The 72,089-nt window shown below is 42.9% G+C and overlaps 4 protein-coding genes and 2 long non-coding RNA genes across 7 annotated transcripts in view; 3 read left to right on the plus strand and 3 right to left on the minus strand.

The window, feature by feature from the left end:
• The window catches only part of LOC143276012 (A disintegrin and metalloproteinase with thrombospondin motifs 15-like), a 75,105-nt gene extending 63,542 nt beyond the window's left edge, over positions 1–11,563 (minus strand). For both annotated transcript variants that reach the window (XM_076580390.1, XM_076580389.1), the window contains exons 1-4: positions 11,199–11,563; positions 4,414–4,477; positions 3,627–3,782; positions 626–786 (exon numbers count right to left, since the gene is read on the minus strand). In XM_076580390.1, coding sequence (XP_076436505.1) covers positions 626–786; positions 3,627–3,782; positions 4,414–4,477; positions 11,199–11,261 — 444 coding nt within the window. In that variant the 5' untranslated portion in view covers positions 11,262–11,563. The remainder of the gene's footprint in view (positions 1–625; positions 787–3,626; positions 3,783–4,413; positions 4,478–11,198) is intronic.
• Positions 11,564–22,230: 10,667 nt separating this feature from the next.
• LOC143275938 (uncharacterized) lies at positions 22,231–25,045 on the minus strand. The gene is made up of 2 exons (XR_013053484.1): positions 24,918–25,045; positions 22,231–24,821 (listed from the first exon to the last, which is right to left on the minus strand). It is a non-coding gene; the product is annotated as an uncharacterized LOC143275938 (long non-coding RNA).
• A 376-nt stretch (positions 25,046–25,421) lies between these two features.
• LOC143275939 (uncharacterized) lies at positions 25,422–26,961 on the plus strand. The gene is made up of 2 exons (XR_013053485.1): positions 25,422–25,553; positions 25,743–26,961. It is a non-coding gene; the product is annotated as an uncharacterized LOC143275939 (long non-coding RNA).
• A 2,646-nt stretch (positions 26,962–29,607) lies between these two features.
• Positions 29,608–42,057, minus strand: LOC143275787 (uncharacterized). Its single transcript, XM_076580066.1, has 4 exons — positions 41,619–42,057; positions 40,074–40,313; positions 38,112–39,039; positions 29,608–36,757 (listed from the first exon to the last, which is right to left on the minus strand). Exons 1-4 carry the CDS (start codon positions 41,892–41,894, stop codon positions 35,508–35,510), a joined length of 2,694 nt encoding a protein of 897 aa, XP_076436181.1. The 5' UTR covers positions 41,895–42,057; the 3' UTR covers positions 29,608–35,507.
• Positions 42,058–45,980: 3,923 nt separating this feature from the next.
• Positions 45,981–53,230, plus strand: LOC143275788 (protein Dr1-like). Its single transcript, XM_076580067.1, has 4 exons — positions 45,981–46,062; positions 48,898–49,164; positions 49,724–49,887; positions 52,773–53,230. The coding sequence occupies exons 2-4, from the start codon at positions 48,933–48,935 to the stop codon at positions 53,151–53,153; spliced, it is 777 nt and encodes a 258-aa protein (XP_076436182.1). The 5' UTR covers positions 45,981–46,062; positions 48,898–48,932; the 3' UTR covers positions 53,154–53,230.
• A 17,365-nt stretch (positions 53,231–70,595) lies between these two features.
• LOC143275809 (uncharacterized) lies at positions 70,596–71,786 on the plus strand. Its single transcript, XM_076580087.1, has one exon. It carries the CDS (start codon positions 70,596–70,598, stop codon positions 71,784–71,786), a length of 1,191 nt encoding a protein of 396 aa, XP_076436202.1.
• The last annotated feature ends 303 nt before the right edge of the window (positions 71,787–72,089 follow it).

A 72,089-nucleotide genomic window follows, 5' to 3' on the forward strand; every position in this document is an offset into this window, starting at 1 on the left:
TTGTGTTTTTTTTCTTTTCTTTTTGGCCTCAGTTGCATGCAGGTCATGGAGCACCCGCTTTGTTTTGTTGTTTTGTGGGGGGGGGTTGTTTTTTTTAAAGTGCCTCACATGCCTTCACTGGCCAAAAAAAAAAAAACCACAAAAAATCTTTCAATACAACATGTTACCAGCATATCTGGACTGACTGACTGACGGGCGCAATAGCCGAATGGTTAAAGCGTTGGACTTTCAATCTGAGGGTCCCGGGTTCGAATCTCGGTGACGGCGCCTGGTGGATAAAGGGTGGAGATTTTTACGATCTCCCAGGTCAACATATGTGCAGACCTGCTAGTGCCTGAACCCCCTTCGTGTGTATACGCAAGCAAAAGATCAAATACGTACGTTAAAGATCCTGTAATCCATGTCAGCGTTCGGTGGGTTATGGAAACAAGTACATACCCAGCATGCACACACCCCGAAAGCGGAGTATGGCTGCCTACATGGCGGGGTAAAAACGGTCATACACGTAAAAGCCCACTCGTGTATATACGAGTGAACGTGGGAGTTGCAGCCCACGAACAAAGAAGACTGACTGACAACGCTAACGCCAAGCGGCAGAAGACCAGTCAGCTATGTAACGGCTCACCAGTGACCCCCCGCATGTGCTGACCGCCACCAGGGAGTGGGGGTGGGTGAGGGAGGAGCCGTGGTAGTAGCAGTCCTCGTCATGGGTGGGGCAGGGCTGGACCTTGCTGCTGCTGCTGCTGCTGTTGCTGCCGTCAGACTGAAGGTGGTGAACCAGGCAGCCTGTGAAACAGGACGATGTCATGATCAAACTTGTACTTCTACGACTACTACTACTACTACTGCTACTACTACTACTGCTGCTGCTGCTGCTAATCTTACTCTACTCCTACTGTTAACACTATTACTACTACTACCACTACCATTGTTACGGTTAACATTACCACTACTGCTGCTACTATTAACACTGCTGCTGCTGTTAACACTGATAACACTGCTGCTGCTGCTACTACTACTGTTAACACTGCTGCTGCTGCTACTGTTATCACTACTACTACTACTACTACTACTACTACTACTGTTAACACCAACACAACACTGCTGCTGTTAACACTGCTTCTGCTACTGCTACTACTACTACTACTACTACTACTACTACTACTACTACTACTGCAACACCACTACTACTGTTAACACTAACACCACCACTACTTTTACCACCACCACCATCACCACTACTATTAACACCACCACCGCCAACACCACCACTACTACTACTACTGTTAACACTACTGCTACTACTAGTTACTAACACTACTACTGTTACCAACAGTACTAACAAATCCAGTTTGATAAATAGAATTGTGCAATCAACAACTACCTACCTGAAGATCTAGTCATCAGCCCCATCCACATGTAATATGCGGCTTCTGTTCAAACGTGTGTGTGTGTGTGTGTGCGTGTGCGTGTGTGTGTGTGTGTGTGAGGAGAGAGAGACAAGACAAGACAAGACAAGGGTTTATTTGTTAGGCCTCCGGCCCATAACAAAGGAGTGGGCCACTAACAAAAATATTACATAATGAATCAAATAGTGTGAATAATATATCAATGCGCATATGACTTGCAAGCTCTCCCTCTCTCTCATTATCTCTCTCCTCTCCCTTCCCTCAAACACACGCACGCATATACACAAACACATGCACGCACGCATATACACACCCACATGCACGCTCGCGCGCTAAACACACAGATCCAGCAATCTGGGTTAAGTGAAATGCTGACAAGCTAACAAAACTTACAAAAAATTAATTACAAATTTCAGAGGAGAGAGAGAGAGAGAGAGAGAGAGAGAGAGAGAGAGAAGAGAGAGAGAGAGAGAGAGACTGTGCGTGCGTGCATTGTGCGTGCGTGTGTGCGTGTGCGTGTGCGTGTGCGTGTGGTGCGTGCATGTGTGAGTATGCACAAGTTTTTATATTGATATGCACTTGTATGTATCCTAATTTCTACTGTATCTGTGAGTGTGATTTTCGATTTATGTTCGTACCTTGTTATGTACTATCTCCCCCACCTCCCACCCCAATATTCCTTGTGACCCCGGTACACTTGGTAATAAAGACATTCTATTTATTCTACTACTACGACTACTACTACTACTACTAACACCAACACTACCACCACTACTGTTACTAATACCAACACTACCACCACTACTACTACTGTTACAACACCAACTACTAATACTACTACTACTACTGTTACAACACCAACACTTACTATTACCAACACCACCAACACTACTACTACTGTTACTAACACCACCAACACTACTACTACTGTTACTAACACCACCAACACTACTATTATTACTGGCACCAACACAACTGCTACTACTACTACTGTTACTAACATCAACACTACTACTAGAGAGAGGGCTAGGGGGGAGAGGGAGGGGTGAGGAGAGATGGGTGAGAGGGAGGGGGGAGGGGGAGAGAGGGGAGAGGGAGGGGAGAGGGAGGGGTGAGGAGAGGGAGGGGGAGGGGGGAGAGGTAGGGGGACAGCGAGAGGGAGGGGGTAGGGGGGAGAGAGAGGGAAGGGAGAGGGGGGGAGAGATGGGTGAGAGGGAGGGGGAGAGGGAGGGGGAGAGGGAGGGGTGAGGAGAGGGAGGGAGGGGGGAGAGGTAGGGGGACAGCGAGAGGGAGGGGGTAGGGGGGAGAGAGGAAGGGAGAGGGGGAGAGAGGGGGAGAGAGGGGGAGGGGGGAGAGGTAGGGGGACAGCGAGAGGGAGGGGGTAGGGGGGAGAGGGAGGGGAGAGGGGGAGAGGTGAGGAGAGGGAGGGGTGAGGAGAGGGAGGGGTGAGGAGAGGGAGGGAAAGGGGGGAGAGGGAGGGGGGAGAGGAGAGGGGGAGGGGGGAGAGGTAGGGGGACAGCGAGAGGGAGGGGGTAGGGGGGGAGAGAGGGAGGGGAGAGGGTGGAGAGCGAGAGGTATGGGGGAGGGGGGAGGGGGAGGGGGGGGAGGGAGAGACGGAGGGGTGAGGAGAGGGAGGGGGAGAGGGAGGGGGACAGCGAGAGGGAGGGGGTAGGAGGGAGAGAGGGAGGGAGGAGGGGGGAGAGGTTAGGGGGAGGGAGGGGGAGGGGGGAGAGGTTGGGGGGAGGGAGAGAGGGAGAGGTTGGGGGAGGGGGGAGGGTTGAAAAGGACAAAGAACTGAAGACTATGTAGGATGATAGTCGTGTCCATGTGACCATCAGTACAGTAGATGAGGCAACTGCTGACCCGACCATCTGGGCTACTTTTTTTCTTTTCTTTTTTTAATCAATGTCGGGTGTCTTGCCCACGTTACATTCCCACTCCATTGGTAAAGAGCGCTTTAGGACAGGCGACGTTCGGATGGTAAAGAAAAACAAAAAAAACAAAATCATCGCACACAATACTCGCATCCATCACAATACCTACCTAATGCATAGCATACTTCACACCACATTTGTAACCATGGAACTGAAATGGGAACTATGTTATGATTGAGGTGTTAACTTCTCTGGGGTGGGGGGGGGGGGGGGGGGTTAAGGGTGAAGGGTTGTGGTTAAACTTTTAAAAACTACAGACAAGACAGACAATCCCCGCACTGACCTGGGGCTATCAAGTGGTCGTTGTGGTTGAGGTGTAACGTGAAGTTTTCCCCGAAGGCCGTCAGGTTGTACTTGAGAGGGCCTTTGCCGGACAGGACGGAGGGGCGGTGATGGCTTCCTTCATAGTGAACCGGGCTCACCACTACGTAGCTGGGCACTGAAAATCACACAGGCACGCACACACACAGGCACGCACGCACACAGACACGCACAACGCAAGTGCGCGCACACACACAGGCAGGCAGGCAAACACACAGACAAGCACACGAACGTGCATCAGTATATATGCACGCACACACATGCATGTACACACAAGCACGATGCGCGCATACACATACACATAGTAGACAGCCATAACAGAACGCAACAGAAAGAGGGAGGAGAGATGGGAAAGATAATGCAAAAAGAATCTGTTTCATGAACAAGTGGAATAAGCATCCCAATGCTTTAAAGAAAAATTAGATTAAGATTTCTAAAATGGACTTTTTTTTTTGACAATTATAAACGTTTGCGCAAAACTATTTAGCCACAAATTCTAATCGGCTTACATAAGCATAGAATCAGCGTGCGTCCGTGTGCGAGTGTTTGAGTGCGTGTGTGTGAGTTTGCGCGCGTGTGTGCCCGAAACCTTTTTAATTGTCATACGTCCGTGTGCGAGTGTCGAGTGCGTGTGTGTGAGTTTGCGCGCGTGTGTGCCCGAAACCTTTTTAATTGTCTGAATTATGATTGCTGTTATTGATGTTACTGATCACCGCTGTTGCTGGATGAACAGACATAAACGTCCTTACCATCCTCGCTGGCTTGTACACCGAAATAGGCCTGCAGCTCCTCTGCTGTCAGATGATCATGAAACTGAAAACAGAATGAAGTCAATGTAGGCGCGAAAGGAAGCATATCTTTCCCTCTGTCTCTATGTTAGGTATGGGGGCCCGAAACAGCTCAGTTGGTAGAACGCCGGACTCGTGATCCTGGAGTTCATTTGGTCAGAGGTTCGAATCTTCGTCGACCCGTTCGGCTCATGAGTAACTCGATGTGGTTGTAATATTACAAGTTACACACACAAAAACAGTCTTTTTTTTGTCTTTCTTTTAAAAAAATTTTTATTTACTTTATTTTGTCCTGAAAAACTGATGATTATGAAACTGAAAACAGAATGAAGTCAATGTAGGCGCGAAAGGAAGCATATCTTTCCCTCTGTCTATATGTTAGGTATGGGGGCCCGAAACAGCTGTTGGTAGAACGCCGGACTCGTGATCCTGGAGTTCATTTGGTCACAGGTTCGAATCTTCGTCGACCCGTTCGGCTCATGAGTAACTCGTGGTTTAATATTACAAGTTACACACAAAAACCCTTTTTTTTCTTTCTTTTTTTTGTCCCGATTTTAATGATACAAAATAAACATGCAGACACCCCCGAAAACGGAGTGTGGCTGCCGACATGGCGGGGTAAAAACGGTCATACACGTAAAAGTCCACCCCTGTACGTACTCGAATGAACGTGGGAGTTGCAGCCCACGAACGAAGGAGAAACATGCAGACAACCTACATCTGGGTGTTTATCATGTGCCCACAAGCGTAAGACTTTTCGGTCACCCAAACGCTGTATATTGTTAACATAGTCCTTAACGCTACAACAGACACAGATACCGTACATGTGTGAGTTAATTATGTAGTGCCCATCGTTACAAGTTTCAAGTTTCAAGTTTTCATTATCCTTTCATTCCTATTGGAGTATGGAGGATTACTGCAAAATAATGTTTTCATGCCCAGAACAAACATTTCCAAATACATAATGTCACATATAAGTTGAGAAAACACAAATGTCTAACTCCAAAAGTGTAGCTAGGCAACATTTGCAAACCTAATCATCTTACAGCTAAAATGACTTTTTGCCTCCTTTGAGCATATTAAAAATTTAAAAAGTTGATGTTGGATATTTCTATGGTATACATCCCATCCCCCTCAGCACAAATGAGGCTGTTTGCTTCATGTGTGCTCAGCAAGGTTTGTATTTGTATTTATTTTTTATCACAACATATTTCTCTGTGTGAAATTCAGGCTGCTCTCCCCAGGGAGAGCGCGTCGCTATACTACAGCGCCACCCTTTTACTTTTTTTGTTGTTTTTGTATTTTTTCCTGCGTGCAGTTATATTTTATTTTTCCTATCGAAGTGAATTTTTCTACAGAATTTTGCCAGAAACAACCCCTTTGTTGCCGTGGGTTCTTTTACGTGCGCTAAGTGCATGCTGCACACGGGACCTCAGTTTATCATCTCATCCGAATGACTAGCGTCCAGACCACCACTCAAGGTCTAGTGGAGGGGGAGAAAATATCGGCGGCTGAGCCGTGATTCGAACCAGCACGCTCAGATTCTCTCGCTTCGTAGGCGGATGCGTTACCTCTAGGCCATCACTCCTGTGGTGGGCGTACAGATGGTGTGAAACCAACGAAATATCCAAGTTCCAACTTCTGATTCTGAGCTGAATTCTTTTTTTTCCTATCATATATCCAGAATCAGAGAACATACACAAACGAAGACCAACGGAAGACTTAACAGCCGAGTGGTTTCAAGAGCGCTGGACTTGCAATATCTGAGGGTCCCGAGTTCAAATCCCGGTCACAACACCTGTTTGGTAAAGGTGGAGACTTTCGATCTTCCAGGTCAACAGGTGGGCAGACCTGGTGCCTGAACCCCCTTCGTGTGCATACGCACGCAGAAGATAATATAGGTAAGTTAAATATTTCGTAATCCATGTCAGCGTTCAGTGGGTTGTGGAAAAAAGACATAACCCGACATGTATCTCCTCCCCCCACGCCCCCCACCCACCCCTCCGATAACGAAGTACTACTGCCTGCATAGCGGGGTAAAAACACAGTAAAAGCCCACTTGTGTGTACGAGTGGACGTGGGAGTCGCAACCCACGAACTAAGAAAAGCAATGACCGAACCCGGGTGTGGCCGTGTATAGGGGAATCTAAATGAGCGGCGTGGGAGTAATGCCACTGAAACGGTGCAGATGATGGGGCAGAAAAAAAAAAAAAAAAAAACAACGAGGCAAGGCCTTCAAGACACTTGTGATAAATTAAGTCCCCTAGCATTAATTATAGAGTAATTTCCCTTTTTTACTATCTGCACCAAAACGTTTGCAAAATAAATAAAACTTCCATGCTGAGCAAAAGAAGTTCCTGTTTGAACAAAAAAATGATAATGACTGCTCTTGTTGGGTCAGAATATCAGATCAAAGTGCCAAGTTTAGAGAATACAAAAATTATAAATATAACAGTAAATGCAGTTTGCATATAATTAGGCTTATTTTTTTTATTTTTTTGTGCCCATCCCAGAGGTGCAATATTGTTTTAAACAGATGACTGGAAAGAACTGAATTTTTCCTATTTTTATGCCTAATTTGGTGTCAACTAACAAAGTATTTGCAGAGAAAATGTCAATGTTTAAGTTTACCACGGACACAGACACACAGACACACGGACACACACACACACACACACACACACACACACACACACACACACACACACACACACACACACCCGAACACCGGGTCAAAACAGACTCACTTTGTTTACACAAGTGAGTCAAAAAAAAAAAAGCAATGACTTCATAAGCCAGTCATGTGCATCAGAAATACCTCCACACCTCACTGGACACCCCCTCCCCCGCCCCCAGCATGGCACCAGCGCTTTCATTTCATCCCTCACTGCTGGGACTATTGACCCAGGTAGGTCCCGTTCCGTGGCTTATCAATGACACTGACCACTTCAACCGGGCAGGTTCATGTACTGATCTACATGCCGGTTACACCTGTACAGGTGGATGTATATTGATCTAAAGGAACACTTGGAGAGAAAGGTTTGTGTGTGTTGCTCCACTTACTACAAGAGCTTATGAATGACAATGAAGCGGTATCGTGTTGAACAGTCTGCGGTCATCAAGTTCAAGCAGACAGCCTGTGACACCGGGGTAGACTAGGGGTGGGGGGAGCGGGGATTGAGGGGGGAGAGAACCGGTAAACGAATTGAGAACATGGACTTTGTTGAGTTTTGATTTGTTTATATGGAGGGATGACAAAGACAGTCTTTGTCTGCCCCAACTGTCAGCGAACATTTCGTGCGCAGATTGGACTATTTAGCCATCTGCGCATTCAGATAGATTCATGAGCATCCCCCCCTACCACCACCACCCTCCTCCGACCCCCCAGCTGGATGACAACGATGGTCATCGATCTCGATGGACACACTATGGAGTGATGGCCTGGAGGTAACGCGTCCGCCTAGGAAGCGAGAGAATCTGAGCGCGCTGGCTCGAATCACGGCTCAGCCGCCGATATTTTCTCCCCCTCCACTAGACCTTGAGTGGTGGTCTGATCGCTAGTCATTCGGATGAGACGATAAACCGAGGTCCCGTGTGCAGCATGCACTTAGCGCACGCTGGAGGGGGGGGGGGTCTATGGGGGGGAGGGGCTGGAGGGGGGCTATGGGGGGAGGGGCTGGAGGGGGGGCTATGGGGGGAGGGGCTGGAGGGGGGTTATGGGGGGAGGGGCTATGGAGTGGGGGCTATGGGGGGAGGGGCTACGGAGTGGGGGCTATGGGGGGAGGGGCTATGGAGGGGGGAGGGGGAGGGGGAGGGGCTGGAGAGGGGCTATGGGGGGGGAGGGGCTGGAGGGGGGCTATGGGGGGGAGGGGGCGGGCTGCTGCTGCTTCTGCCACATCTTGATCGTTTCAGTGACAGTACTCCCACGACGTGCATTCCGAGTATGCCCCCCATCATACACAGCCACACCCCCGGGTTCGTCTTTCTCAGTCCCTGTGTGGCAGTCCTCAGGGAACCTCTCCATTTTCCGTCTTCATCGATTGAGATGTCATCACCCGTTCCTCACATAGGCTTTCCTTTTCACACTGTCCTCTCATCACTTGACAACGGGCCTATGGTCCGAAACGTCGTGTCAAAACTAAGAGGATTCAACTACCACCCAAAAGGTTTTTTATAAACTTTAGTTTTTTGTTCATCGATGTCGTTTTGTTGTTGCTGCTGTTCTCCCCTCTTCCAATCTTCCTCTCCTGTCTACAGTCACTAATGTCAGTGGCGGGACGTTTTCCTTTTTCCTCCCCAGCCGAGAGTCCTCCCCTCCCTCTACAATAACCAATGTGTGTGACATTGAAAATTCATCTTACAAGGTCTACATCACCAGTATGTATGACGGGACATTAAAAATGTATCTTCCCTTCTACAATTACTATGTTTAATGCCACAATTTCTTTTTTGTCTACAATTACCAGTAAGTGACAGGACATTAAAATTCCCCCTTCCTGTAAGTGTGAAGGGACATTCAGAAATCCTTGCTTGTGCGACGGGACATTAAAATTCTGTGTTCCTCTGACCATATCAGTGTGTGTGACGCTGGGAAAGTAAAACATCCTCAGCCCCTTCCCCTTTCTCCATTTGCCTTCCGTCTTTTTGTTTCGTTAGCTGAAGAGTTAATGTCAATGGATTCCATTTTTTCCCTACCCAGAAACACTGATAAAATTAAAAGACAGTTTTCACAGAAGCTGCCTGCATCTGACCGAGAATTATACGCACGCCATTTTGCGCCTCCCCGACATGTATGCCAACGGTAAGTGAACACTGGCCACCAGCCATCTCTAGCCATCACCAGCCAGCATTTTGATGTGCACAAAAAAGACGGATGGCTGCTCCAAGAGACGAACTCTTCACCGATACCAGGAGCATGAATCCAACTATTCGTTTCTACCGTCTGGAGAGCGCCGTAGCTGACAGCGAATTGACTGAAGTGTGTTGCTGTGTCAGGCTGATGGCAACTGAACGGCAGCAACTCGCTGGTTTAATGTGCGTGGGCAAAAAATACATAGTGACGCGCGCACGCACAGATAGAGAGGCGACAAAGACAAGACAAAAAGACAGGAGAGAAAAAGAGAGCGAAGATATAAAAAGAATAAGATGGCATGACAGGGAACAAAAGTTATTTTTCAACTTGAAATGACATGGCGAATTTGGCAATATCCGCCATCTTTCCCTGTGTTCTTTTTCACCGTTTCGTTCCAAAGACGGGAGAAAAAGTTGTAAACTGGTTATATATATATATATATATATATATATATATATATATATATATGACGGCCAGTCAAACAGTGGAAGGGAAGAGAGCATATATTACATTAACCAATTTACAATTTTCCGTCTTCTAAACGGAAACCTACAGGGGAAGAAATGTGGATATTTCCGCGAATCTTATGCAGATGAAGAGGGAACGAGAAATCCACAGAGAGAGAGAGAGAGACGGGGAGTGGGGTAAGGAAACACTGGATGTTCACCCTTACTTGTAACCCAGAAACCACCCGGTCATTTTGGACGAGAAAAGCGAAGGATCGTACCAAAAAGGTTACAGGAAATACAATGTAACAACTGAAATTGAACAGAACTGAATCAAACTGGAGAGAACAAAGACAACGTGTCGGTGAAGTTAACGAAAATGGCATGTTCCTTTGCAAGGCAAAATTTAAGCCTACTTTCTACTTTCACAATAAATCACACACACGAATATTTCCGTGTACGCACACATTGCACTGTGCCCCCTTTCACCCTACCACGCCCTCCCCCAACAAGGAAGTTATTCCGTCTTATACACGCGCGTTCACACTCACGAGATACACGTATGTGCACGCACGCGCAAGGAGACAAATTTGGCAAGCTGCGAGTGAGCGCTTGCAGCAGTCCAGCGAGGGGAAAAAATTGGGGAGGGGAGTGGAGGAGGGTATGGAGTAATAAGTTAAAAATAACGGTGCGAACATCATACACCACAAAATAGATAACTGAATACCTTTGGAAAAAAAACCGTGGCAACACAACACGATGCGATACAATACAATTACAATACAAAATTACAATTACAGTACAATTAGGTAACATCTACATTTCTTCCCGTGTTCTTTCCTTACGGTTTTATTCCGAAGACGCAAAAAGTTGTACATAACATTGTTATATAACATTGTTATATATACTCTGCCTGTCTTCACCTCTCAAAGGACGTAAAGGAGGTCAGTCAAAGAGTGGAGTGGAAGAAATGTAGAGTATATATTTCAATTGTTAACCAATTAATTTTTTCCGTCTTGGTTAACGGAGTACAGGGGAAGAAATGTGGCTGTTGCCTACAGATACAACACATTTCAATTATAATATAATACAATACAATAATACAATAGCCGAGTGGTTTAAGCGTTGGACTTTCAATCTGAGGGTCCCGGGTTCGAATCACGGTAACGGCGTCTGGTGGGTAAAGGATGGAGATTTTTCCCGATCTCCCAGGTCAACATATGTGCAGACCTGCTAGTGCCTGAACACCCTTCGTGCGTATACGCACGCAGAAGATCAAATACGCACGTTAAAGATCCTGTAGCCCATGTCAGTGTTCGGTGGGTTATGGAGACATGAAAATACCCAGTATGCATGAACCACGACAGTCATCGGCAAGTCGATATTGGTCGTGTAACGGAAAGAAGAATACAATACAATACAATACAATACAATACAATACAACTTACCTCCTGTTCTCCGGCAACCCCACCAACAAAAACAATAAACGTGAAAACACACGGCACCAACATTTTCTGTCGATGACTTCACGAACGTCGTCAACGACACTGAATGAAAAATTCTTTTTTAATTCTCTCGCTCTGTCTCTCCCTTGAATTCAATGCCTTCGTTTGCTACATACACCGTGGAAAAAGAAAAGAAAAATTTCCTAATTCCGTTAGGAAGAAAAAAACCTTCTGCTGAAGACTACTTCATGTCGGAAATAGAAGACGAGCTAAATGAACACACAAGCTCTTGCGGAAAACTTGGAACGAGAGAGAGAGAGAGAAGAAGAAAGAAGAAATTTTCAACTCATGCAACGCCTTCCAAGGAGTTTCCTTCGGCTGAATGTCGATGTTTCGCAGACTCCTACCCGTTTATATATACCCCGTTAAAGTGATTGACTGCCAAACTTGACAGGTGCAGTTTTGTCGTTTGGTTGGGCTGTCGCTGTCGTCTGCTTTTTTTTTTCTTTTCTTTTTCTGTCTCCCCCCTCCCCAACCCTCACCCCCCACCCCCTCACCGAGAGCTGTATTTGGAGGAAGGATGGGGAGGGTGGGGATAGATCGAGAGGGGTAGGGGGGGGACTCAAACCTGGAAGAGAAACTTTCTTCAAACATGTTCGTACCTCTTCCACGTGCCTGAAAGTGATGAGCGGAGCAAGAGCGAGGTTTTTTTTTTCAAAATATTTATTTTATTTTATTTTATTTCATGTGTTTGTGTGTGTGTGTGTGTGTGTGTGTGTGTGTCTGTCTGTCTGTCTCTGTGTCGGTCTGTCTGTCTGTCTGTGTGTCGGTGTGTGTTCTATAAAACAGTGGTGGTTAAAGTGGGCGTGTGACGTCACAAACGTGACTGAAACCGCTCGAGAAGAAGCCACGCCCCCTTTTCGAACCATGGGACAACAAAACAGACACTCCTTCCTACATGAGAACTGACATTTCTGCTGCCGATCTTAAAGTGTTGTCGTTCTGGTGTGTGACGTCAGGGCATGTCACCCCTGATGTGGGCGTCGACGTTGTGTGTGTGTGTGTGTGTGTGTGTGTGTGCTACTTCGCGCACCGTAAAAGAACCCAGGGCAACAAGAGCGTCGTCCCTGGAAAAATTTCGCAGTGAAATCTGCTGGAATATACATGTGTGTGTGTGTGTGTGTGTGTGTGTGTGTGTGTGTATGACTGACACAGGAAACGAATGATGAGCACCAAAAGGCAGCTGTCAGTCGGCTCTACCCAGGTGTGCTAATGACTCCGTGTTTGAAAAGCGCTTGAAGCTTGGTCTTTAACTGAGGATGGGCGCTGTATAAACATCCATACCAACCCATTGATAAAACAGATGAATATATAGATAAATGAATATATAGAAACAAATAAGTGAATGAATGAACAATCTGTATGGCCTGTCCTTTTTCTGTTCAAACAAGCTGTGAGAAAGAGGTTCGTGTTGAAATCAAAGATCGGGCAAAGCATAATGCAGTCAATGACACAAAGTGAACATGGTCAGGATTTGGAGACAAACTTCCACACGAGACCCTTCCCCACCACCCCCTTCGGTTGAGAAGGGGTGGGGGAGGGGTGGTGGCTGGGGGTGGGGTGAGTTCATTTTGCACGGTGTGATTGTGGCAAGGGGGTGATATGCACGTGCATTCCATGTCAAGCGTGAGTGAAGGAGTGAGTTGATGTGTAGTCACGTTTATCCAGCCAACCCCCTCCCCCCACCCCCACCCCCACCCCCCCATCTCCCAAGTTGGTGGCCAAGGTTCGAGTCTCAGTCATTTCTGCGTTTGTGTTTCATTTTGCGTTGCAGTTTCTCAAGACGGCGTCAATGCGTTCCTGACAAATCCATATACGCTACACCGCATCTGCTAGGCAGATGTCTGACAGTGGTATAACCCAACAAGCTTAGTCAGGCCTTCAGCACATGCATTTTTATTTGTGTACCTATCCGAGTGGATTTTTTCTAGACAGATTTTCCCAGAGGACAATAGTTTTGTTGGGTTCTTTTTCAGTGCGCCAAGTGCGTGCTGCACATGGGACCTCGGTTTATCGTCTCATCCGAATAACTAGACGCTCAGTTCAATTTTCCAGTCAAAATTTAGAGAAAAGGGCGAGAGCGGGATTCGAACCCAGACCCTCACGGACACTGATTTGGCAGATGAGCATCGTTTTCGTGGTGTGCATACTGGGCATGTTCTTGTTTCCACAACCCACCGAACGCTGACAGGGATTACAGGATCTTTGACGTGCGTATTTGATTTTCTGTATGCGTATACACACGAAGGTGGTTCAGACACTAAGCAAGTCTGCACGTCATGTGGACTTGGGAGATCGGGAAAAATCTCCATCCATTACCCACCAGGTGTCGTGACCGGGATTCGAAACCGGGACCCTCAGACTGAAAGATCCAACGTTTAGTTAATTAACCACCACTTGGCTGTTGCGTACGTCAGTTTACTGTTCAACAATGCTCCTCCATGTAATGCCCCTTCCCTGACACCCCCCCCCCCTACCACCACCTCCGCTCCCCCTCTCTACAAATCTAAGCTTATATACTTTTAAATAGTATTAAATTATCATTGTGTATCTATTCCATGATGACAAAACATGACGTCTGCCCTATTGCTCTGCTTGCGCGCACACTCGGCAAGTAGGCTATCATCCAATCAAACTGCTCCACATTCCCACTCCTCTTTGTTGATTGGACAGGCGGAAAACCAAACAGTTACCCAGCTATTTGATTAATATCATGTGTGCAACAGGTGTGGATGATCCACCCTGTCAACTCCTGAGCACGTTCGCTCGTGTAGGGAGTTGGAGTGACACTGTTTCAGTTTCTCTTTCGCTGCCCACGATGGAACTTTGAACAAGTTTGGGATTTCGTTTTTCTGTGTGGGGAGTGGGGGGGTACGTAGGAGTGTGTGTGTGTGTGTGTGTTCAATTTCATTTAATGTCTATCCACATTAAATTATATTAGACAAGGGGGGCGGGGGGAATAACAAAAGATTAAGGTTCGTTTATTTATTTATAGTCTGTTCATCTGAGAGTATTTACAACATTAACTTAACAAATATCTGGCTAAAAGAATACCTTTCCAACTCTAAAACATACAGGTGTGAGGAGGAGGAGGTTATTTGTGTATGAGCGTGTGTGGGGGTACGTGAGGGGGAGAGGGGAAAGAGGGGAGGAGTGAGGGAGCTGTGTGTGTGTGTGTGTGTGTACGTGCGCGCGCGCATGTGTGCTTGTGTATATGTGCTTTTTCTTTTTTCCTTTTCTTTTTTTTTTGGGGGGGGGGGGGGGGGTATGGGGGGTTGGAGGGGGGTGATCTTTTAAATGTCGACAAAATACACCACCAAATAATAAAAGCATTGAGTAAAATGAATCCTTCATCTCAAAATGTGTGGGTGTAGCAGTGAACGGACAATGTTTTTGGTTTGTTCGTCTTTTCGTAGCACGTATTTGTTGACCATTGTGCGCGAATGTTTATGCTCGCATGCGTGAAAAATTAGTTTGGTTTTGCTGGTACAGTTTAACAACAACAACAACAACAACACACACACACACACACACACACAAAGGACAAGCTTTGAGGGTTTTGTGCTGCACGTGCAAATCGGAACATGTTTAAGTTACAACAGTTCAGCTGAAGTGGTTGTTAAATTCTCTCACTGAGTCGCTACTCTGCCCCCACCCCCATCCCCCTCAATGCAAGCGAAGGCCCTTCCTCTGCTTTTCCCCGTTTTCTGCGTTGTGCATGGTTGCTTACGGACAGCACGACCATTACGTAGCCTACATATAGGCCTATATATCTATCTATATAGATACATTTCCACTTTCAAAAACTCAGCGAACCGTTGTTGGGAATGTTCCGCCTTACGTGAATCCGATTTTTACTCTCCATCAATTGTGCAATTTTCAAGTGTCGTTTGTCTATAGTGTGTTCTTAGTATGTGATATTATCTGTTATGTCGTTTATTTAAAATCCCATGACTTTTTTTTCTGGCAAAAGAATACTTTGTATTGAACCTTTTGGCTTAAATAGGTACAAAGGTTAGTTCTGTGTGAATCGGGAAACTGTTGCCCTCGGGGATGGCGCAACGTACAAGCGCCTTTTTATATTGCTTTTCTGCATTCTATCTTTTTTTTTTTTTGAGTGGTATTTTCTAAATTGGCACTTTGTCTGGATATTCTTACGCCAAACTATACAAGAGCAGTCATTTATCTTCATCTAATGTTGTCAACAGGAACTTCTCTTCTGTAGAGATGGAATTTGCGCTGATGTTATTCGCATGCAAACGTTTGTGGGCGATAGTAAGAAAGCAAATTACTCAATTAATGACAACGAAGATTTTCACATGAGTTTTGAAGGCTGCACTCTCGTTTGTTCTTTCAGGCCCAAGCGTGCAAACTGGGAACCTCGTATTATTTCTCAATCAAAGCGTAAGCTCTTTTATTTTCACTAAATGATGAATTATTGTTCAAGTCAAGTTTATTCCGAACACCACCCACGGCACTTATGAGGCAATATCTATTACAAATCACTTTCCACATTTCAAACAATACGAAGGCGAAATGTAGTGGCAGTGTTAACGTACGAAATAACCATGGAGCACGAATTACATCAGAGTTTCAAATTCTAAGTCTGTACTAAAGTATTAATCAAAACAACAAATTATGATTTAAAAAGCCATTAGAAAGTATATTTTTTTTAAATGGCAATATAGGCCATAAGTATTTACTTTTTCTCTTTTTTATACATGTTGTCACTTAAAGTTTCACCCAAACAGTACTGTACATTTTTGTCATTAACTACAGAAATTCATTTGTTTTCTATCAGATTTCTTTGTAATATTGCAGGCTTTTAGAAAAAGAGGTTCTCAAGGCGTGAAATCATTTACTGCACGGACCTCCATTCGTCCATCAACAATGACTAGGCGGGAATCCATCAAGTCTATTCGTGAGAGGTAACCAATCATCGTGTGAGTAGCTGTAGTTAGACAGTAACCCAGACAGTGTCCTGAAATGATACGTAAATATCCATATCTAGTGTCACAATCTTATGGATTCATTTCAGTAATTACCCAGGAGACAGAGCAACTGCTGTTGGGACAAATTCATATCGTTTTCACTTTCGCAGTGCTGCTGCACATCGGAGCCTTGTCGTGGTTGTGCTGCTGATAAGCAGAGAAAAGGAGGGTTTTTTTCAGTAGTGCACGCCTCATTTTGATTTTCCAGACAAACTTGAGAGAAATGGCCTAGAGCAAGATTCGAACCCACACCCTCACGGACTGTATGTATTGGCAGATGAGCATCTTTACCATTCTGCCACCTTCCTCCACATTTCAGACAGACAAACGAAAAAATAGAATGTAGGTGGCGCTGTACTGTGGCGAAGCGCTTTCCCCCCTGTGAGAGCAGCCTGAATTTCACACAGAGCAAATCTGCCGTGACTGAAAGTCATTAATCACAACACGATATATTATGAATTTTAAAAAAATAAGTATATGAATTTGGAGAATGCGCCAATATAGGCCCACTGTATTTACTTTTACAATGCTCATTTCTTTATGACTCTCGCTTTGGCAAACTTCTAAGTTTCACCCAACAGTAGTCTTGTTTGAAAGTAGTAGGCCTAAAAAACATTTGTTTTTATATAGATAAAAACATTTTATATTCGTCAGCTGCATAAAATAATTAGAAAAAAAAAGAAGATCAGGCTGCAAGGCAGTGATACAAATCCCAATGTTCACGTGATACGACATCCATGTCAGTAAATTAACTATTACAAAGCTGATATCCAAACACCATTACCTTAATTACCCCAATCATACATATATACCTTAATGTTATGAAAGCACGGTAACCAGGTGAACATTATGATAATGATACGGTGACACTTCCTTTATAGCAGCTGTCCAGCCGACATTGTTGTGATATCATTATCAGAATTACCCAGGAAACCCTGGAGAAACTGCTGATGGGAGATCAACATTATATCGTAGTTTTTTTTCTTTTCTTTGTGTGTGTGTGTGTGTGTTATTTTTCCCCATATAGCAGTGTGCCCCACTTTTCCGACGATCATCAGCGTTAAACAAAGGACAACAATTAACCACTGCAATAGCGCGGCGACTTAACCCTTTCACCGCCAGTCAATTTAGAGTGCAAAATTCCCATGTGCTACAAACACAGAAAATATGGTGTCTAAGAATAGCTGGGGATTCCCCCCCTGTGATGTGTAGAAGATATGGCCTATCCTGCCACCGAACATAAAGTAGGTTCATGGATAACAGACCCATGATCTGGTCACCTTTCAGTGACATGGGTCCTCTGCTTGGCTGCTGCATAAATGCGAGTTTGGCAGTGAAAGGATTAAAGCATCCTTTGATAAAACAAAACGGGACGGCATGAACATGGCAACGAAATACTGCCATTTTCCCCCCCTCTAGGTACATCTTGTGCACAGATATCTTTGTCGGTCAACAAACGCTCGTGTACACGGAAAAAGTCGCCGAGTGTTGCTGTGCAGATTTTTTTTATACTGTTTCATTATCCGGACATTTGAAAAAAAATTTTTTAATAAAATAAAAAAAGAGAGAAGAAAACAGGAATACTGGGTATCTAATGAATCACTGATGGCCGGGGTTGACGGGTCACAAGGCTGGTGCATGCACGGATATAGACTATGAGCATGTTGTTTGGAGGCGAGAGAATTAGGGCTTCTGTGAACCTCTTTATCTATATATATATATATGTGTGTGTGTGTGTGTGTGTGTGTGTGTGCTCCAATTTTCTTTCCTGTTACCTCTCTGTGTTGGGGGTGGTGGTAAGGGTGGCGGAGGGGGGGTGATGACTTACTGACTGACTTCTTATTTCACAAAGACCCTTCCTTGGGCGATATCGGCTCGGTTATGTTTTGGCATAAAAAAAAAGATTGAAAAAAAAGAGATATATATATATACATTTTTTTTTTTAGATTAAAAAAAGTATCCCCGACATATCTTTTCACGATGGACAAGAAAGAAACAAACACTCACATGCAGCGTACACAAAGAAACGCACGTGCACGCAAGTATATACACCTATGTTAAAAGAGAAAATAGAATACACCAAGAGGCAAACACGTCCTGCTACACAACAACACAAAAACCGAAAACGCCGACAGTGGAGGGGGCTGGAGGTGAGTGGGTTAACAGTGCATGATGATATAGATTTTATTTTCGCCTACCATCAATATCGAGTGTGTAACTGTCGAACCGAAAATTGTGTGTACTGGAAACGTAGCGGTTCTATCCTTATAAACAGCAGTCCACATCCATCAGTATTTCATTGTTTGACGATTAAAAAGCCTAATAGAGATCTATCGAAGTTTCAAACATCACGTGTCTTTATCCCAACTTTTCAACTTCGATAAATCGTATATCGCCCAAGGAAGGGTCTTTGTGAAATAAGAAGTCAATCTATATAATTATATATATATATATATATATATATATATATATATACATATATATATATATATATATATATATATATATATATATATCTGTGTGTGTGTGAGAGATAAAAAAAATCAAATATAATATGATAAAGTAAATAAATAAATGAAACGCCAAACGCATCTATCGAGTCTGACACACATGATGATCACCCATGACAAGTCCTTTCGACAAATAGTCTTCGACGGATCGGACGTAAATTTCGATCATAATCTTCATCTGTTTTAACTCTCTCCATACGAACGGTGAAAGAGACGACGTTAACAGCGTTTCACCCCAGTTACCATCAACAAATTATTGCAAGCGGAAGGCTCTTATACTGAAGAGGTGAATGTTGACAAAGAATACCACAATTCTGACGACGGAAGCTAAAGGTTGGGTCATTGAGACACCCACTGGACATCCGAGGGGTTTGTGCAGAGGAGAAGTGAGGACTGGCCGTACTGAGTGAGTTAATTCGTGCCGCATTGCAATCACTGAGGGCGCCCTGAGGTGTGCACACTTCAACAGTCATTGTAATATTCATGCCTGGTCGAAAACTCTCTTACCACTGTAATTTCAGCACAACAAATGAAACTATCGTCTCCGAACCTGAGTGAGTAAAATTCGCCGATTTTAATGGTCATTCACGGTCATTAATCAGTATTTTCCAGGGAAAATGAATTTGTTCAAGTTTACCACTCCATGTGATATATATATAATACACACACACACACACACACACACACACACACACACACACATATATATATATATATATATATATATACTGGATGTAGATTCAGAATAAGGAAAAGAGATAGAGAGGAAGAGAGAGAGAGAATGAGAGAAGAGAGAGAATGAGAGACAGAGATAGGCAGAGACAGAGGGAAAGAGACTGAGAAAGCGAGGGGGACTGAGAGAGAGAAAGAGAGGCACAGAGAGAGAGACAGGCAGACAGACATACAGAGAGAGACAGAGAGGCAGAGAGAGAGGCACAGAGAGAGAGAGAGAGAGAGAGAGAGGGGGGGGGTGATCATGCGGGAAGTTAAGGGGGGGGGTGCTTAAACATCCAAACATTCCAAATACCGATACTTCCAACCACAGCCTACTCACTACAACACACACACACACACACACACACACACAAAGATAACAGCAAGGGGAAAAAAAACGTCTCCCCGACTGAGACACTGACAAAGACACTGATCGACTTGCCCACTGACGACCTTCCCGCTATCATGAGAGTCATTGTCCTGATCAACAAAGGTAGAGAGCATAGGAAGTCTCCAGTTTATCAGGGCTGTGCCCACACCCACACACACCCGCACCCTCACCCCGCCTCTCAGTCAAACACCCCACCCGTGGTTCATTTTGGACTCATCATTCGCCCGTCAGATCGCAAGTGTATTGACTCGTTTCGGAAGGAAAGGTTTTTTTCCTCTCCCCGTTTTCATCTACGGAGCACCCGGTCGTTCGCTGGTTGTTGGGCGAAGTTGGTTTTTTTTCGGGAGGGAGAACATTTTAGAAATCTGGGTGTCTTTCGATTGGACGTTTAATTCCGTCCGGTTTGCATAGTATGTTGTTGGTCGGGTATTTTCTCATCTCCACCCACATGGACCACACACACACAACAACAACAACAACAACATCTACCACAACAACAACTACTACTACTACTATTGTATGACAAATACAACTAAAAAAAAAAAACCCACAAAAAAACCAGCAACACAAAAAACAAACTAACAAAAAACACTCCCTTCCTCTCTCTTCTTATTTAAAAAAAAATAATGTCAGTGTAATCATACTCACTGAACATGAAGATTTCGTTTCACTCCCCCACATAAAAAAAGAAAAAAGAATGGCAGTAGGTGTACATTCATAGAACATCAATTTCAGATGTGTTAAATATATAATAATTTTTAAAACAAAATTTTAATAAAATAAAATAATAAAGCCAAGCAGAACTCGCACCGAGATCAACAAGAGTCATTATATATGTTTCTGACTCCAGATTGGTAACGCAGGCATGCCACACTCGCCAACACATGCATTCCAAGCCTTGAAAGCAAGCAACCATAAACATGCAGGAACGGTTACCAGAATTCTCATTGATTGATCGTCAGCCGTTGGGGGGTGGGAGTGGGGAGAATTAGTGACAGCGTCTTTTGATTGGCTGATTGTTTGGCTTTGATTTACGCCGGCGTATCTACTGGGCAGGCTGGTTACTTACCACCGTATCTGCTAAACGTTGAGTGAGGATTTATTACGGCGTCTGGTTGGCCAGGATCTTGGGCAAGTTGCTGGGACGATTGCGTGACGTCAAAAGTGCTGTTGCCGCTGATTGGCTGACGTTGTTTGTGACGGCAAAACTGTCCTCCAGAGAATCCACGACAAATCGTTTGATGTTGTTGTTGTTGTTGTTTATTTCAGCAGTGGCAGAACTGTTACAATGGAAGTCTAATCAAATTTGGATGTTATAAAACATTAATTGTATGTGTGTGTGTATTTGTGCAAGTGCGCGCCCATCAGGTTGGGGAGTAATTGTAAACGGTCATTTATGAAACGGAGAAGAAGCGGCGATGAGAGGGACGCAAAACCATATATATATATATATATATTATATATATATATACACACAGAGATGTGTGTGTGTGGTGAATAAATGTGAATTGATATTAGCATTATTTTACTATATTATGTACTGTTTGTTTATTTGTTTTATTTCATTATTTCATTACGTACTGTTTATGAATGTTATTTGATAAGTCATAATAAGGTTCATCAGCCGTCATGATAAAATTGAAGTGCAACGTTGTGAGCACAGTATAAGCTTTAAGCTTGTTGATGCTCTTTTGTCATTCATTGCATTGTAATCATGTGTATTGTTGAATAATTAAAGATTATTTAAACCAAATATGTACAAAGAAGAAAAAAAAAAACGTCTGGTGACGTGCAGGGGAATTTTATTTCTAACTTATTTGATTCAATAGATTGCTTTTAATTCGCCATTTATTTGACGCATCTGTCGACAACAAATGAGCAGATTGTGGGAGAAAATGATTCGCGATTTCAACTTAAGAGTCCAGTTTTCCGCTGGAAACTGATGGATTCTGATAAACCATCTTCTTTTTCATAGCCAGGAGTCAAGATTCTGAATATTGTACACGCGTTTCCCCTTTGCCTCATGAAGGTCGTGTGTCAGTTTGTAAGACTATAGGAAAAGGCGTAATCAGGTAACTGTGTATTGAGAAGGGGTGTGTGTGTGTGTGTGTGTGTGTGCGTACGTGAGTGTGTGTGATGAACATACTCAGGATGAAAGGAATGAAGAATCCGTAGAAAAATGGGAGGCCTGTGTGTGTATACAACGAATGTGCATTCAAGCATACATTTGTGTGAGCGTGTGTGTGGAGGTTGGAAGGGGGGGGGGGGGAGAGAGAGAGAGAGAAGAGACACGGCAAAAAATGAAAGTTTTCCCACAAACACTTATATATATATATATATATATGAATGAATGAACACACGCAGGACAATTATTGCATTCTGTCCTCTTTATTGCAAGACTGTAACGTACATGATTGTAACATGTAATTTGCACCAGCAAAAACAGGAATGCTCACGATTACTGCATGAAGCTGCGTCAGCAAAAGATATATAAATATACAGATTATTTAAAGTAAGGCACAACAGATCATACGCATCATGTAATTATAATAAACAGCACCTCCATAAAATTGTCAGCAGAGTAAAGGTAAAATGACAAGAAACAAAGCCTTCAAGACTCCCATGTAAAGATTACACAATATTTAATCGGATACAGGAATTATCTTATTGTGGAACAGACGATAAAGACACAGCATGAAGCATATCGCCATCAAAATGGGCTTTTTTGATTGCATACTGTTTGACCTTGACCTTAACAGTCTTAAGATTTGATAGCGTTCATGTTTTGGAAAATGGACAGATAGCGTGGGGGGGCGGGATGCGGGTGTGGGGGGGCAGGGGAGTGAACAGAAACAAGGAAAATAACCATGTGAGACAGTTCTTTGACACACACACGTGTGGCTCAAAAGAGAAAGAGACAGGGACTAGTCGGGATCATCGATTAGAAAACACAAAAAGTTTGAATACACGTACACAAAGCATGAAGCATTTTTTTTTTCAAAGAATGGAAAAAGACACTATACATGCAAAATGGTGGAAAGACATATATATACATATATATATATATATATATATATATATATATATATATATATATATATGATTATCTGTTGATAAAGACATATATATATATATAAGATTGTCTGTTGATTTTCAAAAGATTTTCCAAAGTAATTTCCAGTTCTCTTTATCAATACACACACACACACACTCACTCACTCTCTTTCAATAGTGAAATGGAAATTTATGTGCAAAAAACATTCATGGCAGCTAAGTTAGCTTAACACTGGAATGAAACATTCATGCATACAAAATTATCACACACACACACACACACACACATATATAATACACTTGTCATTTTCTATGGCACCTTTTCTCCACCACCAATTCTTGCCTGCCATGGCACTCCCCACACCCTCAACCCTTAAAATTAAATTGTTGGCTATGGCACTTTTTTTTTCTCTCTCAGCTATCAGTCTGTATTTGTGTGTAAGTATTACACTGTAAAGTAATGTCTGTGTCACCATAAACAAAAGTAGCTGAAAAAAAAAATCATCAAATTATCAAAAGGGATTTATTCTGTACCAAAACAAAAATCAAAAAGATTGGGCACAATTTATATATCTTATGTGCAAGCATCTTTTAAAATTTTTAAAGAGAGGATTTAACAGCAGTGGCTGGGTGGGAAAGGCATATTTACTCTGTGTGTGTGTGTGTTCCACCACTGGAAACAAATGTTTTTTTGTTGAGAAACATTTTCACTGACGCAGCTTAATCTTAAATAATGTAGCACAGATGACCACTGTCTATGTGGTGTCACAAACATGCATGTTGGTCTGTGTTGTAACCTTCCCTATCTTTTAAATCTTTACTAAGGGAAAACATTTTGCTTACTATCTCTTCAGCTGGACTTCAAACAATAAGTTGATGGCGCTAGCCCGCAAAACAAATGACTCTGATGTTTAGCCATAATATGTGGTGATGGAAAAACTCATAATCAATAACCAACAAAGATACCACTTACCATTAAGATCATTGTTGATAATACTATCATAAGATTATAATATTAAGATCTTTATTATATGACCAATACAAATGCAAATAAATTATGATATAAAATGTGTGTGTGCGTGTTTCTTTTTACATATGACACCAATTAGTCAAGCATTTAATGTTTAAGGAGATCAGACTCTGCAAAAGGCAAGGAGTTCATGTAAAAACAGCACAAGCGGTTACTTATATTCTCAATTAAGGAACTTGTCATTGTCACTCACTCACACACACTCACACACAAACAAACACATACAAACTGTGAAAACAGACAAGGGGGATAATAAAAGCAAAAATTCTGAAGACGACCAGGTCAACATCAGATACATCATTGTAAAAACGTAAGACTATGAACAACAATGACAAAACATTTCCATTCATGTTTTAAAAAACTCAAGGAAAATTTAACCCCTTGACTTTTGCTGACAAATTGTGACATACACAAATCATTCAAGGCTGTCATCTGACTGTGACGAAACTGATCTTACAGGTCAGGACATCAGTCATCAATTTGTATCAAGACAACTTTTTGGGGACTGTATTACTTTTGTTCAGAAAGAAAATCATTGGCACTGATTAAAAGTAGAAACAAAAAGGGGTAACTGTACTTTTGATTCAAACATATTGATCTTAACTTCATCATGATGCAGTGGTTAAGGGGTTAAATAAAGCATGGCGGAATCAAATCCAAATTAAAGCCAACAACTGAAACTGGCCATAGTCAGTCAGTGGTAGTACAAACACCATCACAACATCAACCGACAGTCAGTAGTACTGCCTAATGAACACACCATCCTTTTTAAAATCTGACCCAAAGACCAACCATTCCCTCTAAAGTCTGACCCAAAGACCTACCATTCCCTCTAAAGTCTGATCTAAAGACCAACCAATTCCTCTAAAGTCTGATCTAAAGACCAACCATTTCCTCTAAAGTCTGATCTAAAGACCTACCATTTCCTCTGAAGTCTGATCTAAAAACCCACCATCCTTTTTAAAATCTGACCCAAAGACCAACCATTCCCTCTAAAGTCTGACCCAAAGACCTACCATTCCCTCTAAAGTCTGATCTAAAGACCAACCAATTCCTCTAAAGTCTGACCCAAAGACCAACCATTCCCACTAAAGTCTGACCCAAAGACCTACCATTCCCTCTAAAGTCTGATCTAAAGACCAACCAATTCCTCTAAAGTCTGATCTAAAGACCTACCATTTCCTCTAAAGTCTGATCTAAAAACCCACCATTCCCTCTAAATCTGACCTAAAGACCAACCATTCCCATTAAAGTCTGACCTAAAGACCAACCATTCCCCCTAAAGTCTGACCTAAAGACCAACCATTCCCTCTAAAGTCTGACCTAAAGACCAACCATTCCCTCAAAAGTCTGACCTAAAGACCCACCATTCCCCCTAAAGTCTGATGTAAAAACCCACCATTCCCTCTAAATCTGACCTAAACTAAAGACCCACCATTCCCTCTGAAGTTTGACCAAGAGACCCACCATTTCCTCTAGAGTCTCAACCTAATGACCCAAAATTCCCTCTAAAGTCTGACCTAAAGACCTACCATTCCCTCTAAATCTGACCTAAAGACCCACTATTCATCTAAATCTTACCTAAAGACCTACCACATTCCCTCTAAAGTCTGACCTAAAGACCTACCATTCCCTCTAAATCTGACCTAAAGACCCACTATTCATCTAAATCTTACCTAAAGACCTACCATTCCCTCTAAATCTGACCTAAAGACCCACCATTCTCTCAAAAGTCTGACACAAAGACCCACCATTCCCCCTAAAGTCTGACCTAAAGACCTACCATTCCCTCTAAAGTCTGACCTAAAGACCCACCATTCCCCCTAAAGTCTGACATAAAGACCCACCATTCCCCCTAAAGTCTGACCTAAAGACCCACCTTTCCCTCTAAAGTCTGACATAAAGACCCAGCATTCCCCCTAAAGTCTGACCTAAAGACCTACCATTCCCTCTAAAGTCTGACCTAAAGACCCACCATTCCCTCTAAAGTCTGACCTAAAGACCCACCATTCCCCCTAAAGTCTGACATAAAGACCCACCATTCCCCCTAAAGTCTGACCTAAAGACCTACCATTCCCTCTAAAGTCTGACTTAAAGACCTACCATTCCCTCTAAAGTCTGACCTAAAGACCTACCATTCCCTCTAAAGTGTGACCTAAAGACATACCATTCCCTCTAAAGTCTAAGCTAAAGACCCACTATTCTCTCTAAAGTCTGAGCTAAAGACCCACCATTCCCTCTAAAGTGTGACCTAAAGACCCACCATTCTCTCCAAAGTCTGACATAAAGACCCACCATTCCCTCTCAAGTCTGACCAAAATCAAAGACCCACTGCTCCTTCAAAAGTCTGACCAGCTGGACCACTGACGTTCAATGTCTATTTTGCGTCCAAACATTCAAACCTACACTTTATTAGCTCCGGAAAATCAGTTCTGTTACTATCTTCTTTGCTCGAAATGAGCAAAAGCCCACACTAATCTCAAAATCATTGTCACTTTGCAACCCATATGAAGCATGGAATGTATTAAAATAGTTGATTTCCCTTCAACAATGGACAAAGTTACGGAAGCCACCTCCAGCTCATAATTTCATACAAACAACAGTTACACTTCAGTCCTACACGCTGATAACATATCACATATTGTAGCAAGGAAAACAGAAACAATACTTGTGTGTTCCTTTGCTGACTGGAGGAATGCTATACATGTAGTATCTGACTGCTGTCATCCAATGAGACTTACCAGTGAACAGTCAAAATGCTGAAAGACTCAGGAAACAATGATTTCAAGTTCATGGACAGGAATCGACAAGCAAGCAGACTGAGCAAATGCATAAATTTGTACAACAGAGTCAGAGGCTTAAGCAGTTTGAGCAAATGCATAAAGTTGTATGACAGTCAGAGACTTTAATGATTGCACTCTGACACTGACAGGAGTTGGAACAACTCAGAAAGACTATATGAATAGTTGGAACAACTCAAAAAGACTATATATATATATATATATATATATATATATGAATTTAATAAAAACACAAATACACATTTACTCAGTCACTGATGTAGTTGGTGTGCATAATAGTGAGGAGTACACCTTGTGCAATGCAGATCTATCTAGAAACATTTTCCAATATTCATTTTGTTCAGCTCTATAATACTACTTAAATGGTCTGAGTTCATTCTAAAACCTAAATAAAATTTTGTTTTGTTTCTTTTCATTTTGTTTCATATGATTCATATGATAAGTCAATAAGAATATAGTTATATCCAAAATAATACTGATGAGAGAGAAAAAAACAAAAAACTATCAGTAAGAAACTATATACCAACCTGATCACAGATCAACTTTCATAATAAAAACTCTGTGCACTTGTGTACCTAACGTCATACATTTCTCTGTCAAGCATTCTGTGATAATATTTATATACTTCAAATACTCATACATCATGGGGGAAAAAAAGGTAGACACCAGACGAGATACCAGCCAGACTGCAGATCAATTCTGTAGACACCAGACGAGATACCAGCCAGACTGCCGATCAATTCTGTAGACACCAGACGAGATACCAGCCAGACTGCCGATCAATTCTGTAGACACCAGACGAGATACCAGCCAGACTGCAGATCAATTCTGTAGACACCAGACGAGATACCAGCCAGACTGCCGATCAATTCTGTAGACACCAGACGAGATACCAGCCAGACTGCCGATCAATTTCCAGATTCTTCACTCCTTTGTGTTTTTCACCAACAGATCCATGGAAATTACTGAACCCAAGTACAAGTTACTTGTGTGTGTGTGTGTGTGTGTGTGTGCTTTCGGTTCCAGAGCAGTCTGAATAAAGACCAGCCATGATTTGTACTTCCAGAAGTCTGAACAAAGACCAGACATGATTTGTACTTCCAGAAGTCTGAACAGTCTGAATAAAGACCAGCCATGATTTGTACTTCCAGAAGTCTGAACAGTCTGAATAAAGACCAGCCATGATTTGTATTTCCAGAAGTCTGAACAGTCTGAATAAAGACCAGCCATGATTTGTATTTCCAGAAGTCTGAACAGTCTGAATAAAGACCAGCAATGATTTGAACATCCAGAAGTCTGACCAGTCTGAATAAAGACCAGCCATGATTTGTATTTCCAGAAGTCTGAACAGTCTGAATAAAGACCAGCCATGATTTGTATTTCCAGAAGTCTGAACAGTCTGAATAAAGACCAGCCATGATTTGAACTTCCAGAAGTCTGAACAGTCTGAATAAAGACCAGCCATGATTTGTATTTCCAGAAGTCTGAACAGTCTAAATAAAGACCAGCCATGATTTGTATTTCAAGAAGTCTGAACAGTCTGAATAAAGACCAGCCATAATTTGAATTTCCAGAAGTCTGAACAGTCTGAATAAAGACCAGCCATGATTTGTACTTCCAGAAGTCTGAACAGTCTGAATAAAGACCAGACATGATTTGTACTTCCAGAAGTCTGAACAGTCTGAATAAAGACCAGCCATGATTTGTACTTCCAGAAGTCTGAACAGTCTGAATAAAGACCAGCCATGATTTGTATTTCCAGAAGTCTGAACAGTCTGAATAAAGACCAGCCATGATTTGTATTTCCAGAAGTCTGAACAGTCTGAATAAAGACCAGCCATGGTTTGTATTTCCAGAAGTCTGAACAGTCTGAATAAAGACCAGCAATGATTTGAACTTCCAGAAGTCTGACCAGTCTGAATAAAGACCAGCCATGATTTGTATTTCCAGAAGTCTGAACAGTCTGAATAAAGACCAGCCATGATTTGTATTTGCAGAAGTCTGAACAGTCTGAATAAAGACCAGCCATGATTTGAACTTCCAGAAGTCTGAACAGTCTGAATAAAGACCAGCCATGATTTGTATTTCCAGAAGTCTGAACAGTCTAAATAAAGACCAGCCATGATTTGTATTTCAAGAAGTCTGAACAGTCTGAATAAAGACCAGCCATAATTTTAATTTCCAGAAGTCTGAACAGTCTGAATAAAGACCAGCCATGATTTGTACTTCCAGAAGTCTGAACAGTCTGAATAAAGACCAGCCATGATTTGTATTTCCAGAAGTCTGAACAGTCTGAATAAAGACCAGTCATGATTTGTACTTCCAGAAGTCTGAACAGTCTGAATAAAGACCAGCCATGATTTGTATTTCCAGAAGTCTGAACAGTCTGAATAAATACCAGCCATGATTTGTATTTCCAGAAGTCTGAACAGTCTGAATAAAGACCAGCAATGATTTGAACTTCGAGAAGTCTGAACAGTCTGAATAAAGACCAGCCATGATTTGTATTTCCAGAAGTCTGAACAGTCTGAATAAAGACCAGCCATGATTTGTATTTGCAGAAGTCTGAACAATCTGAATAAAGACCAGACATGATTTGAACTTCCAGAAGTCTGAACAGTCTGAATAAAGACCAGCCATGATTTGTATTTCCAGAAGTCTGAACAGTCTAAATAAAGACCAGCCATGATTTGTATTTCAAGAAGTCTGAACAGTCTGAATAAAGACCAGCCACGATTTGAATTTCCAGAAGTCTGAACAGTCTGAATAAAGACCAGCCATGATTTGTATTTCCAGAAGTCTGAACAGTCTGAATAAAGACCAGCCATGATTTGTATTTCCAGAAGTCTGAACAGTCTGAATAAAGACCAGACATGATTTGTATTTCCAGAAGTCTGAACAGTCTGAATAAAGACCAGACACGATTTGTATTTCCAGAAGTCTGAACAGTCTGAATAAAGACCAGACATGATTTGAACTTCCAGAAGTCTGAACAGTCTGAATAAAGACCAGACATGATTTGAACTTCCAGAAGTCTGAACAGTCTGAATAAAGACCAGACATGATTTGTATTTCCAGAAGTCTGAACAGTCTGAATAAAGACCAGCCATGATTTGAACTTCCAGAAGTCTGAACAGTCTGAATAAAGACCAGCCACGATTTGAACTTCCAGATGTCTGAACAGTCTGAATAAAGACCAGCCATGATTTGTACAAAGACTTTCTTTTTTTTTAATAATATTTTCAAACAGCACCATACATTCATAGACTGAGGACATGAAGGATGTGGCTTCAGACCACAGAGACACAATGACTGTGGGGGACGTTGGGGGGCGGGGTGGTTATGCTGGCTGACTGTGCTACAGGTTCAGCTGGTAATGACGGGAGCCACACACCCCTGACACAGCATGGGTTTACCTCCCTTTTGTTTCTGAGGAAAACAGGATACATAAAACCCCCATATATATATACATAATATTATATTCATATATGTCTTTTTTTTAATTGGCAAAATGGGTAGTTCCATCTTAAAAAATTTGTAAAAAAAAAATAAATAAAAAAAAAGAGAGAGAAGAAAACCCAAGGAGAAAGAGGGAGAGATGGAGAGAGAAAGAGACAGACACTGAGACAGAGAGAGAAAGAGGGAGAGATGGAGAGAGAAAGAGACAGACACTGAGACAGAGAGAGAAAGAGGGAGAGATGGAGAGAGAAAGAGACAGACACTGAGACAGAGAGAGCAGAAAACGTGCAAGAGAACTTTTTTTTTTTTTATCAAAAGTTGAATGACTTCTTAGTCAGAGGCCTCCAAATACATTTCAAAATGTAATTTTGCTTTGGTTTCTTTCAGGTGGGGAGGGGGAGGGCGGGGCGGCAACGCTTACACCAGTTTCAGTTTCAGTTTCACTTTCTCAAGGAGGCGTCACTGCGTTCGGACAAATCCATACACGCTACACCACATCTGTTGAGCAGATGCCTGACCAGCAGCATAACCCAACGCGCTTAGTCAGGCCTTGAGTGCATGCTTACATATTTGTGTACCTATGAAAGTGGATTTCATTTTACGTAATTTCGCCAGAGGACAACACTCTCGTTGCCATGGGTTCTTTTTCAGTGCGCCAAGTGCGTGCTGCACACGGGACCTCGGTTTATCGTCTCATCCGAAAGACTAGACGCTCAGTTTGATTTTCCAGTCAAACTTAGGAGAAAGGGCGAGAGCGGGATTCGAACCCACACCCTCACGGACTCTCTGTATTGGCAGCTGAGCGTCTTAACCATTCTGCCACCTTCCTCCTTAACACCAACAAACAGAAACTGACTCAGAAGTCATAAGTCAGACAGCGTTCTTCTGGAGCCAGTTGCATTGCTTGGACGGAAGAGCCTCGCATGGTCGTAACCCCCTACTAACTGTGTGTAGTGTGGAACTGATCACTGGCGTAGTTTGGTCAACGTAGGCATTTAGTTACGTGTACCTGTCAAAAAGTTAGAACCAAGCAATGCAAATGGCACCTGTTGGGTGAAATAACAACAGGCACTACTGCACACTAACACCAACAAACCGAAACTCTACACTGAACAGTAATACTGGTAAGTAGGACATGGTCTCCAGTGGTGTGTGGAATCAGAAAATGTACGACTGACACAGTTTCAATTTCTGAAGGAGACCTCACTGCGTTTGGACAAATCCATATACGCTACACCACATCTGCTAGGCAGATGCCCGACTAGCAACATAACCCAATGCGCTTCATCAGGCCTTGAGTTCATGCATTTGTGTACCTAGTATCAGAGTGGATTTTTCTTCTACTGACATAATTTTGCCAGGGGACAACCACCTTGTTGCCATGGGTTCTTTTTCAGTGCATGCTGCATACAGAACCTCGGTTCATCGTCTCGTCCTAATGACTAGACACTCAGTTTGATTTTCCTGTCACAACTTGGAAGAAAGGGCAAGAGCGGGATTCGAACCCAGACCCTCACAGACTCTGTACACCAACAAACACAAAATAACTCAGCAGTACGACATAGTCTCCCATGGTGTGGGGACTCAGAACAGGCACTACTGCACACTTACACCAACAAACAACTTCTTTGTTCATGAGCTGCAACTCCCACATTCACATATAATAATTATGTACACAAATGGGCTTTTAAGTGTATGACCGTTTTTACCCCACCATGTAGGCAGCCATACTCCGTTTTCGGGGATGTGCATGCTGGGTCTGTTCTTGTTTCCATAACTCACCAAACGCTGACATGGATTACAGGATTTTTAACATGTGTATTTGATCTTATGCATGTGTATACATACACGCGAAGGGGGTTCTGACACGAGCAAGTCTACACATATGTTGACCTGGGAGATCGGAAAAATCTCCACCCTTTACCCACCAGGCGCCGTTACCGAGATTCGAACCCGTGACCCTCAGATTGAAAGTCCAACGCTTTAACCACTCAGCTATTGCGCCCGTCACACCAATGAACACAAACTGACTCAGCAGTAATGAGTGAGACAGGGTCTCCTCTGGTGTGTGGAATTGAATCAGGCACAACTGCACCCACCGACAAACACAAAATTACTCAGTAGTAAGACAGTCTCCTCTGGTGCGTGGCCTCAAGGCAGCCAAATACTGACAGGTCCTTTATGTGCTTGGACTGCAGTCATATGAGCCCAATTGTGAGCACGATCGTATATATAAAATATTTTAGTCATAATTCACGATGAATGGCATGAGGGTGATATCACTGAAACTGTGACAAGATGTGGCAGTAAAAAGAGAAAAAACAAAAGTTTTGAAAAATGTACAAAGGTAACTTACATGATGAAGATTTTATGACCTTGAAGTTGTGTACACGCACACACAGACACAAAATTATAAATTTGACATCAAATGTCCTGAAATTTCCCAGTCAGTGACAATACTATTCAAAAATACAAAATTCAAATAATACTCAAAGAAGAAAAAGTAAGTTTAAACTGTATGGTACACACATGAAACCGATCCTAGAAACATACACCACTTTTATTCAAAGTTCTCACCTTGCACCACTCAAGAGCTTTTTCTTCTTCTTTATCTTATGTACCACACACACACACACACACACACACACACACACACACACACACAAAGCAGCACCATAAAAGTAAAACATTTTACATTTTTTCACACACAAAATGTGTCCTCCACAAACTGTATACTTTTCATTTTTTGCATCCAAATGAGTCTGGAACATCTACTAAACTTCACTAGTAGCTCAAAGTTAAAGATTAAGACTCCATAAACTACAATGTTAGTAAGCAGTATTCCTTGTAAAGAAGGAAGGATAATAGAAATATCAAAAGAGTATATATATATATATATACAAGGATGATAAAAAATCAAACTTTGCATGACAAGCTATATATCCACATGTTCTGATTCTCTATCTTATATATAATATATATATATATACATTTATGTATAGTTCTTTCTTCCAAAAAGCTGGAATGTGATTAGAGAGATTCCTCACTTAGATCTCTGTTCCCTCACTATTTCACCAAATAACCTGTATCCATGTATGATAGTAGTGTCCAACTATCACCATCAGAGCAGTAGAGGTGGCAACTGCTCTCCTGATTTATCTGAGCGAGAATCTGATTGTAGTGGAGAAAGTCATGCCCAAGTTCTATCCAAACTCTCTCAGCCAAGAAGGCTTTGGGACAGTAGGTATTGGGATGGTCCCCAAAGACCAGCTACTAGCCCCCAAGGCTGCAGCACTAAGACTAAGAGAGCCAGTGCAATCTTGCCTCCTGTTCCAAGTAGTAGTCATAGTCCTTCACAAAAGACTAAGCTGAAAACGAATTCCCACAGTAGTGGAGAAATCACTGATCAATACATATACAAACATATGCTGTACACAGCAGAGTTACCGTAAGTGTGACCAAACAAATTCTGTACTTTTTCATGCTCTTTCAAAAACCCTGCACTGGTACATTTTCCAAATCCAACCCCTGCCCCCCCCCCAAAAAAAAAAACAACAAAGTCACACACACAACATACAAAAATGCACAAATACATACACTACAGAATTACAACACATGCCTTTTGTTGAAAGACCATTGCTGGAAAAAAAAATCTTCATGCAAAGTTTCGAACTTTTAGTTTTACCATTTCCACTGCATTTACAAGTCTATTTTTTTTCTTTCCTTTTTTAAACAAAATTTTTAAAACTCCAACATATGCAACATCATCTTCAACACTTTAAGTACAGTGAAATGTATTATGAAAATTCACAGACTTTTCCTGACCTTGCAGGGTAAAACATACACACACACACACACACATATATATACACACACACACACAAGTAACTTGTATAATTTTCATGACCTTTCCAGCCCTGGAAATGGTCTTCCTAGTTTTCCAAGACTTTTCCAGACCCTGTAGGAACCTGGCCAAACTGTGCATCTGTTTCTGCTGCATCAGTGGAGTGTGGACTGTGTGACTGTGAGGGGGGGACATGGAGGATTCCAGGAGAGATTTATTCTAGAGTACACAGTAAAGGTGAAGGGGAAAAAAAACACACAATGTTCCACAAAAACACACCGGTCAGGACTCTTCAATCAATACTGGTAAATATTTCCTGATTCTGGAAAAAAAATTTTTTTACAATAATACAATAAGAGTCTTTACTCCCAAATCAAAACACAAAGTAATGAAGTGGTGAGTGACCACCCAAAAAAAATATATATATATTTTTTTATACATTCTTTCTAAAACAATAGAGTGATAACTCTCTCTCTCTTTGCAAAGTACATTCTTCAACTTCAAGTCGATGCTGAATATGTTACCGATTCAGCTAGCACTCAAGTAAACAAAAGACTGTACATTGGAACATTTTTACAAGGCAAGTAAACTGAAACCCCAATTCTGGTTTAAAAAAAAAAACCAAAAAAAAAACCCCCAAAACAAAACAACTTTCTGTGAACACTTCCTGTCATTTTTAGAAAATGACAGCACCAGAACCTGCTCTATACTAGTTATTACCAAAATGGTAGATCTTGTAGTAGTTAGTACTTGTAGTGGTAGGAGTTGTGCACTGAACAACTAACAGAGGGCAGAGTTTCTGCTAACTTAATTCATATTCTTTTAAAAAGTTTCATATATTATTATTTACATTATAAGTAATTCTTTAGCATACTTTCTTTTTTTCTTCTTTTTTTGTTTTCAATCTTCCCATCCTACCCAGTTCTTTCTTGAGACTGAGTGTCTATGGAAGAAGACTGAGTGTCTATGGAAGAAGACTGGTGTGATGGACAGTTTCTTCCCATCTACCAGGACTTAGAAGAAACCTGCAGTCTGCACCATTCAATTTTAAAAAACTATAACAACAACAACAACAAAAACTTTTTAAAGAACTTACGTGGATCATCTTTTTGTAAGAACAACAACAACTTTACAATTCCTACAGAATTACACTGTGGAGAATATATTAATTTCCATACTGTACTTGATTTGTAGAATCAGCAGCTGACACCAAAATCTGTGACACATGTCAACCAACTCCGATACATGCAGCATCAGTAGCTCTGCCCAAAATTTGTGACACATGCTGACCAACTTAGACATATATATATAGCCTCAGTAGCTGAACACAGAATCTGTGACATGTGTTATCAGTTCAGATGTAGCATCAGTAGTTGTACACAAAATCTGTGACACATCCACTATAAATCTTCACCAGCATCTCTCCCCCAAATCTGTGACAAATGACACTCAATCAGTTCAGTCACTGTCATCAGACTGCTCTGACTTTTTCAAGTCTTCAGTAGTTGCCATTCGACAGAACCGGCCCTCAAACAGGAACATGAAGGTGGAGATGGCGTTGGAGAGAGAGAAGTCATAGATGGAGTGGAGGGCAAAGGAAGGTCTGAAGTCCAGCAGGATCAGCAGCTGGATGAAGTACTGCACGAACAGGTCCTCGGAGAAGCTGGCCGTGGCGAAGATGCTCATGGGCAGCAGGGAGTCCATGCCCTGGTCATTGCAGACCTCCTGGGTCTTCCGGCTGAGGAAGTCCACAGACTTCCACACGGCGCGCATCTTCTCCATGAGGGTGGGCGCCTTCAGCACCTGCCGCACCTTCTCGTGGTAGGGGTCCACAATGGCGTCAAAGACACCCAGCACAGAGGCCACTGTCTGACTTTTACGAATGCTGGTTTCAGCCAGCCCGCATTGATCCACCACCACCCTGTCGTCATCGTCGTCGTCCGTGCGGTTGAGGTCCGTGGAGTTAAAGCTGGATCCTTCGTGGGAAGAGGAGCCGCTTTGGTGGCCAGCTTCTTCGCAGTCTGTGATGCTGATGATGATCCCGCTCCCACCAAAGTTGTTGCCCTCTACATTCACTCTCCCACTTTTCCCACTCTTTCCTGCCGCCACAGTCTCTCCACCGCCATGTTCCCCTTTGCTCGCATCGCCAGAAACCCCCACACCCAGTGGCTCCACAGCAATGAATCCATCCAGCTCCAGCATGTGGCAGTTGACTTTGGCGCCGTCACTGTTGGCCAGGGCGTACAGGTCTGAAACCGAGCACCTCTGCAGGTCCAAGCTGAGGGCTGACAAGGTGTCCTGGGTCTGCAGGCGACCCACGGCGGCTGAATTTCCAGATGCACGCTCCGCCGGAGGACCAGGTTTCCCCGCTGGCGTCGCCACCGCCATCCCGTCCATGAAGACCTTGTGGAAGAAACGGCTGTCCATGATGTCGGCCAGGGCCGCAGAGCTGGCCTGGCGGTGGATCTCAAGGGCCTGGGCAGCGTGGAAGTGGGTGTAGGCCCGCTCGATGGCCTCCCCGGCCTCCTTCCAGAAGTGGCGGTCATAGCACATCCAGGCACGGTTGAGGTGGCGGCTCTCCGGGGAGGCGTCCAGGTTCATGCGCAGCACCACCTTCTCCGCCATGTCCCACAGGTGGGCCTGCGCCTGCTCACCGATCATCTGCAACATCGGCGCCCGCTCACTGGACACGTCCCAGTTGTAGGCGCCTTGAACAAGAGGGGGAGAGAACTCGGGTGAAAATAACACATAAGACACAAACACACACAGGCATAGATCTTTTCACGCAAATACACAGAGTACAAAGAATTTTGAACATTTCTTTTTTAAGACCATTTGGTATAATTGCTCTATATAGTCTATCAATTCCATGCCTTTGTTGCTTACATTTCCCTTCATCCAAATCATTTAAACATTACGCATACACTATGCAGCCTTATAATCAATAGGGAAAAGTGCAACATGTATCATCAATATAAAAAAATCTAAATATATACATTAAACTAGAGAGAGAGAGAGAGAGAGAGAGAGAGAGAGAGAGAGAGAGTTTCAAAGCACTGTTAACATTTTCAGGTTGCTGCAAGTTATGACAGCTTTCCAACACTGGCAGAAATATTTTTTTAGCTGAAACTGATCAGGAAAAATAAAACGACAGTTGTCAATGTCATGAATAAAAACTATACAGAACCACACCAATACTGGTGACAGTGACAAAATAATATATGGACTGCTGTGTACTAGTCTACTACTATCCCTGAATGAAAAGCAAAACACTATCAAACATCAGATCATGCCATTCTGATTCATACAACAAAAGAATAACTGGTAAAATCTGAAGGTGTCTGCATCTCTCAGGCCTCGACTGATACCAGGATTGATTCCAACCAGACATGGACCTCCGTTGTAAGCATCATCATCATCATAATCACCATCAACACCATCAAACAGGGAAAAATGTCCAGTCCCATACTCTGTGCCCTTCCATGTAATGCTCTCATGCACCTCAGTTTCAATTTCTGCTTCCACTCTCACGCTTGTGATTAGATTCTGTCCACCTTTGGTGTCACCAAGATTCACGGCAGACTGACCATTGGAGGGAAATGGTGGCAGTCTTATTCTTCACTCCAGGGGATATGCTCATGCAGTCTGGCTCCACGACTAATGTGAATCTATCATTGTCAACAGCAGGGGGGTGGGGGTGGGGGTGGGGGGGTGTTAGTACAATAGTAGGTGGTGCCCATGCACACCTTAACACCACCACTCGATTGACCCAGCAGCAGTGCAAAGTCTCCTCTGGCGAGTGACTTCATGACAACCTTTCTTTGACAGTTCCCTCTGGATCTCTGGTACTGGTGCTGATGATAGGACAGCAAAAAACAAAACAAAAACAAACAAAAAACCCATAGAAAACAAAAACAAAAAATGTGCACACACACAAAACATGTTTCTGCAATCTATAAAGTATTGTTTTGGACCTGTGTGACAGGAGTTTCACTATCATAACTAATCATCTATAAATTTGATTGAAAAAAAAATCAAAAGGTAAGCAAACAGTACACTTACCAGTGCTACTTTTCCCACTTGACCCATCCATGTCTGTGGTGTCTGCTGTCGGGGATGTGCGTCCCATGTGAGAGACCTCAGAATCGCTCAGTATCCCCTCCACCAGATCGTTGATCAGTCGACAGCCTCTCATGTGATGGTAGTTCAGACTGCCACCGCTCTCCATCCACTCGTCCACTCTGGCTTGCATGGATTTCCATGTTTTCTTTCCCCCATCTCCTCCCTGGCTGACCGAGTTGATGGAGAACTCGGTGAAGTCCCCACAAGAAGTGGGATGCTCTCGTTGAACTGACTTCAGTGTGGACTCAATGGCTTCCCGGACTGAGGACAAGTGCAGCTTTCGGTAACAAAGCTGCTTCAGGAGGTCTTTGTCCTGAACCAGCTGTTGATAGGCCATCTGGAAGTTGGTGTGCAGACTGGCATCTTTCTCATCAATTTTCTTCTTCAGCTTTTTGCTCCTCTTCTTTGGCACAAACGGTCGGTAAAGGTGGTTTCGGATCGCCTCTCGAACAGTCAACAAGTTCTGCATGGAGCTAAACAGATCATCCCGCTCTGATTTCATCTGGTCCATCTTGTCTGCGTCTTTGCCGCTTTTCTTCATGTCGTTGATTTTTGTCTGAAGAATGTCCAGGTTCATGTTCTTCTCCTGGATGTCTTTTGTCACCTGGAGGTAAAGCACATCCACAAAGTCTGCACGGCAGGCCTGCAGATAGGACTGTGATGTCATGTCCTCGTGACTCAAGATCACCTCTTTGAGTCGAGCCAGGTATTTGTCTGTGATGTCAATTTGGCTCTTCTTGGCCACAATTTCTTTGTCAATGTTTTCATGTTTCACAATGATCAGGCGCAGGCACTCCTGAAGAACTGGGGTGTCTTCTTTCTGGAACGTCACTGCAGGAAAAACGCAGCTGTGGAGAATCCTGGCCACCTGCAATCAGAGATGTAATGGACATACTTGGTTGTACTGTAATGTTATCTTTGGAATTATTGACTGTTACTTTAACCATTACTGTTAATTTTGAGCAAATAAATGAAAAAACAAAACAAAACAAAAAACAACAGACAGTAAGTAAAGATTTGATATCCACCCAGTAACCCCTAATTATTCTTACCAATGCCTACATGCAATCATATTATTATCAAACTCCCTCCATCAATACAGAATGTACCTAAGAAAAGTTCTACAAAACTTCTTCTTGCCTTGTGGTGTTGACAGAAGATCAAGATGACTGCAGGTGAAGCATGCAACTTAGAAAAATTGTTCAAAAGATGTGAAAATGAATGGTATTTGAAACTTATCATCAAGTTCAGCCTCAGAAGACTGGGGTTAATATAAATTAATCAAAAGAATGAAATCTAGACACAAAACAGGCTTTTTAGCTGGAATCTCACAGAACTTTGCTTGCAGTGAAAAAAAAAAAAAATCAGTCACAAAGTGAAACCGAGATACATTTATAAAAACACACCATACAAGGCTAGAAATTTCCAGATAAATCTAGTTGTACCAGGGACCTAAAGACAAACAAAAAAAACAAACAAAAAAAAAAAAATTACTTTCCTCCCTAGTAGTAAGTTAGTATGGTACTGAAATGAACAGTAGAGCAACAAAAGATCAGCAGACATAAGCAGATGGAAAGAAAAGCATGAAATTAAAAAGAATAAATGTGTTTTTACAGACTGCTACACATCATGTCTTTATTGAATTACAATTCACCTCTTTAATTCAAAACAAACTGGATTCTAATTTTCAGATTATAAATCATCTTTTATTGTGACATATCTCACAACTTTTTTTTAATCACAAAATGACAAATTATCTCTTTTAGTTTTACAACAATTCATTTCTTCATTACAGTTCACAGGGTCTCTTTAATCAAACTAGTCACCTCTTTGTTATAAATCACTTCATAAAAAAATATACTTAAAAGTTTAATCACCACTTTTCTTTCTATTACAAAGTACCTCTCTGTTGACTTGTCTGCTTTCCGTCAAAGCGTCCCACTTGAAACACAGCTTCTCCACCCGTTCAAACAACTCGTCAATGACTGGGTTGAAGCTAGACATGCCTGGCTGTTCAGAAAATAATGGACGGGCTGATTCCGGCATAAATGGAGGGCACTCTGTTTCTGTCTCTGCTTTTTCTGGTGTCTCCAACTCTGAGGTGCTGGCATGGAAGGATGTACGGGTTCTTCTAAGCTTCACCTATTAGAAAACACACACACACACACACACACAAACCACATTCTCATGTGACAAATCACATTTTATGCTACTAAGCATGCCAGGTATCTACAGAAGTTCAGTTAATTAGCTGTCAATTTATAAACTGATGTCGAAATTTCTTATTTCAACTTGAAGCATTTAATAAAATGATTAACTAATAAACTCATAAACTAGCAATATTATCTAAAATATAACTTAATATTTAACCCAATATTATGTATTAGTATTACCTTAGATTTAATTATACTACTGATCACACCAGCCACAAAAATTTGCAAGTTTTGTATTAAAAAAAAACCCATTCAAGACAGAAAGGACTAGAGTAGATGATGTAGATCTACAAAAAAACAAACAGAAAAACCCACCTATTAAATAATATGAAAGAAAATAGAGAAAATATGATAGATGGATGGAGAAAGAGGCCTTTACTTTAGTTCAAACCATTCAAAAGTGTGAGCTATCTAAATCTTCTGTAAGAGAGGGAACCATTTGATATGCTTGACTGTCAACTTAGTTGTAGATCTGTACATGTGCAAATGTCATAAATTGCATAGTGAAATGATACAGACGTGAAAAATAAATAAACAAAAAAGCAAGTACAATACAATAGAAACTTGTGCAAAACATGCTGCTCTCGTCCAAAAAAAAACTTTTGATGAAGGGACACAATTTGAAAGGCCTGAAGTAGCGTGCCCTTTCTAATGGCAACAGTTATTGCACTTGCTTTCTGTTTAACTTTTACTGTTTAACTTTAAATAAAGAAATCACACAATCTTCCTCTATTATATCAAATCATTAATGGTAAGTGGAAAACAGTTAAATGTTCTTCACCATATAAAAACAACAGAACACTGCTAAAACTAAGATTTATCAAATATGACAAAACTCAATGCCCACACTCCAAGTTATTTTCCCCCTTTTAATCCAACATCATTATATAAAACTATTGTATAACCTCTTTACAAAATTAAATTCTTAGTTAAATGAAAACACTCATTTCTAAAACTAATATATATACATATAAACTCTAAAGTGTAAAAGATGGAAACAATATTAAAGTATTTCTACCAAAGAAGAAAAAAAAAAAAACGGGCGGGGGGGGAACTAGACATCAGTGCCAACTACTTTTACACCGCACACCGATCCGATGGGTACAACAATTCAACAAAACACAAATGACGAAAAACAAGAAATTCCTGTTCTATACACTGCTGACAAAAAACTCACACAAACTGTGTACAAAATTGCACTTATTTCAAAATCTTAGAACTTCCGTGTACTCACCGAAGTCGCGGCCTTGTCCTGGATAGTCACAGATTTTGTGCACCATCGAGCATCCCTGGCACTGCAGTCGATGTACACTGCTTGTATGGGCAATGCCTTGAACCAGCAGACAGCATCGATACAGCCTGGACTGTTTGGCGTCATGGACTCCTCTCTGCTCCCCGAGTTATGGATCATCTGTCCGTTTACAACAGGGTTGCAGTCTTCGTCGATGGTGACATTAGAGATGACTCTAACATCATTCCGACCGTCCCCGAACTTCAGGTACACGTACATGTTGAATGGCGGTGTTGGAACTTTGCTGTCTTTGTTCGAATCACCGCATTCAGGAGGAAGTGCGCATCTTATGTGGGACACTACGACTGATGTGTTGTCTCAAGGATCTCAAAGCGGAAAAAGTGCCACAACTTTCCCCAGGAAGTTGTTCAGACCACAACATCATCGGCCAATCACATGCGCAACTGCCCCTCTCTCATCATCACCACTCTTCTTACCCCTCTTCAGTCGCTGTCTTTTCACCGAGAAATGAAATAAACGTTATAAATACGAGCAAGATCTCTCTCTCTTTATTGGAGTGTGTGTGTGTGTGTGTGTGTGTGTGTGTGTGTTTATGTTCTTTGTGTATTTGTATTACTACCATGCTTATGCCCTTACTTAGTATTGTGTAGTGTAGGGCGGGGACTTGATGTATAAAATTCACTTTAAAAAAGCATACCAGTGCTTGTCCATTAACCAAGCTAGCTGGAATCCCAAAGGGAGTCAACGATAGGCTTATGACCATGAAACTCCCACTGGCATCTGGCCAGAAGCACCTCACCATTGTCAGTGCCTACGCCCCAACCATGACCCATCCGGATGAAGTGAAGGCGAAGTTCTACGAGGACCTTCACTCTGTCATTGCTGCTATCCCTAAAGCAGACAAGCTCATCATTCTTGGGGACTTCAATGCTAGAGTTGGCTCTGACTACATCTCCTGGGATGGAGTGATTGGAAAGCACGGTGTGGGCCACTGCAACCCAAATGGATTGCTTTTGCTTCAGACCTGTGCAGAGCACGAACTGCTGATAACCAACACAGTTTTCTGCCTCCCTACCCGTAACAGGACGTCATGGATGCACCCTCGCTCAAAGCATTGGCATCTCATCGATTATGTCATCGTCAGGAAAAGGGGTAGGCAAGATGTACGTGTAACAAAGACCATGTGCGGCGCCGAGTGTTGGACAGACCATCGCCTTGTAGTCTCGAAGCTGAATATTCGAATCCAGCCCAAGAGACGCCCCCAAGGCCAGAAGGCTCCAAAACGGCTCAACATCGCTAAGCTGAAAAACATCACCATCAAACAGTCCTTTGTGGAGCTGCTGGAAGATCGTCTGGAATCCGCCTCTCTAGACAACCAGAATGTGGAGTCTGACTGGAGGACCCTGCGTGAGCTGATCTATAGTACAGCTTCAGAGACCCTGGGACCCATGTCCAGAAAGCACAAAGACTGGTTTGATGAAAACTGTGATGAAATCAAGCAGCTTCTGGATGAGAAACGCCGTCTGCATCAAGCCTACCTGGGCAACCCAAAGTCCACATCAAAAAAGGATGTGTACGATGCCATCCGCAGGACTGTTCAGCAAAAGTTACGCCAGATGCAGGATAAGTGGCTGAGTGACAAAGCTGATGAGATCCAGGGATATGCTGACAGGCACGATATGAAGAGGTTCTATGATGCCTTAAAAGAAGTCTACGGCCCCACATCCTCAGGATCATCCCCCCTCCTCAGTGCAAATGGGAATACCTTGGTCACCGAGAAGGAGAAAATTCTCGAACGCTGGGCTGAGCACTTCAACAGTGTCTTAAATCGCCCTTCCTCCATAAATGATGAAGCCATAGACCGTCTCCCACAAGTTCCCATCAACGAAGCACTGGACGATCCGCCAACACCTCTTGAGACCCAGAAAGCAATTCGTCTGCTATCCAGTGGCAAAGCACCTGGCTCAGACTCCATACCAGCAGAGGTCTACAAGGATGGAGGCACTGTGCTGACTGAGAAGCTCCATCAGCTGTACTCACTCATGTGGAAAGAAGAGACGATCCCCCAGGATTTCAAAGATGCATCTATCATTCACTTGTACAAGCGAAAGGGGAACCGGCAAGCCTGTGATAACCATCGGGGCATTTCCTTGCTCTCCATCGCAGGCAAGATACTTGCCAGGATCCTACTAAACCGCCTCACAGCACACCTTGACCAAGGTCATTTGCCTGAGAGCCAATGTGGATTCCGGAAAGAGCGCGGAACCACCGACATGGTGTTTGCTGCAAGGCAGCTGCAAGAGAAATGTCAGGAGCAAAATGCTGATCTGTTCTCCACCTATGTCGACCTCACTAAGGCCTTCGACACCGTGAGTAGAGAGGGACTGTGGAAGATCATGGCCAAGTACGGATGCCCTCGGAAATTTATTTCCTTGGTCAGCCAATTCCATGAAGGCATGCAGGCTCGAGTCCAGGACAAAGGCGAAACATCTGCTCCTTTTGCTGTCACAAATGGTGTCAAGCAAGGCTGCGTCCTGGCTCCAACGCTGTTCAGCCTCATGTTCTCTGCAATGCTTACTGATGCCTTCAGAGATGGCGATGTTGGAATCGGCCTAAAGTACCGAACAGATGGTAAGTTGTTTAACCTCAGAAGGCTTCAAGCAAAAACGAAGGTCATGACAGACATCATCAGAGACTTTTTGTTTGCTGATGATTGTGCCCTCAACGCTGGATCTGAAGCTGACATGCAACTCAGCGTTGACAAGTTTGCCACTGCCAGCAGGAACTTCGGCCTTACCATCAGCACGAGGAAAACTGAAGTTCTCCATCAGCCAGCCCCAGGGAAACCCTACGTTGAGCCCAACATCACAGTCAACAGGTCAGAGACTCAGTGCTGGTGGAGCGCTAGCGGTTCACATACCTTGGCAGCACACTGTCACGAAATGCGACCATCGACGATGAAGTGAACGTCAGGATTGCAAGAGCAAGCGCAACTTTTGGTAGACTCAGTGCAAATGTCTGGAACAGAAGAGGCATTAGTCTTGAGACCAAGCTAAAGGTCTACAGAGCAGTAGTTCTCCCCACACTACTGTACGCCTGCGAAACTTGGACAGTGTACCAACGACATGCCAAGAAGCTGAACCACTTCCACACAACATGCCTCAGGAAGCTACTGAACATCAAGTGGCAAGACAAGACCCCAGACACAGAGGTGCTCGCAAAAGCCACCCTTCCCAGCATCTTCACCATCCTGATGCAGTCCCAGCTTCGCTGGGCTGGACACGTGGCGCGCATGCCAGACCATTGGCTGCCCAAAAGGCTTTTCTATGGCGAGCTGCAACAAGGGAAGAGATCACACGGAGGTCAGAAGAAGCGCTTCAGAGATACTCTGAAAGTCTCTCTGAAAGCGTTTGATATCAACCCTGACTCCTGGGAGGAATCTGCAGTGGACCGTGACAAATGGCGTGCTGCTGTGCACAAAGGCGCCAAGTTGTGCGAGGCCAACAGGACTGCTGCAGCTGTTCAGAAGAGGCAGGCCAGAAAGTCACGGGCAAACAAGCTCCCTGACAATGGTATGCCTGTCTTTGTCTGCCCCAACTGTCAGCGAACATTTCGTGCGCAGATTGGACTATTCAGCCATCTGCGCATTCACAGATAGATTCATGAGCATCCTCCCCCCCACCCCACCACCACCCTCCCCCCATCCCCCAGCTGGATGACAACGATGGTCATCATCGATCTCGATGGACACACACCATTACTACCATGCTTATGCCCTTACTTAGTATTGTGTAGTGTAGGGCGGGGACTTGATGTATAAAATTCACTTTAAAAAAGCATACCAGTGCTTGTCCATTAACCTCGAAAATAAAGGATTTTTCATTCCTAACTTTATCTCCCCCCCGCCCCCGTCTCTCTATTACCCCCCCCTCCCACCCCCTCTTCCCCCCAACCCCATCTCCGCCGCGACCCGCCCCCCCCTTCCCCCCGACACACACACACACACACACACACACACACACACACACACACACACACACACACGTGCAAGTGAGAAGGGGTTAAGGGGTTTGGGAGTTTGTGGGAGAAATAGTGCAACATTCGGCAAAAAGAAGTTTTGACAGTGACGTTCCATTTGAGTTCAACAACTTGAGAACAAATTTGAAGTTGACACATTTCACAATTGTTATGTGTGCTTCTATATATCCAAAAAAATAAAAACAAACAAAACCAATAAACATCCATAGAAACCAACGAAACGGTTTCATATCTTGGCGTACTGTGTTCCGTAAAAACTCAATTCTAGATTGGTACAATCCTCAAATGTTCATAATTGCATCAAAACGTGCCCAGATTTTCCTGCGACAAGTGAAATATATCGAAACAAACATTGGCGATAAGTTTGCTCTTACAGACAAGTCACCAGGTTTGTTTGCATGTTTGTATCAGCTTGAATACAAAAAAGAGAAGGTTTTAGCTTCCCTTTTAAGCTCTACGTTCTCGTCAGACTTAAACTGATGTTGGTCGTTAAGTGGAAGAAGAAACTGACCAAAGTGGACAGGTGGTACCACTTTAACATCTGCCTCACTGATCATTCAGTTATGGAGTCGGTCACAAGATTCGACAGTGGGTTCACTGGTTTGTCATCCACACACTACACACTCACAGTGCTACTGGCAAGACTCACAAATAGGTTCACAATTGATCTTACACTCAGTAGGCCTAGTTGTCATCTTCTTTCTTCTTCTTTCTGTTACACAACCAATATCGACTTGCCGATGACTGTCGTGGTTCATGCATGCTGGGTATTTTCGTGTTTCCATTACCGACCGAACACTGACATAGGTTACAGGATTTTTAACGCGTATTTGATCTTATGCGTGTGTATACACACGAAGAGGGTTCAGGCACTAGCAGGTCTGCACATAATAATGTTGACCTGGAATATCAGAAAAATCTCCACCCTTTACCCACCAGGCACCATTACCGAGATTGAACCTAGGACCCTCAGATTGAAAGTTCAGTGCTTAAACCACTCAGCTATCTTACATGCATTTTGTAAAATAAAGTGGGACACCTGACAGTCTCAGCCATGCTGTGGTAATAGTAGAAATACTGGAATAAAAGTAGGGACAAAACAAGCTTCAAAGATTGTAACAACCCCTTCTTTGTTTCACGAAACAGCTTGGAATAATCTGATCAAGGTTTCACACCCAATCTGAGGTATTATTTGTATTTGTATTTCTTTTTATCACAACAGATTTCTCTGTGTGAAATTCGGGCTGCTCTCCCCAGGGAGAGCGCGTCGCTACACTACAGTGCTCCCCATGTTTTTGTATTTTTTCCTGCTTGCAGTTTTTTTGTTTTATTTTTTTCCCCATCGAAATGGATTCTTCAACAGAATTTTGCCAGGAACAGCCCTTTTGTTGCCATGGGTTCTTTTACATGTGGTTAGTGCATGCTGCACACGGGACCTCGGTTTATTGTCTCATCCAAATGACTAGCGTCCAGACCACCACTCAAGGTCTAGTGAAGGGGGAGAAAATATCGGCGGCTGAGCCGTGATTCGAACCAGCGCGCTCAGATTCTCTTGCTTCCTTGGTGGACACATTACCTCTAGGCCATCACTCCACTATTATCGAGTTGTTCTTCAGTATATTTTAAAATAGGGTATGTTTTTGTAGAGGTGAAAGTTCATTTCATGTATTATATGTCAGAAACTCCATCTCTTGTTTAGTAGCAGTAGTAGTAGTAGTGGTAAGGACTGGCATTTTGTCTTTAGGCCCTGCGGCCTATAAACGTCCCCTCTTTTTATAATCTTTGTTGGTCTGCATTGCATGCCTCATTTAAGAAGTAACAAAGCAATTCATCAAATTCATAACACATGTTGCCAAACTTTGGATTGCAGTCCAGAAAGTTTTTACAACTGTTAATACCTTTGCAAATTTAACTGAGGGTGGTTGTAAGTTCCACATGTTAACAGCACGAACAGAAAAGTTATATTTTCTTTTCTTTGTGCAAAATGATTGAACAAATATTTTTCCTTAAGAATTTCTTATGCTTGATTGGTGAAGAGTGAAAAATTTATCTGTATCAATGTCCTCAATGTTGTTTATAATTTTGTAAGTCTGTGTCAGATCTCCCCTAATCCTTCGTCTCCTTTCGAGAGTGTAGATTAAAATACTGTAATCTTTCTCCATGTGTCATATTCTGCTTTCTTTCAACATTTTTGTTGCTCTCCTTTTAACATTTTCAATAGCTATTGATTGATATTTCCATGTAGTATGCCACACTATAATACCATATTCCAAATGAGGTCTAACAAAAGCCTTATATTATTTCAAAAGGGTAAACTTATCTTTAAAAGTGAAAACTCTCTTTATAATTCCAGTCATTTGGTTAGCTTTATTTATAACTCTCTGAATGTGAGGCCCAAAGGAAAGTTTGTCATCAAACGTCACTCCTAGATCTTCTTTGCACATATGAAGTTTGAACATGATTACCAAGATTTATAGTGTAGTCATAACCAGGGTTTTGTTTGCCAATGTGCATGACCTTATATTTTGATATGTTAAAACAAAGGTTCTATGTATCAGACCATTCTTGCAACATCTTTAAATTGTTTTGAATGACATTATATCAGCTGCTTTATTTTAAGTTTTTGTGTAATCAGCAAGTACTTTACGTATGCTTTGAATTTTATCTGGCAGATCATTAATGAACATTTAAATGCTGAACAAACAAAACAAAACCTTTCAGCGTTTCAATGCTGAACCAAAAATTTTCCATCAGCATTTCTTGTGGAATTTCATTGAAAGAAGAGAAAACTGATACAGTGATCCCAAGACACATCACCATGACCATATTTTTTATTTTATTTTTATTTTTTTTTAAGTTTCAATAAGTTCACCACCACGCCTTGACTGCTGAACTAAGGTCAGTGTGGTGCAGTCACTACTTTTATGTACAGTTTATTAATAATGTAAATGACTTTGCTGATCAAAAGTAATGCAGCCCTAAGAGCAAGAAGTCCAACACCAAACACAGTTTACCAATGATGTAATTTTGATTTTGCTAATCAAAAGTAATACTGATTAAGGAGGAATGGTGACTGTCATCATCACATGCAAGCTCTGTCTTATCTCATTGAGGTGATACACTTTCATGGATAAGCAAACTCAGCAGCAGTTAATGGTTTGAAGCAGTTTTTTGTTGTTGTTTTTTTCTTCATGAATTGACGATGGATGGTTGATTGTTTTAGCTCTTTGACGTACAAGTACCGAGTTTCCACTGACCATGGACAAAACTGGAATACCGGATGGAAGCCAGGATGATGAACTGAGCGTGCCCAGGGCCGCCCTCAACAAAATGATCAAGGAGCTCATCCCACGCATCCGTGTTGCCAACGATGCAAGGGAGCTCATCCTGAACTGCTGCAAGGAATTTATTCACCTCGTGTCTACGGAAGCCAATGATATTTGTGTGAAACAGCAAAAGAAGACTATTTCACCTGAACACATTCTTGAAGGTAAGAGTTCTGTGACTATCTTTGGAGGAGGAACTCTGGAAGAATTTTGTGCTTACGTTTGTCATGAAATGTTGGGCTGTTTTCAGTGTGATCTCTATGTATGTCTATGTGTACATGGGCAAGTGTGTGTAGATTGTGTGTGTGATAATAATTAATACTGACATAGATAATATTTGATACTGATTTTATACTGTTTAGTTTCAAACAAGCACTTTGGTATGGTGCAAATCTGAATGTTTGGGGTGTGTATTTGTCAAAATTTGTGTGTTTTTGTGTAATTGTTGTTGTGTAAGTATGCGTAAATGCACCAAAGTTCCAGTTTGACTTTTTTTGGTCTGACGCTTGAAAATGTATGTGTTTACACGATTTCTGATTGTGTGTTTTCACTGACTGCATCTCATGACAGAACTATTGAAGTCTTAATACTATAATATACGTGCATGATAGTATTGGTACGTCTATGTAAATTGTAATATGTATATTTCTGTGAATGTGTTACAGTGCGTTTGAGAGCACTAAATGACTAAAGAGCACATGACTGTTTTCTGTGAACAACCAGCCTTGGAATCCCTAGGGTTCGGGGATTACAAGGACGAAGCCAAAGCAGTGCTGCAAGAAGCCAAAGCCGTAGCCGCCAAAAAGCGCCGCGGAAGCACGCGTCTGGAAAACCTCGGCATCCCAGAGGAGGAGCTGCTGAGACAGCAGCAGGAACTCTTTGAAAAGGTCAGCAGCAAATATATGATGATAACTACTGTGATGCAAAGCAGGCTAAGGTAAGGAAAGACAGTTGATCAATTTGATGAGGTGACAATACAACAGGCTCCCTGTGGACTGACTGAGACTGGTTGGGGCAGATGTGTCGATTTATTCATTCAGTGATTGACGTTTTTTCTTTCATTTATTTTGGCTGTGGTCACAGTTTGAATTATGTCTCATGGAGGCGTCACTTTGTTCAGACAAATTTATATATATACACTGCATCACATCCATTAGGCAGGTGCCTAACCAGCCGCATAACCCAGCATTGGAGTTTGGTTCAGTTCATATAAACTGACTCCGAACGGTTAGTTTGATGTGTCTGGATTATAAAAATACTATTTGAATGAACATACATCAGGTAGAAGACCCCTTTCTGCTTGATAATAATTTGCTGACCATGTGATATGCACATAGAAAAGGGGGTTGCGTCATGTGGAAAAAAGGCATTAAAAACTGTGTCCAGTAAAGCAAATGGTCACAGTCAGCAGATTTACACAGTTCTGAAAGCTCTGCTTGTGATTATGGACAGCTTTTCCGATGGAGAAGATCTTTCTTGTCTGATGATTGGTTTGAAAATGAAAGTGATTGACAACAACAGTGATGAAACTGACAGCCCATTTGATGGCAATTCAGTCCATCTATCCAGTCAGACAGCGTTTTTGAACAAATGGCTATGACTGACAGAATACATGCAGCGAGCATAGGAAGAAGGGGAGGAGAGGGAGAGGAGTGATGTAAGACGATAGGTCAAATGCCAGCAAGAGGTCATGAAGCCTCTGAAGGGGGCGTGGCCATTGGGAACGAGTGTACTCACTTTTCATTGCAGACTGTAGGAAATCGACAACCCGCCTTGGTTTTTACGAAATGCAGGGTTGAACCTGCACTGGACGTGAAACATGTGTTTTTTGTTTTTAACGCTTTTTTTTTTTCCACTGAATCAGATGGATGACTTGTTTGAAGAGGTGGCAAGCCGGATGCACAGCAGACACTTTAATCGGCCCACGTGCAGCTTGAAAGGAGTGAATGTCATAAAGAACTTCACCCTCTCACTTGTGAACGCTCTTAGCTGTCAAAAAGCTTGCCAGTTCAGTTTCTGAGACTGTGTTTGACCTTTTATGTTGACTATACCCACCCTTGTCATTGTTGGGACAGTGATTTAGTTACATGACTGCACGAACTGTGATTTGTTTTTATAAACTTATAGCCAGTTTTATGTTCTTCTACAGATATAATCTGACAATAGGCATGCTATTTCTGGCTGTCTTTTGTTTCTTATCTTTATGTATTCATTATGTAGAGGTGGAAATAGACTTTTTTGTTGCACAAAAATTATTAACTTGGCTGTACATGCCAGTTATCTACAATCAACCTAATTGGGGGGAAAAAAAACCCAGAAGCAGAATCTACACTCATTTTCCTTCACAAAAACGTTTACTTTCTTTCTGTATCGCCCATAGCATTTGTGCTAGAAGTTTTTGTGATTTTATTACCCCCGAATCCTGAAAATTCCCTGGCAAGGGGAGAGCATTTTTCTTTTCTTTTTTTTTTCTTTTTTTTTTTTAACAAAATTCTCTGGCACTCAGCTGGTTAAGAGCATGACCAAGATTTGGACCCAGACCCTGTGGATAATATATTGGCAGATAAGCATCTTAACCTTTGATGGGTGCAGTGGTCAGATGGTTAGAGTACCACATCCTTGCTTGAATTTCCTGAGTTTGATCCCCATCACACCCGGTGGGTTAAGGGTGGAGATTTTTCCTATCTCCCAGGTCAGCGTATTTGCAGACCTGCTAGTGCCTGAACTCCCTACGTGTGTATAGTTTAATGTGCATATTTATGTTCTGCGTGCGTATAGTATATGCACGCAGAAGATAAATATGCACATTAATTTTAGATTAAGGATTCTGTAATCCATGTCAGCGTGGGTTATAGAAACAAGAACATACCCAGCATGCCTTCCAAAATTGGAGTATGGCTGCTTACATGTTTGGGTGAATAAACAAAATGGTCATACATATAAAATGTTACGCACGTGTGTGTGTGTGTGACTAAGTCCTGACTGAATGACATAGAAAACAAATGATGAGTGCCCAGTGGCAGCCGTCAGCCAGCTCCACTCAGGTAGGCAGCCTGTTATGCAAATGACTGCTGTGTTTGTAGGGCTTTGAGCCTGGACTCAGACTGAGGATAGGTGCTATATAATCCCCTGTGGAGATGCTGGGGGTCTTTCCTCTTTTCTGTTGCTCTCATTATTTCTGCCTTTTATTCTTCCAGTTGTCTGCTTTTTCTGCCTTCCCAGTCCATTCTCCTTTCTTTTTTCAACAAGCCTTGACACTTTTTTCTCTCTTTTCTGCAGTCTATGATGTACTATCTGTGCTGTGTTACTCTGGCGATTAGGTTGTGAAATTGTAAACACTTGGATGGGCACTAGCTGTCCATTCTGCAGTGTTGTTTGCCAGTATAGCCTTTTAATGTATTTTTTGTTTGGCTTTGAAGTTTGAAGTGTTTTTTTCTTTTCCTTTCCATTTTTATGATTTTTTGTAATGTGGGGATGATTCATTAAGCATAAGGGCTGACGTCCTGAGCAGAGCCTTGTCTTAAACTGTGTTTTGTGGGTTTGTCTTGGTGGGTTTTTATTTCTTTCTTTTTTATTATTTTTTATTTTTATTTTTTAAAGATATGACAGTTTCACTTTGATGCAGTTGAGCATTTGTTTGATTTGACAGTCCTGATATGGCCATGCATGGTCGGCTGGACTATAAACAACATAACAGGTGCTATATTTAGGATCCATGTAATAATACTGCGCGATATCATAACCGTTGTGCTTCCTTTCTCCATGGTGACAGGCGCGCCAGGAACAGGCCCAGCTGGAGCATCAGCAGTGGCTGCAGATGCAGCAGGTGCTGCAGCAGCAGCAGTTGGCCTCGCAGCAACAGCAGCTGCTGCAGCAGCCCCTACCCTCCGCCGCCACCGCTGACGCTGCCGCCTCCTCCACCTCTGCTGCCACTGCCACCATCACCACTACCATCATGGCCCCCCCCACTTTTGGCACCACCGCCTCTGCCGGGTTAGTGGTTTCGTCCGATGGTTTGCACCTCCCACAGCTGCCGACAACCACAACGCAAGGGGAACCGGCAGCCACCACGTGCGTGACCACGTTGCTTGGCAACATCCCCATTCCCCCTTTCCCCAAACCCTGCAACGACGAGGACGATGATTATTCTTGAGGGAGAAAGAGAAAGGGAATTTGAGTTGTTGGTTTTTGAGGACAGTGGGATGTGATGCTCCATGAAGAAAGGTGGGGGTGTGGTTTGGGGGGAGGTGGGGGGGGGGAGGGGTTGAGGGCAGGGAAAAGGCGGGTTGTGGGGTTGGGGAGAGAAGAAGCATGGGTTTGTGTGTGTGTATGTCGGGTGTGCACGTGGTAATATTTGTGTGTTGGGTGTACACATGGTAATGTAAGTGTGTGTGTTGGGTACATTTGAGTGTTTGGTGATGTAATGGGAGAAAGAGAGAGTGTGGATGTATGTGTGTCCTGTCAGGTATGCACATGATAAAAATATTCGTCTTTGGAATGGAAGAAAGAGAGAGTGTGGATGTATTTTTGTCTGGGGTGGGGGTGGGGGTAATGCACATTATAATATTTTGTCTTTGGAATGGGAGAAAGAGAGACTATGGATACATGTGTGTGTGTCAGGCATGCACATAACAATATTAGTCTTCAGTGAGGGAAATCGGGGGGGAGAGCGAGTGTGGATGTGTATGTGTGGTGGGTATACACACATGGTATTATTTGATGACGAAAAGGGGGAGAGAGTGAGTGTGGGTGTGCGTGTGTTGGGTATACACATGGTAATGTATGTGTCCATGAGGAAAGGATGGGTTGAGCTAGGAGGGGCAGGGAGAGTGTGTTGATATGTCTGTGGCTTATTGATGAATTGTAATGTTTATGCATGCCTGGTGTGTGTATTTTGTGTCACTGTGTAAAGAGAGGAAAGACTATGGATAACAGGAGCCTGGGAAAGATGGGAAAAAATTGCAGCGCCATAATACATGTAGAAGCAATCTCAAAATGTTTTACAAATCAAATGTCTAATATTAATTGAGTAAGAACATAGAAGTAGAATCGTACAAAAGAGTTATAAAAGCACAATCCTAAGAAAAGCACAATGTATTACAAAACCCCACAAAGTAACGTTCTCTCAATGCAGCAACTGCTACACTCCAGCATACATAGACAAAAACTTTAGCAAACAGCTAGGATTAGAGCAATCACAGATTAAAAGTTAAACACTCGCAGTTTGCATTAAAGGGATTTAAAAAATGGTGAAAAAAACAAATATGGGATACACTAACAATACCTGTATTCTTTCCAATCGCCAGTCACACATACACACATACACACACACACACACATATTGCCGTAAACCCTAGACAGTAGCACTGTATAAGTTATGACAGGGTTTTTTTTTTTTTTTGGGGGGGGGGGTCTTTTTTTTCTGTTTTAAGAGATGAGTTTTAAGATTTTGCTTTGAAGGTAGATAGATGGGTTTGTCTGAGAAGAGTTCCAAGTTGTTGGACCGAAGACAGTCCGTGTGAATGAATTCGTTCCACAGGAGTTAAATCAGGGAACATTTGGCTGAGGGAAGTCTAGAAATCTCAGTATTCCATGTGGCAAGTTGGGTTTGAGAAGTTCAGAGAGATATGAGGGTGAGGTATCACAGTTTAGGCACTGAAAGCAGAGAGTGGCAACTTTGTATTTGATTCTGGATTGTACAGGCAACCATTCAGCCTGTGAAGTGTCCACAGAAGAGTCGTAGCACACTTGTTCTTCATCTTTCTAAGGACGAATAGAGCTGTATTTTCTGGAGCTTGTACTTGTACATTTTATCACTGGGAAGGCCAGTTAAGAGAGATCTGCAATTATCTAGGTGGGATAAAATGAAGACAACATCCTGTTTGTTGGCAGCATCAGTAGACTGGAAGGGATGGATTTTTGCTGAAAGTAAAGAACTTTGGAGCACATGAGTTTCCATCATGAGAGATGAACACAGGTGAAAGCCAAGATTGCGGACGGAGCAAGAAAAAGGAATTTCCCAGTCAGAGAAAGAAGGCTTTGTATTTATCTGCTTGAACTTGTTTTTAGTACTAGTCCACAACATGAGTTCTGCTTTGTCATCGTTCATTTTTAGTCTGTTTTGTATTACCAACATTGAAAGATTCAACATGATTGTGAAGAAGGCAGGTGTACGGGCAGTGGGAAATGAGGCTTGGAAAGAAGAGAGAGCATGACTGTGTGTGTGTGTGTGTCTGTGTCTGTGTGCAGTTTGTGTGAAAGAGAGAAAAATAATTCCAGTTACACTGAAAAAAAGACTGAATGAAGCACAAAATTTACTGTTTTTCTTTTGTAGTTTCGTGGATTTGTGACGTTATTTGTGGGTTGTTGATGGTTTTTTTTGTGTTTTTTTTTGTTTTTTGTTTTTTTTTCTCTTCTCATTTTAGGCTCACTTGTATAAGTGTAAACAGTGTGAGTCTGTGTAATAACCTGGTTTCGGTTATGTGTGTGTGTGTGTGTGTGTGGCCATGTTAAACTTTAACATTGTCATTATCTCTGGAAATACTTTGTCTGCCAATACCAAATTTGGATGGAACATAGTGGGGGGGAAATCTTCACATTCATACCAATTATAGGTTGTAAATCTTCCAGATTAAGCTGTATTTTCGGATCATGAACATGATAATTCATTAATTGATGTTTGGGTTTGAAGATGGCATGACCTAGAAATACAATTTCTGGAAAGAACACATACAATGACACCATGTGCACCATCAACATGTTTACTACATATGCATATTTTAAAGTGGATAGTGAATTAATATAGAATGTACATAAAAGAGAAATTGAATGGACCAGGTTGTAGTTTCTGTTACTGAACCTTTTGAACACGGATCTCTGCAGATCTGGAGAAAGCAGCTACATTTGCAGTGTGATTAAGACAATGGGTATTTCTCCTTTACCGCAGACTTTAAAGAATTACTTTAATAATTGAGATATACCAAAATAACATGATTTAAACGGTCTTATCCCCTGAAATACCGTAATCAACTTACCACGCTTAAAAAGTATGTTTTGATATTGATTTTTGAAAGTTATTCTACATTGGTGGACGCGCATTAGCGCTGTAAGCCTGCTTCCTCTTGACCTGAATATGCTGGGTTCACACCTGCTGTTATGCCCTTCTTTTTTTTTTTTTTTTTTTTTTAACTCGAATCTTTATGATATCAAATAAAGAACACATTTTAACATTAAAAAAAAAGAAGATAATAATAATTAATTCAATGTTGTTTTGGGTTTTTTGGTTGTTTTTTTCAAGTGCATATCACAAGTGAGTCTTGATGGCCTTGCCTCTTGTTAAGAAGCTGGGTATGATTGTACATTAATGATTTTGCATGAAGGTACCCGATACGGTTGCAGTGGGAAATGAGATGCAAGGAGAAAAAAAAATGGTGCGTTGTTATTTATATTTGCATGCATGTATTTTCACATCATGTGTGATGAAGATTAGGTGATCTTGGAAAGCTGTATGTGAAACTGAAAGAGAAAATTGGCTTGCATGTTCCCTGTCTTTTTTTTTTTTTTTATGTTTCCCCCACTCCTTGATTAATGCAGTTTGATAGCAGTTCAGTTCTTGTTTAAGGAGATAGGTAAAAAAAGAGTGATTAAAAAAGCATTTTGGAAGTAAGCACATCAGAACCAGTATATATATATATATTTCAAGTTGCATATTTTCAGTTAGTGTTTGTTCTTCCACCTTATTCAGAATTAAAAACTGAAACAGTCACTGAACAGACCTTTTTATATATATATTAGACAGATATTGTGAAGATTTTTAACAAAGCAAGGTTACAACATTGCATTTCTTAGTTTGCTTTTTCTTTCTTTTTTTAATTTTATAGGAAATACCAAATTATATCCTACTATCAATGTGCAACATGCTATTTATTATTCATTGATTTACATTATTGCGCAATATGATGTATTAAGGGTCTTACAAACTGAACTTATGTAAGAAATGCCTATGGAATAATGTCTGATGAATACACTCCAGAACAATTTTTTTTGTTTTTTTTTTTTAGTTTTAATTTTTACAAAGATTAATATTTCTAAAACTGATGGTACCCTTAAAGATTTCTTGCTTATTCTGTGTATACTTATAAATTTCTTACTTTGTACTACTTTACTGTTTGGGTTATTAAAAAAAAAAAAAAGAAGGGTTATTTTGTGTGATGACCAGCACCTACATTTGGTTTTATGGCAGAAAGCAAGTCGCATTGTTAAACCTGTTGAACAGGCTGAATGAGGAACTCTTCCAGTTTCAGCCTGGTATATGCATACTTGATCAGAAAGAAAAGTATTGAAACATAACTGAATAAACCCTGGTTCAGCTGAGCAAAAGACATTTAGTTGTTGTTTTTTTATGTCTGAATTTTATGTCAGTGTGACAGCCTGATGGATCCACCCCATGGTGGTGCCAGGGGTCTTTTGGTGTAAGTAGCATCTTCACCTTCTGGAAATTCTGTGCTAGAAATTTCCTCTTTTCTGTTGCTCTCTTTATTTCTGCCCTTTTTTCTTCCTGGACTGTTTTCTGCTTTTTCTGCCTTCCCAGTCCATTTGCCTTTCTTTTTTCGAGGAACCCTGGACAGTTTTTTTTTCTCTTTTCCGCAGTTTGTGATGTACAATCTGTACTGTTCTGCTTTGGTGATTAGGTAGTGAAACACTGGGATGGGCACTAGCTGTCCATTCTGAAGTGTTATATGTATGCACACCTCTTTCTTTTTTATGCATGGGATTAAGTATGTGTGTGTGTGTGTTCTTGAGTGCTGTATGTCTGACTGACTGGTTATTTTAATGTTTGACAGCAGTATATAAATATATAGACATAGATAGATATATAAATATACCTTTTTAAAAAAAAATTTTTTTTATCAGGGTTGATAAAATGAGAGCTCTGTTCTCAAGAACAGGACTCTAATCTAGTGGTTCAGTGTTAAGATAAGAAGTTATATCAGAGGAGTTGGATGGAGCTCCAGTGTCTCTGGAGTGCTAAAGTTTTGTGACACCTGTTTGAAAACTGATGCATAAGAAAACACTTAACCTTAGTCCAACCCACACACGTGGTAAAATGTTTACATGCTTGGGATGTATCCTTTTACAAAGACAAGACATTTGTTTGTATGCTTGTATGTAGTTTGGTGTATAGAAAAATACAACCCAGTTTTTGTTTTGTTTTTACAATTATAGAATGTCACAAAAAAGAGGTTTACTATATAACTTATCTGAACATGTCTTGATTGCAGTCTTCTTCCAGCGGTGTCCTCATTTTGTTGTTGTTGTTGTTTTTCTGTGTTTTGTTTCTTTTTCTGCAGTGGCTGTGGGTTGGTGTCATAGACTGTATTCAGAGCTTGAAACATCCTTGTGGCGGTTAGTATGGATGTCATGGTTACAAGCCCTATCTCTTCGTACCAGCCCCATCTTTTTCGTACCAACCTCACCTTATTGGAACCAGCAGTGGTATCGGTACCAGCAGCATGTTATTCATGCAAGCCATATCCGACCCTGTATCTGTGGTAGGCTTACACAGAAGAAAGGTCTGTGTCCCTGTTGACAAAATGAATGGTGATGTTTTTAGCAATTAGATGTCTGATGATCTCTGTGGTTCACAGTCAAGATGTTGAAGAATTCATTCCGAGTCTCCTGCACTCTTGTCCAGTCTCATGATTATCTGGGGGGTCAAACATTGCCTTCCGTTGATGTATTTTACAGGAGTTTTTGTTGTATTTAATAATTCTCCAGGGCCTCTTGCTTGCAGTCTTCTTGGCAGCCTCAGAGTACCTCTGTTTTTCTTTTTCTTTTTTAAACTTCTTCGAGGTGTTTTAAGCTCCGTCCTGTGCTCGTTTTTCTGTGTTTGTTTGAATCTAACTTAATAGATTTCGTTCTCTTGGTTCCATTGTTTCTATGGAGATGTTTGTTGAAGATACTAATTTTCCGTGGATGTGACGCTCATTGTTTAGAATCTATAGTTGGTTCTGGTATCCAAGACAAGTTCTGTGTAGCAATTGTAAGCGGTGTGTATTCGCCAGGATGGTGATGTGCATATTACGATCACCATCCAAACCACACACACACACACACACACACACACACACACACACACACACACTATATATATATATATATATAACACCTAACATAAATAGTGCAAGATAAAGCCTGGAACTACTAGCACCCATCCATGAAAAGTATTTACAATTGTGGTAGATCCTCGAATGAGGAGAACAGGAAAATGCCGGAAGAACTTCCCCGAAAAGCTTGTCCTCTTTCACTCTTGTGAAAGGATACTTCAGCAGTTATCATGTGGGTCAACATCCAGGTTAAAAATTCGAAGAACTCCATAGATAATGCAACAAGCCTGGAACTGCTGGCACCGCTGCATAGAAATATTTTCAGTGGTAGCTGTAGTATTTGGTCCAGATCAGGCTGAAGATAACTTTGTAGTCAGAGATGTTGAGTCGTAAATACTGACCTGTTGTCAATGCATCCCTTGCCATGAATCCATCTCAAGATGAAAGTCATGTCTATTGAATGGCAATCGCGATTAAAACGACGAAAGGTAAACGTACCACAGACCTCCCCTTCGCGTGGAATTAAAACTTCTGTTTTAACTTCTGAATTCAGTGTCAATAAGTATTCTGCACATGAAGTTTTTTTTTTTTTTCTCGTGTGTACTTGGTCCATTGTGAACACCGATGATAGTTATATGCTGTAAATGTAGTAGTAGTAGGCCTCCTTCGGTCATGGCTGACCATGGATAGAGTATATCCGACCTAATGTATAATTGAGCTGTCTGCTTGGACCAAGCAGCGTCGCCTGTGACTGTAGAGACCGATGCGAGAGAGACAGTCTCTGTCGCAGCGGTCACATGTGTAAGCTGATGCTGGTCTGTTGGCTGCCGTCCCTTTTCTGCGAGCTCGCTTTTCTGCTGCAGCAGCTGACAGTTTGTCCTCACCAATCCGTAGCTGATTCTTGAGAGTGCTTCTCCATCTGTTGCGGTCATCTGCAAGGTCCTCCCAGGACTCAGTGTTGATCTCAAGTGCCTTCATGTCACGTTTGCAAACGTCTTTGTATCTCAGCTGTGGGCGGCCGATGCTTCTATGCCCCGTGGCGAGCTCTCCATAAAGGATGTCTTTTGGGATGCGACCATCTTCCATGCGGCGAACGTGGCCCAGCCAGCGCAGCCGACGCTGTCTCAGCATGGTATACATAGTCGGGAGGCCAGCGCGAGTCAGGACTTCGGTGTTTGTCACCTTGTCTTGCCAGGAGATGCCGAGTATGCGCCGTAGGCTTCTCAGGTGGAAGGTATTGAGCCTTTTCTCCTGACGAGCATGTGTGGTCCACGCCTCACTGCCATACAGCAAGGTGCTGAGGACGCAGGCGTTGTATACAGCCATCCTTGTCTTCGTGGTCAGCTTGGGATTTGTCCACACTCTTTGTGTGAGGCGGGCTAGCGTTATGGCTGCCTTCCCGATCCTCTTGTCGATCTCGGTGTCAAGGGAGAGGTTGTCGGTGATGGTGGACCCAAGGTAAGTGAACTGATGGATGGCTTCAAGCTCGTAGTCATCAATGGTGATGGCTGGTGGAGATGTAAATGTACTGTAATGTTTAAAACAGTGACTGCATCATAGATCTAAATACTTAATAAATATGTACAGTTTTAAGTTTACTGCATTCTTTCTTCCTCCCCGTGTCTGCGTATATGTTACTCAATGTTAATCATTTGAAACCCCAAACCCATCATTACCAAAGCGAGAGAATTGTTATCTCAGGAGTTGTGGGAATAGTCCTTTCGAACTGGGCATGGAAGTGCTTTTTGATGTGGCACTGAACGCAAAGTGGGTGCAAGAGTTGATGAGCTCAGCATTTCCTGTTTTATTCTCATTGTAGGCTGCAGTCCTACACGTGGCAGTATCTGCACCTGTGGGACTGTGAGCGTCGGTAGGCGAGAGAGTGGGGAAGGACTGCACAACTCCTTACTAAAAAAGTCACCTGTGCTGGTCATGCAACCAGCAGGATCCCGAAGATGCTTTTGTATGACCAGCTGAAGGAAGGCCACCGTGAAGTTGGAAGACCCTGCAAGCGATCAAGGACACCTTGAAGACAAACCTGTAAGCCTGTGACATAGACATCGCTTCCTGGGAAACTGACGCCCTTGACCGCTGTCACTGGAGGACGCTGTGCTCTAGTGGCATAAAGACGTTTGAAAACAAGAGAACGCTGGCCATTAAGGAGAAGCGTGAGTGAAGGAAGCAGGGCCCAACTTCTGGAGACGTTTTCCCATGCAACACTTGTGGGAAGTGCTGCGCATCTAGAATCGGTCTCTTCTCCCATTTGAGGACACACACCGACAGATAAGCCTGCCTGCCTACTCATCCGTCGGACCGACGGGAGACTCCATCATCATCAGGCTGCTCAATAGAAGAAGAGGAAGAGGTTATTTCTTCTGGGGACTTTGGCACTGTCGTTTCTGAGGACGGATATGTTGAGGTGAGCAAGTAGGAACTTGGTCTTTTACAATTGACGTGACGATGATGGCATCTGTTGCATCGGATGACTGACTGTGGTGTACTAACAATGAAGGACCGGGGGTTATTTATTGCTGAGATGACATCATCGGATGACCGACTGTGGTGTACTAACAATGGAGGACCGGGGGTTATTTATTGCTGAGATGACATCATCGGATGACTGACTGTGGTGTACTAACAATGAAGGACCGGGGGTTATTTATTGCTGAGATGACATCATCGGATGACTGACTGTGCTGTACTAACAATGAAGGGCCGGGGATTATTTCTTGCTGAGATGACATCATCGGATGACTGACTGTGGTGTACTAACAATGAAGGACCGGGGATTATTTCTTGCTGAGATGACATCATCGGATGACCGACTGTGGTGTACTAACAATGAAGGACCGGGGGTTATTTATTGCTGAGATGACATCATCGGATGACTGACTGTGGTGTACTAACAATGAAGGACCGGGGGTTATTTATTGCTGAGATGACATCATCGGATGACCGACTGTGGTGTACTAACAATGAAGGACCGGGGATTATTTATTGCTGAGATGACATCCCCGTGTCTCCCGTTTTCATTGAAGGAGATTTTTTTTGCACCTTGTCTCGTTTTCACGTGTGACACACACACACACACACACACACACACACACACATATATATATATATATGTCGCGTGTAGTGACGGAAGAAAGAGGGCATTTTGGTCAACTTGACCCTTCGAATAAATCATGATTTTCGTTGTTTTTTGTTGTTGTTTTTTTTTCTTTCATTCTTTCCGTGCGTGCGTGCGTGTGTGTGTGCGTGTGTACGCGCGTGTGCGTGTGTGTTCCTTCTCTCCCTCATAGTCAGCTCAGGTTGTTGTTTTTTTTTCTCGTGCATGTATACCTGCACGTTGGTGTAAGCTGAGCTGCAGGTTTGATGAAAAGCTCACCTGTCGATGTCGTGGGCATCCGAAGTTGTTTTAATCACTGACAGTTGCACCCGGTCAGGGAGAGGTGGTTTCTTTTCCAGTCCTGCTCCATTCATTTTGGAGTGAGGTTTTTTTCCCGATTCGGTTCGGTTTTGGGGCCTCCAGTGCCACTGCATATCCTGGGTCCATGTCCGACCAGGAGGTCTGGAACTGCGTTCCAGTTCCAGGGATTTAATCTCCCTTATGGTTTTGTTTGTTTGTTTGTTTGTTTTCCTCGCGAGTTCTTGAAGTGAGTCATGTTGGGCGTGAAGTGTTGGTTTTGTTTTGTTTTTCCATAGACAGGGAGCGGCCACTGATATGTATTTCAGTTTTTTGTTTGTTTGTTTGTCTTTTTTGTTTTTGTTGCTGCATTTATGTTTAATTAATCTTTGAACTGTGCACTCGAATTGACAGGCTTCAGATGAGCGAAATGAGCATGGAACCATCCCTCCGCACCCCGCCTCCCCCCCGCCTCACACACACACACGCATACGCACACGCACACGCACACACTCGTGTGTAAACGTTATGTGAGCAAAACAGAAGAAAATGAACAATAAACAAAGAGCAAAAAGGAGTCATTGTGCGAAAGGGCTACAATGCAAATGAAACACACAACGAATGATAATAATGTAACACAAAACAGTCATTATTAGAACTACAAGGCGAGGAAAAAATAGGGGGGGGGGGGGGGGGGGGACTACTTGGCAAACAAAAAAGAAAGAAAAATGGGGGAAGGGGTGTAGGGGGGACAGGAAACAATGAAGTTGTTATAAACCAGCTGTAGCGATGAAGAGACAAATGTCCAGATGTGACGACTGGGGGGAGGGGGGGGGGGTATGTATGACGATCACCGAACTTGTGAGACAGACTTATACTCGCATTCGGTTGTTGTTTCTTTTCGGATGAGACATGTAAAAGAACCCACGGCAACAGTTCTGTAGAAAATCTCACTTTGATGGTAAAACAAAAACACGTAGCAGACAGAAATTAAAAAAACAAAAAAAAAAAAAACGAAACAGAATATGCATCGAGTGACGCTGACCCTCACTGCAGAACTCCAGAGAAGAATCCAGGCCCTGGAAATGAGATGCTTCCGCAAGATCCTGAACATTACATACAAAGACCACATCACAAATGAGGAAGTGAAAAGAAGAGTCCAAAACGCCATTGGCCCATTCAAAGACCTGCTAACCACAGTGAAGGAACGCAAGCTCCGCTGGTATGGACACGTCACACGATCAGACGGCCTAGCCAAGACCATCCTGCAGGGTACCGTACAAGGAAGGAGGAAGAGAGGCAGACAGAGAAAGCGGTGGGAGGACAACATCAAAGAGTGGACGGGCCTGCCATTTGCCACAACTCAAAGGGCCGCTGAGGACCGAGGCAGGTGGCGCGAGCTGACCAGGCAGTCATCCATGGTGCCCCAACGACCCACCCACGGGTCAAGGGATAGATGAGATGAGATGAGATGACGCTGCACTGTGAGGAATATGTCATGGTGATGCGGATACTTATATCCCCGGTCAGAGATCAAACTCTGAGCACTTTACGATCATGGGAGTCATTTGCATACCCGGGTAGAGCCGACTGGACAGCTGCCATTGGGCGCTCATCATTCGTTTACTGTGTCATTCAGTTTGGTTTCAGTCACGTACACACAAACACACTCATACAGACATTTGTATTTGTATTTCTTTTTATCACAACAGATTTCTGTGTGTGAAATTCGGGCTGCTCTCCCCAGGGAGAGCGCGTCGCCATACTACAGCGCCACCCATTTTTTTGGTATTTTTTCCTGTGTGCAGTTTTATTTGTTTTTCCTATCGAAGTGGATTTTTCTACAGAATTTTGCCAGGAACAACCCTTTTGTTGCCGTGGGTTCTTTTACGTGCGCTAAGTGCATGCTGCACACGGGACCTCGGTTTATCGTCTCTTCCGAATGACTAGCGTCCAGACCACCACTCAAGGTCTAGTGGAGGGGGAGAAAATTTCGGGGGCTGTGCCGTGATTCGAACCAGCGCGCTCAGATTCTCTCGCTTCCTAGGCGGACGCGTTACCTCTAGGCCATCACTCCACTTTGAAGGTTTTACCTTCACACATGAAGGTTTTACTTGTATGACCGTTTTATTTACCCCGCCATGTAGGCAGCCATACTCCGTTTTCGGGGGTGAGTATGCCGAACGCTGACATGGATTGCAGGATCTCTTAACGTGCATGTTTAATCTGCGTGTGTATACACACAAAGGAGGTTCAAGCGCCAGCAGGTCTGTACATTATGTTGACCTGGGAAATCAAGAAACATTTCCATCCATTACCCTCCAGCTGCAAAGGGGATCGAACTCAGCGGAAAGAAAAGGTAACACATTTCCTGACCAGCACTGCGCGGATTGAAAAAGCATCTGACGGGCGCCATAGCCGAATGGTTAAAGCGTTGGACTTTCGATCCCGGGTCCCGGGTTCGAATCACGGTGACGGCACCTGGTGGGTAAAGGGTGGAGATTTTTACGATCTCCCAGGTCAACATATGTGCAGACCTGCCAGTGCCTGAACCCCCTTCGTGTGTATACGCAAGTAAAAGATCAAATACGCACGTTAAAGATCCTGTAATCCATGTCAGCGTTCGGTGGGTTATGGAAACAAGAACATACCCAGCATGCACACCCCCGAAAGCGGAGTATGGCTGCCTACATGGCGGGGTAAAAACGGCCATACACGTAAAAAGCCCACTCGCGTATATACGAGTGAACGTGGGAGTTGAAGCCCACGAACGCAGAAGAAGAAGAAGAAGAAAAAAAAGCATCTGTCGGACCTGGTCGATGCTGGAACATACTATGGAAGGAGAATGAAGGAGTACAGCCATGTCACAGCAGTCCAAAACCCAGGCTGATCGCCATGCGCCCGGAAGTATCGTCCCCATGTCATTTCGAAAGTACCGTCTTCCTCTTCCGTCTTCGTTCTGTTGACAACAGTCCTTCGTTCTTTGCCTCGGTATATGTATCTGACTGTGCTTTCATATCTGTGAAACTGCATGTTTGGTGCCTATCTGTTATGCATGTGTGGGTGTATGTGTGAATGTGTGTCTGCATGTTTTACATTTATTTGCTTATTTATCATTGTTGTCTTATTTATTTATTTATTATTATTTATTATTATTTATTATTATTATTATCATTATTATTATTATTATTATTATTACCTTTTTTGTATTATAATTATTATTTATTTATTTATGTAAGCTTATCTATTATTTATTCACCTTTTTTTCTTTTCTTTTTTTTCTCAAGGCCTGACTAAGCGCGTTGGGTCACGCTGCTGGTCAGGCATCTGCTTGGCAGATGTGGTGTAGCGTATATGGATTTGTCCGAACGCAGTGACGCCTCCTTGAGCTGCTGGAACTGAAACTGAAACTGTCTCGGTGCAACTTCCTCTCTCTGTCTTTTTTTTTTCTACTGGAACTTCATCACTCGACCTTCCAATGGGCAACAAGGAGTTTCGATGCAAAGGACGTTCAGTTTCGCCTCCTGTCTCACACCCCACGGTATGCCAGAACCCCCGTCGTGTGTTTTCGCACGCAGATGATCAAATACGCACGTTAAAGATCCTACACACAATATTCCTTGTGACCCCGGTACACCTGGTAATAAAGACATATTCTATTCTATTCTATTCTAAAGATCCTGGAATCTATGTCAGCGTTCGGTGGTTTCTGAAAACAAGAACATACCCAGCATGCACACCCCCGAAAACGGAGTATGACTGCCTACATGGCGGGATAAAAACGGGTCATACACGTCAAAGCCCACTCGTGTACATACGAGTGAACGTGGGAGTTGCAGTCCACGAACGAAGACGAAGAAGAAGAATGCCCAACGGTGTACGAATGGTACAGCTTCTACCTTGCGTATGGATTTTCCAGAGTCCTTGGATTTGGGTAGACATTCCAACATGTATACTTCTTTTAGTCAGGAAACATTAATGTAATGACAGAAGTTCCTCTGTGTGTGTGTGTGTGTGTGTGTGTGTGTGTGTGTGTGTGTGTGTGTGCATGCGTGCGTGTGTGTATGTGTGTGTGTATGTGAATGGATGGGCATGTGTGTGTGTGTGAATGTGAGTGTGTGCGTGCATCTGTGTGTTTGAGTGGATGCGTGTTTGTTTTGTGTACGTGTATGTACACATGAGAGTGTCGGTATGTGTGTGTGCACAACTTGAAACGATTTCTCCACCGAGTGAACGAGCTGCTACATGTGTGTGCGTGCGCATTTGTGTGCGTGTGTGTGTGCGTATGCGTGCATGCGTGCGTGTGGGGTAGGGTGTGTGGGGGGCGCATCCTGTGCGTGTGCGTGTTTGTATTATGTATTTGTGGGTAATATGTGTGCCTTCATCGCGAGCGCGTGCGCGTGCATGTTTGTGTGTAAATATGTGTAGAACTTTTAACAACTTCTCTTCCGTGTGTGTGAATAATCACACGGTTAGTTGCGCTCGCGCGTGCGTGTGTATGTGTATGGCAAAATTAGTTAACAAACTATGGTCGATGTGGAGAAAGAGAGAAGTGTGGTGTGTGTCTGTGTGTCTGTGAGGTGGGTGGGGGGAGTAGTTTGGCGAAGGGATAGAAGCTAGAAGTCCTAGTGAGTGCACTCGGTAAATAATATTTTCCTCGTTTCTTTTCTGATTACGATATGATGTACGGACATACAATCGATCGTGGAAATCAATTTCTCAGTTCTATCACAGCGCTCTTCGACTGGCCGGTAACGGCATGCTCGTCGCTAATTAACACGGACTTTCAATTCAACCCGCTATATATTTGGGTAGTTTCTGTCACTGAAGAGAAAATAGGCTCGGCTGAAAACCGGCAGATGGTTTGTAAGTTTGTGTTCATCGCTCAGTTTCACGGTAAAACTATTGAGAGCCTTTCTGATATCATTGCCATGCAGGCAGTCATACTCCGTTTTCGGGTAGGGGTATGTGGGGTGTATGCCGGGTATGTTCCTGTTTCCATAATCCACCGAACGCCGACATGGATCACAGTATTTTGAAGATGTATATTTGATCTTCTGCATACGTATTCACACAAAGGGGGTTCCGGCACAAGCAGGTCTGCACATCTGTTGATCTGGGGGATCGGAAAAATCTCCACCCTTTACCCACCAGGCGGCGTGGCTGGGATTCGAACACGGGACCTTCAGATTGAAAGTCCAACGCTTTAACCACTCGGTTGGTGTGTCTGTCAGGTCGTCTTCTCTTGCCTAGAATAAACCAGTCCGTAAAAAAAATTTGAAATGATCCCCCTACACGCTTTTTGACTCACTTGTGTAAACAAAGTGAGTCTATGTTTTAACCCGGTGTTCGGTTGTCTGTGTGTGTGTGTGTGTGTGTGTGTGTGTGTGTGTGTGTGTGTGTGTGTGTGTGTGTGTGTGTGTGTGTCCGTGTGTCTGTGTGTCCGTGGTAAACTTTAACATTGACATTTTCTCTGCAAATACTTTGTCAGTTGACACCAAATTTGGCATAAAAATAGGAAAAATTCAGTTCTTTCCAGTCATCTTGTTTAAAGCAATATTGCACCTTTGGGATGGGCACAAAAAAAAATAAAAAGTGAAGCCTAATTATATGCAAACTGCATTTACTGTTATATATATGTTTTGTATTCTCTAAGCTCGGCACTTTGATCTGATATTCTGACCCAACAACAAGAGCAGTCATTATTATCATTTTTTGTTCAAACAGGAACTTCTTTTGCTAATCATGGAAGTTTTATTTATTTTGCAAACGTTTTGGTGCAGATAGTAAAAAAGGGAAATTACTCTGTAATTAATGCTAGGGGACTTAATTTGCTTTAAACTGATCTTTCTCATCTTAAACATTGCATTTTGAAATTATACTCAATACATAAAAAGCTTGGATTTTTTTTTTAAGTGTATCACAAGTGAGTCTTGAAGGCATTGCCTCTCTTGTTCTTTTTAGTTTACAAAGTGAATGTGGTTTGTCCTCTGTCTTTTAAAAGTTATTGAAATTTATCGTCTCAGGTTCTAAAGTGAAAGTGATTTGCTCTTTTTTATTGTCAAAATTCTCTTGCCTTGTTTTCGTGTTAAGAGATGCTTCGTTTTAACTCTCTCCATACGAACGGCGAAAGAGACGACGTTAACAGCGTTTCAGCCCAATTACCATCATCAAAATATTGCAAGGGGAACGCTCTTATACTGAAGAGGTGAATGTTGACAAAGAATACGACAATTCTGACGACGGAAGCTAAAGGTTGGGTCATTCAGACACCCACTGGACATCCGAGGGGTCTGTGTAGAGGAGAAGAGAGGACTGGCCGTGCTGAGTGAGTTAAAAGTTAGGGTTGTCTATCAACCGGAAGAGATTCATCATCGTTATTTTTAGACCGAGTGAATTCCCTGTCTCTGTTTACCAAGTATGATACGATGGTTTTCTTTTTGTAAATAGGCTGTCAACTTCATGGCCGTTAAGAGTCTGCTGCACTGGGGAGAGAGGGGAGGGCATTGTCGGGGTGTGGTGGAATGCGACTCCCCCTCACCCCCACCCCTCCTATCATTAAAGTAGCCACATTCCGTCTTCAGGAAGGATGCATGCTGTTTAGATACTTGTGATCCATACCATTTGGCCCAAGACAAACCAAATCTGGCCTTCTCTTCCGAAAGATGGTGAAAGGATTTAACGTGTACGTAAGGTCTTATACGTGCGTTAGCACACGGAACTTCTGTTCATTATCTCCATTGTGGGTCATTAATGGAGTCAGTCTGGCTCAGCAACCAAGCGATTATTGTTGCCAGTAGAAAGTACGTTAGATCAGGACAGGCGCGACTGAACATCACCAAAGTGACTTAGCAGCAGAGCAGAGTATATTCTGGTGTGTGGCCTCCATGGGAACTGTACCGACGATGAGACTGCGACAGACGAACCCGAGTATGGCTGTGTATGGGGGACCCGGAATGAGTGGCGTGGTAATAGGCTGATGCCACTGAAACGGTGCAGATGATGGGCCAGAAAAAAACAACAACAGAAAACGAACAAAACAAAACATAAACGAATCACGAGTCTGGCGCTCCCGTCTATTGAGCTATTCCGATCCCCCCAAGTTCCTGAAAGGATTGTTCTCCCACTTTCCGAAATTAGGTAGGAATCACCTTCGAAATGTATGCAGTCCACCACTCATTTCCCCCTCATTTACTTTCACTCAATAACTACTTTAGGTTTAAAAAAAAAATTCCTTATATAAGAAAAAACATGTGTCAGTGAATGCAACCCTAAACTAAACGCCGCTGATCTGTGTCTGCTCTTAGGTCGTGTGAGCAGGACAGGAAAATGATCTTTGTTCTGTACGCGTAAGGAATACCGTGTGGTTTGGTCTCAAGATGGGTCTGTATCCTTGTCAATATCCCTTAGTTTTTTACTTTGGTGTTGTTGTTGTGTTGTTGTTGTTGTGTTGTTGTTGTTGTTGTTTTTGGTTTTGGTTTTGGTTACACACACACATATATGTATGTATGTATGTATGTATGTATGTATGTATCTATCTATCTATCTATCTATATATATATATATATATATATATATGTGTGTGTGTGTGTGTGTGTGTGTGTGTGTGTGTGTGTAACCAAAACCAAAACAAACCCAACAACAACACAACACACACACACACACACACACACATATATATATATATATATATATATAATTATGTGTGTGTGTGTGTGTGTGTGTGTGTGTGTGTGTGTGTGTGTGTGTGTGTGTGTGTGTGTGTGTGTAGATATATATGCAATGTGAAAAGAAAACCAGCATCATACTGTCTTACAGCAGGAATCGAACACCAACACCTTCATTCTTTCTGGAAGTTAAAGATTTTTGGAAGGATTTAAAATATATATATATATAATAAAAGTTAAATTCGATTTCCCAAACTGAAGAAGATTCTTCATCTAAACGTGCAAAAACAATTCATGGTCTCCTGGATCCGTCCATCTTCACAGCTTGAACGCTGATTGGTCAGTGGAACTGATCCCACGCCCACACTTTGCGAGTCACAACAGGTGACGGACAGACCTTGACAGACACGACGAAGATGGTGGTGGGAGTGGTGATGGAGGAAGCAACAGCAACAACAGTCGCTGACGCTGAGAACTTTCCAGAAGCTGACAACCAAACGATGCCCCCCGGGGTTGTTGCGGGGAATCGCACGGACGCTGCACGTGCTCCTGAAGGCTGCGTGGTGCTGTCCGTGAAGCCCGGGGCCTTCATCCCCTGGGACAACCCGGACAACCTCATCAGTCGGGAGGTGGAGGTGGCGGTGGACACGGCGGTGGCCGTGCTGTTCCTGCCCATCCTGTTCTCCATCAGCGCCCCCTGCAACGTCCTCAACATGATCGTGTTCTGCAAGCAGGGCCTCAAGGAGCGCATCAACCTGTGCCTCTTCTCCCTCTCGCTGGCCGACTCGCTCTACATGCTGCACTCCTTCATCTTAAACATGGACAAGATCTATTCCCAGTTCACCCGTGCCGGTCCGGGAGTCGGGCCGGTGTTCGAGCTCGTGGTCAACAACCATCTGATGTTCATCCGTGGTTTTAACTGGGTGTCGGGCTTCTTCTCCATGGTGATCGCCTGTGAGAGGTGCCTGTGCGTGTTCAGCCCTCTCCGCTCGCAGACCATCCTGAAGACGAAGACGACAGGCGTCGTTCTGGCGGTGGCCGCCGTGCTGCTGCTGGGCATGATGTACATCGGAACCAGTCGCTGGGCCACGGCCTGCGTGTTCGACCCCGTGACCAACACCTCCTCCAAGAAGATCTACCCCAGTAAGTTCTACACCCAGCACCAGGAGATGGTCGACATCATCACGGGGCTCCTGGCCAGTCTGCTTTTGCCAGGGATCTACATCTCCGTCGTGTCAGCCACCACCAGCCTCACTTTCATCAGGCTGAGGAAAATGGCGGCGTGGAGGGAGCAGACGTCATCGGCCACCATGTCGTCACGTGAGGTGGCTCTCACGCGCATGCTCATCGGCGTTTCTGTGCTCTACGTCATCTGTTCCACTCCGGTGTTGGCGCTGGGCGTGTGTTTGCTGTTCGTGCCGGACATGAGTCTCCAGGGCCGCTACTACAACGCCTTCAACCTCATGGTCAGTTTCTTCGAGCTGTTCTCCTACATCAACGCTTCCTTCAACTTCTTCGTCTACTGTTTCCTGGGCACCAAGTACAAGGAAACGTTGAGGGAGATGTGTTGTCAGTGCAGCTGTCTGGGCAGGAAGAAAGAAAAGTAGTGAGGCGAGTCTGAAGACTTGTTGGCTGACGCCCTTAGGGTCGATTTTTTTTTTCTCTCTCTCTCTCCATTGCATCGAAAGTTGTATTGAAACGTCATCCTCATCAACAGTTTCTTTACACACATTACATTTGACTTCAGTGCAACAGGACGACGCATTGAAATACGCTTAGCAATCGCAGTGCTTTACAGTGAAATCGTGCCAGGTGTCAAGGTCAAGTTGTTCAAGGCCTGTGTCTTGGTTCCATGGAGACCGCATTGTTCGAGGAATTGGGAGTTTGGGATGCTTGTTCTGTACTGGGTT

The sequence above is a fragment of the Babylonia areolata genome, chromosome 31 (assembly GCF_041734735.1).
Source record: "Babylonia areolata isolate BAREFJ2019XMU chromosome 31, ASM4173473v1, whole genome shotgun sequence".
In the NCBI taxonomy this organism is placed as follows: domain Eukaryota; kingdom Metazoa; phylum Mollusca; class Gastropoda; order Neogastropoda; family Buccinidae; genus Babylonia; species Babylonia areolata.

Excerpts from the sequence above, each read along its gene's own strand:
- LOC143275787 (XM_076580066.1), bottom strand. The coding sequence starts at position 41,894 with ATGTACGTGTACCTGAAGTTCGGGGACGGTCGGAATGATGTTAGAGTC. Across the intron at positions 40,314-41,618 it reads AGGACAAGGCCGCGACTTCG|GTGAAGCTTAGAAGAACCCG; the intron begins GTGAGTACACGG and ends GTTTTCTAATAG. Across the intron at positions 36,758-38,111 it reads AAGTGGGAAAAGTAGCACTG|GCGCCTACAACTGGGACGTG; the intron begins GTAAGTGTACTG and ends CTCTTGTTCAAG.
- LOC143275788 (XM_076580067.1), top strand. The coding sequence starts at position 48,933 with ATGGACAAAACTGGAATACCGGATGGAAGCCAGGATGATGAACTGAGC. Across the intron at positions 49,165-49,723 it reads ACCTGAACACATTCTTGAAG|CCTTGGAATCCCTAGGGTTC; the intron begins GTAAGAGTTCTG and ends GTGAACAACCAG. Across the intron at positions 49,888-52,772 it reads AGCAGGAACTCTTTGAAAAG|GCGCGCCAGGAACAGGCCCA; the intron begins GTCAGCAGCAAA and ends CCATGGTGACAG.
- LOC143275809 (XM_076580087.1), top strand. The coding sequence starts at position 70,596 with ATGGTGGTGGGAGTGGTGATGGAGGAAGCAACAGCAACAACAGTCGCT.